This window comes from Drosophila busckii, chromosome 2R, assembly GCF_011750605.1.
Source record: "Drosophila busckii strain San Diego stock center, stock number 13000-0081.31 chromosome 2R, ASM1175060v1, whole genome shotgun sequence".
Classification (NCBI taxonomy): domain Eukaryota; kingdom Metazoa; phylum Arthropoda; class Insecta; order Diptera; family Drosophilidae; genus Drosophila; species Drosophila busckii.
Genome location: NC_046605.1, coordinates 21,978,752 through 22,049,775, shown reverse-complemented (window position 1 = coordinate 22,049,775; position 71,024 = coordinate 21,978,752). Strand labels below are relative to the sequence as shown.

Genomic DNA, 71,024 nt, shown 5'->3' with positions numbered 1-71,024 from the left:
GTCCGTCGTTAGGTCAAAAGGTTTATTGATTAGTCAGGGTAGAATAGTAAAACGTCTTCCTTTTTCAAAGGTATTTTATTGATTTGGTTTTTTTGATCGCGTAGCACTGACCTGGCAGCGTCGTTTATATGGCGCGTCAGCACGTGCACCCCGCTGTCTATATTGAAAATTGAAATGTGAATAATTAAGTTATTTATCCGATCGTTCTGAAACTTTCACAATCGGTCGAAAATAAGACTAGGCAATTTCAGATTTTTAAAGATTTTTGTACTGCCTTATATATCGTTTTTTTTCCATTTGCGGGGTGGAGGGGGGAGAACATGTAAAAAAAAAATAAAAGTGTAGTTCCTGGATATAGGAGCACCTACATACCAATTTGGTTGCTCTAGTCTTATAGTTGCTGAAGAAAACACGCACTCATTACAGACAGACATGGCTATATCGACTCACTCTGTAAAGCTGATCAAAAATATATATCCTTTATTGGTTCTGCCACGCCTCCTTCTCCCTCTTACCATACATTTGAGCAACTTCAATAATACCCTTTTCCATTTTTTACAAAAATGTCAAAGTGTATAAAAATTCATCTGCTGAGTTTGTGCGTTCTCGTTGTCAATATCGGTTACTTCCGCTTTCATATCATTGTTCATTTTGATATTCCTCCTGTGCAATATTATTTATTCTTTTTTGGCTTTGGGCCTGTAAACCTAGCTGAGCCACTATTTGCCCTTTTCTGGCTCTGGTCCTGAAGCGGTGAGTCGGCAGCAACCGCTAGGTTTGTTTGATGGTATGTGGGTTATATCCACATTCATTGGTTGGGGTATATCTTGTTTTGGTGTAGGGCCATTATTTTGTACTTTTGGCTTAGTATAATAAGGGCTTTTCACTTGTTGCGGGTTGTCAGCAGTCTGTTGTTTCTGCTCGCGTTGCTCACTTCCAAGCTTTTCGCATAATTGGTAGCGAATTGGAATCGTTCGTGATTTGACGAGTGTGTGCAGCTTTCCGCCAGAAGACATATGTTTCATGTTTCCCCTCGAAGTCGGGGATTGATTTTATTATTGGCATCGATCTCAGCATCCCTAAAAATTTCTATTTCTGATACGGCTATATGTGTGTCTCTGAATTTTTGGTCGACTTGTTCTAATTTTGCAGCGAAGATTGCCGATTGATGGTTGAGTGCAGCGTTCACTGCAATCTCAATCAGAAGTCTTAGGCTTCTTCATTTATACCCTTATCGGACCACCAATTATTCTGTCTATTAGCAGTGCTTTTGTCTGCTCTAAGGTTGTTTAATTCTTGCGAAATTTGTTCAATGTCAGACACTAATTCTTCTGACTCACTGTTACTCATATGGTTGCCTGAATTTCCTCAAAGAACGATATTCACACCACTTTTATTTACTAATAAGCACTCTACTTACATGTTGGTTTGTATTTTCAATACTAATTAAGAATATGCTGCTGCTGCTGCTGTAGGTGTTGATGCCGCTGATTTTGTATGTTGCGCCGCTACGTCGTTGATGTTTCAATGGTTAGTTATTATTTTTGGTTGTTTGTTTTTTTTAACTGTTGTATTTAAATTGTGCCGTAACTTTGTTCATCAATTTAAGTAACTCTTCCCAGGGCCTTACGGTTGGGTTTTTATACACTTTGACATTTTTGTAAAAAATGGAAAAAGGGTATTATGAAGTTGTCAAAGTATGTAACAGGGAGAAGAGGCGGGGCAGCACCCATTAAAGTATATATAATTCTTGATCTGCTCGCGAGCTGAGTCGATATAGCCATGTCCGTCTGTCCGTCCGTCTGTATGAGTGCGTGTTTCTCAGCAACTATAAGAGCTAGAGCAACCAAATTTGGTATGTAGATGCTCCTATATCCAGGACACTACGCTTTTATTTTATTTTTTTTTTATTTCCTCCCCCTCCCCCGCAAATCAAAAAAAAAAAAAACTATTAATGCCAAGTTCATGACTTAGATATAAAAACAGCATAAACAACAAAATTGCCTAGTCATGTTTTCGACCGATTGTGAAAATTTCAGAATAACTTAGGAATTATTTACATTTCAATTTTCAATATAGACAGCACGTGCTGACGCGCCATACAAACGTCGCTGCCGACGCAGCTTTAACATTTTTTTTTTAAGTTGTTTTATATATAGAATTGCTGTTGCTTGCGCAGCAAGAAATTAGGAGTGTCTTACGGTTGGTTTTTTTTTTATACAATTTGACATTTGTGTAAAAAATGGAATGTTTGAGCAACTGTTTTACAGCAACTATTAGAGCTAGAGCAACCAAATTTGGTATATAGGTGCACCTATATCCAAACCCGAACGGTTTTGTTTCATTTATTTTATTTCCTCCTCCCTCCCCCGCATATCGAAAAAAAAACGATATTGTTTAGTTAAAGCCAATAATCGTCTAATGGCAGCAACACCACAAAACAAAAAAAACAATAAGGAAGGAACAAAGTTATAGTTATGGCCAAAAATGTGTGTCCTTGAAGTGTGGCAGCGGCACGTGGCATATAATTTTGGTTTATTTAACTTTGTTTGTGGTTTATTTGATGATGAAACCCCAGCGGGTGCGCTTTTTTTTCACGCTGGGCGCCAGTTATTTATTTAAGTTTAATAGTGAATAACAATGCTTTAGCTTATTGTTTATGCTAATGTCTTAGAGAAGATGAACACAGAAGAGTTAGACTTCGTCACTCGACCGGTGGAGTAGAACTGGCCTTCCTTCTCCGCGTCTTCGCCTTTTATTTGAAAATTTCGAGCGTGCCTGCGACCGTGTAGCTGGAATACAATTTTGTATTTATTTATTTAGTGTCAACTATGACAGTTGACGATAAAAGAAAGTGATTACAAAAAATATTTAAAATTAAATTTAAAAGTATTTAAAAATTTAATTTTTTTTTTAATTTGATAAGCTTTTAGATTGGGACTGTTAAACAGACTCAATATTCATTGCAAGGATTGGGGAGAACCCAATCAGTTCTACCACTAAGCATACCACTAAGTATGCTTAGTGGTTCTACCCAGACCTAATTATTAATAGTTCAATATGTTAAAATAAATTAAATCTTGATAACAGAATAAAGTTTGTTGTAATTAATCGAGTACGAAGGGGCTCATGCAGTGAATAATTAGTTGTGCAATCGTTAAAGGAAAAAAAGTGTACCTAGCAGGAACTAATTTAATCATAAGCATGACACCTAACATAACCCAGTGATTAGTTAATAATGGGAGATTAATTAAAAGTAGTCTATGGTATACGATGGTAGATCAACTCCTGAACACCCGCAAAGCAAATAATACAAAAAAAATGTTTAACGCTTTTCTGGTGGTTTAAGTATTGTCAGAATAGAGCCATATTCCAGAATCGGTCTAACAAGAGATGTATAAAGTAACTTAATTGTGTAAGGGTCATCAAATTCTTCTACCCATCGTTTGATAAGCCCGAGAACTTGAATTGTCTTACTGACAGTTAGAGAGGCGAGAGTCTATGAAAGGACATAACTAGACATTTAAAACAGTTAAGTCTTAATAAATTATATCTGCACCAATTGAAAAGGCGGTTAAGATCTGTCTGCAATAAAGTACTACATGACATGTATCTAAACGATAGGCATAGCTTCACGTCTGTAGTATACAACCTACTAGTCTTGCGAGCTGTTCTGGGATGCGTAAGTCAAAGGCACACTCGCTGGCTCCGGCTCAAAAGTTGTCGGCAATATGGGGTGGGAACAAATTTAATGCCACTGAGACGCTTACTCTGACTTGTAATTAATATCTTATTAAAATTTCGCGTGCTTAACTTAATCGGACTTGGGCAACACTAACGGACATATGCAACTATGCACAACTCAGACTACCCTAATCCACGGACAACATGACTCCAACAATAATTAGACTATTAATTCATGGCTTTAGATTTCACACTTAAATTTAATAATCTCATTTTCAACAATAAAAAAGTATTCTAAAAATATTTTATAACTAAGTGTAAATTTTGTTTTTGGCATTTATAAAATTTAGTAAAATTTAACATAATAAATACGGACAACAATTTATGAATTAAAAAGAGAGGCATGTGTTCCGTTGTAAATATTATAAATGAATAGCTTTGCACACACGCATATAAAGATATTGTATTCAGGCAAAGGTATAGGCTTAAGGCCTTCGATTAAATTATTTTTTTTTTAATTAACTTGCAGCATTTCCTTTGAATTCCTCCTTGCGGTCGTTGAGCTCAGCGATGCGAGTATGGATGATATCTAGCTGTGGAAAAATTTATAATAATCCTATATCTATATATGGCTATCCATGCATGCCAAAAAAATGGAAATTTAATAGTTAGCTTAACCTAAAACAAATATTTGTTTTCTTAAATTATTAAGAACTATAATTAATTAGAACTAGGATATTAGATTTGTTATAATTTTATTTTTCTTAAAATTTTTTTTTCTTTTTTTTTTCTTCCTTGCTTATTGGCCGTTTGCCATATGGAGTTTGATTTTTCTATAGCTTATAGGTTACATTTTTTAAGTTTCTTTTGGCGAGGCGAGTTAACTTATTAAAGGTGTGAATAAATTATTTAATTGTTCAGCGGCGCTGGTTCAGGGTGAAGGTTGGGTTATGTGAGTCGGATAAGGTTGTAAATTAGAAATGCTGCACTTGAAGATCTGCGTGAGTTGCTGCTGGCGTTGTTGTTGTATATAGTTTTATTTCTTGGTAATATCGGCAATGGCTGCTACTGTGAGTTTAGCGGATATGGCTTGGATGTTGGTCGTAAGTGTAACTTTGTGCGGCGGGAACCAATTCTCAGCCTGGAGTCGGTTCCTACATTTTTTTTTCTGCTTTCGGTTAGCGAAACGAAAACGGCTAAGGTGGCCAAGGTCAATATCACTTTTGATGGCTTCACACGTGTTTACTTTAACGAACTGGATATTATTTAGCGCTATATGATTTCTGCGAAGTACTTGCGCGTTGGTGTAAATTATTTTATTTCAAAATTTTGGCTAAGTTTCTGGTTTATTTGCAATTACGCACTTGCGCAACGCGACTCACTTTTTCTAACTCCAATTAGATACTGATATGTCCACCTAATAACTTTCTTCTAGGCAAGAGCGTTTTCTTTCGCTGGCTCTGCCTAGCAACAGACAAAGGTAACGCCTGCTTGTCGCCAAAGTCAAGCGCATCTTCGAAAAATTTCGCGCGCTTTCTTTGTCGGGGTCACTGCACGCGAACCTTTCTCTTAAGTGCAGTTCGTTCGCGAGTGACGGATAGAACGAAGCTCATCGATCTGCAAGCTTAAAAGCTCATCTCTTTACAAGCTTGAAAACTTTTATATATTTACATTTACATGTATATATCTAATATAATTGGGAGCTGCACTCGATTCTTGCTTTGGTGTCTTAAGGAAATTTTTTTTTTTTTTTATTTGTTTGTTTGTGACAGCGCACTACACGTCATCAGCATAAATGAAAATGATTTAATGCACAGTGACTGAGGGCAGATCATTGATAAATAGGTTAAAAAACAACGGTCCGAAGTGACTACCCTGAGGAACACCAAACGTCACAAACACCAGCTTGAAAACCGCTGACTTGGAAACTAATCCAATCATAGTTTATTTATTTATCAGAAGACGATGATTAACGGAATTGAATGCTTTACTAAAGTCAGTATAAATAACGTAAGTCTGCAATTGCTTTGAAAAGAGTTAACCAGCCTTAAAGAAAACTCAAGTAGATTGGTGGTATTAGACTTATATTTCACAAAACCGTGTTGGTATTGTGATATAATTGAACTACAGAAATACATTAGTTGAGAATAATTTTTTCATAGAGGTATAGCAGACATTTTTAAAATACCCCTATAGTTGTTAGTTCAGTTGTTTAGTTCACGCAATATCGAGTCTTCGGGTACCACAGGCTCTGCAATAAAAGTAAATGTTTGTTAGCTATAAGGGTAGGGTATAGGGAGTCGCTATTAACAGAATAAGTTGTTTGAAAAAATAGATCGGCTGATGCTAATTAATGATAATTATTTGACGTCGAATTCATATGAAACTGAATTAGGTATTAAATAAGATTTACGTTTGGAAGTTACAAAATCATAAAACTGCTTAGGATCCTGAGCAAACTGAAGACGACAACGACATAAATAATCGTTGTAAAGTTGTAAGTTTAGTAAGATAAAACTAGACTTGGCAGTAGAATAGCGTGAATAATCAACACTGTTCCCTGTTAAACAAGCTAACTCTCGGGTAAACCGAAGTCTTTTGGGCCTACTACAACATAAAAAGGCAAGTATGCTTGCTCATAAGTTAAACCACAGTAAAATTATTATACTATATATTATTATATTATAAATACACATACTTCTTAGAAACATGCAGAATTACCGTTATTGGCAGCTACTCAAATTGAGTGAAAAATTCAATTCAAATTCGAATTTTCGGCCGGAATTTTCAAAAATTTGCGCATTTGACTTGAACAGGTCTACTAATTATGATCAGCCGGATACTGCAATACCCGACTGGTCAAGCTTTGGCTCAGCCATCACCACCAATTGTTGTGTAACAACGATATCTCTAATATATCATCTTCGTTCACTATTACTTCTACTTTGAGTGGCTGTATTTGCACCACAGCAGTCACTGCAAGTAATTGTAGTTCATCTGTAAGCGCTTATTCGAACCCCCCTGCTTCAGTGCGGCAGAAAGCAACCATTAAGCAGAAGAAAGAAGTGATAAAGAAGAGAGCAGACGCTATCCTTTCCTCAACAACGATCGCAAAGAAGGTAAGTTCTTCCCAGATTGACCGTAGCACTGCAAAACCGTTTCCAAGCCTTAAGCCGATCAGGAAGAAATGGACACGGACAACTATGTCGAACCCTTCACCTTGCAAGCTGCGAGAAAGTATGGAGCAACCGAGCACCGAGCAATTGCTAGCAAACCAGGTGACAATGCCGCCCCACAAAGTCGTCGTTCATATATGGTACCAAGGATAACTGTCCCTGACGTGGTAAACTATTCTGCTTTATTTGACGCGCTCGTTGGGGACTCATACACCGTAAAAGGTCTAAACTCAACTGTGCTATTTAATGCAATTTTTCGGATGCCTACAGATCGGTTGCCTGGCACCTCTGAGAGAAGGGAATCATTTTTCACCATCACCAGCTCCCAAAAGACCGACCCTTTTGCATAGTCATGAGCAACATCTATCATAAAGATGATATCGTCTCAACGGAAGATATGACTAGGTGTCTCTAGACACACAATGTGTCTTGCGCATTTTTACTCCACCCAACAAGACAACATACTCCCACTCAATATGAGCCTATAGAAGGCAGAAACTACAAGCTTATCTAACACATTGTTTGGTCATGCAAGACCAATAAATTAAGCGTCTCAGCTACATACAGCGGATCCACCTATTTGACCTTGCTTAGCGCTTGAGAAGCTCTCGCGCTCTTTTCTTTGCACTTGAATTCTGCACTGCGCTACAAAGCTCGGGCCCTCTTCGTTATGCGTGTTCAAAAAGTTCACGCTCTATGCACATGCCTCTTCACAGCTGCACTTGACAGTTTCGTTTGATCTTTGTAACTTACAAGTTCGATTTCGTTGGCTTACGGAAGTCGGTCGTACCGTCAATTCGCTCTCTCTATAACTTAACAAAGTATTAATTATTAACTAAATCAGCCGGCCGTGCCACATAGACATCTCGTTTCGATCTTCATCGCATATACACTCGCTCTTTTCACTCTCAAACGCAGGTCTTACGACCGCTTACTATTCGCATAGTTAATAAGTATCGCTAAGAATTATACGGCTGTGCCGTATTCATTCCTCACCAATAATGATTTTGAGTAATTTTAAGTAATCTTTACTTTTGATCAAAAAAAAAAAATCCTTAAAAATGATTATTTATGATTTTTACTTTTTTTGCTCAAAATAAAACTCACTTCAAGATTACAGCCTAATTATAAAAGCTTTTCCAATCTTTGTCGCATGTCCTTTTATAACACATCTCAAGGATCAAATTTGTTATAATTTTGCCACGCCCATCTTCCGCCCCTCTGAAAATTAGAAAAAATCACTTATTTGGCGTTAATCTTAGGCTAGCGACTCAAATGCCCACATACAGGATGTATGTCCTTGTTTGCTAATTTTATCCCTTTCGGATGCAAAACAAGGAAGATATTCAAAGAATAAATTGAACATATACATTTGCGTTATAAATTCGGGCGCTTAATTGCGATTTGCAATAATACAGTAAGCGACAAGTCGCCAACGCAACACACATCTTTACTGTCTGGAGACATAAAGTTAAATGGGAAAAGCCCCGCAAGCCAACCGAACCTGTACAGTGCCATAGGTGCATACGGCATTACGTGTGCAGAGAATGTGGAGAAAACCACCCCTTCCTAGAATGCAAACTTGAATAAGACGACCCTAGGTACTGTACTCACTGCGGCAAGTTTCATGCGGCTAACTTCAAGGAATCCAGTAAATACCTCATGGTTGCTTTCAAGCAGAAGCACCATTGCGCCTTTTAAATTTCTTCTGTATTTAACCTTGTTAAGCAAACTTTTGCGAGCGTAGCCAGAAACAGCCAACCCGCCAAGCAACGGAACCAGCCCCACATAGCAACAGATAACTATCCCGTTCTACAAGTCACTATCGCAAGTGGTATTCTTGAACACAAGCTGCGCTCCTCTCCCACTACTTCACAGTAGTGTCCTTAAGATATCAGCTTGGAATCCCAATGGGGTAACCTCGAAATCAAAGGAGATCATTGCCTTTATAAAACAACACAACATTGATATTCTTCTTTTGTCAGAATCCCATTTCTACTCTAGGTTCAACTTTAGGATCCCCAGCTTTACCCTACACACTGTCAATCATCCGGCTGACAGACGGCAAGGGGGGTAGCGATCCTTATGAGATCGTCCATCTAACATCATGCCCTTGTCCCTTCCGTTTCTTTGGATACGCGTATTCGCCTTTGCTCATGTCTTGTGAGTGAGTATGCCGCTCATAGCCTCGTGTTGTGTTCGCGCGTATGTACCCACACCCATGTCTTGCGGATGCCACCATGTTGATTAAAAAGTGCCATCCCTGCAGAGGAAGATTCAATATTGCCTCGGTACACTGTCCTCCAGCCCTTAGGTGGACGGACTTCTTACTCAACTCGGTGCCAAGTTCCTTGCAGCAGCTGTCTGCAATGCTAAAGATAAATGGTGGGGCAATTACAGAATGTGTGCCAGGGACCGGGTTCCTCTGTACTAGCTGATGAGAACATGTTGTAGCTTCTGAGGAGGATTCAGACAACAGTTACTCAAAGTAAAAGTCTTAACTGTATTAGGTTTGGTGAAGAAGCTGAACATTTCAAGGGAGTTCCTAACGTACCCATCAACACATGTAGCGAGCTGGAAGCATATGTCGACTGCTTCACATCTACGATTGTTGCAGCTGCGAAACAGGCTACACCAGCTCACCGCCAATCTCGTCTCTCGACTGTTAGGAGAGCCCCCTTACTTACTCCTGAGACTAGGTCCCAGCTGAATCACAAATAGATTGCACCGGACTCTTGCTGGACCCGAAAGAAAGATCTAGACACTCTACTAGAGGGAGCAAGGCCAGACAATACTAGCGACTTTTCAATATGGAAGCTTACAAGAGGGATTAAAAGACAGCCGCTCTTTCAATCCCCCATCTTAAGCCACAATGGCCTCTGGCTAAAGACGGATGATGACAAAACAAATGCATTTGCTACATTTTGCTATTTAACAGATGCTTACCACCGAGTAGAAGTCGCAAGATTTCTAGATGCTCCTTTACAACTTGTTCGCCCCATGAGATGTATAATGCCCCAAAGAGGTCACACTGCAGTTAAATGCATTGCAATTAAAAAAGACCACTGGACCTGACGGTATCGACATTCGAGCGGCAAAATCTCTTCCACGCAAAGGAATCTTAGCACTGGTAAAAATATTTAATGCCAGGCTTAAGTTAGTGCACTTTCCAAAGCAGTGGAAACGTGTGCGGATTGTCATGATCCCCAAAGCCCGCAAATCATCAACGCAGATTGATTCATTTTTTTTTTTTTTTTTTTTTAAACTTTGCTGTTTTTATTGAATCTCTTAAATTGAGACTAACAATAAGTATACAAATCTTATAACTAAACATTATCTAACAGTTTCTCTAAACTGGTTTAGGATTGCACGTTCCTAGATTCTATCGCTGGTTGGTAGATCGTTTACGACGCAGACGGGAGCGGCTGCACAGCCTTGTAGGTATTTAGGATTTGGCGAAGAAAGCTTGCTGTCAGCTATTACATCTTTTGCACTGGTGAATTAATTTAGATTTTCTTGTATGTTTTTTCGTTTTCGGAACGTACCACGGTGCCCCGGTTATAGTTTTTATTTTTTTTGACTGGACTCTTTGGACAATATCAATGTTGCTTTGCTACGTTCGTTCCTCCATAGTTGGAGCCATAGGTCCAGATGGGTTTTAGTACGGAGTTGTAAAGCAGGACCTTATATTCAGGGCTGAGAGAGGACCAGCGTTGATAAGCCAGTGGAGGCTATTGGCTTTTGGTTTTAGTTGTGTTCTCTTGGCTTCGATGTGCCTACGTCATTAGTCTTCTGTTCGAGGTGATACTTTACTCCAAGATAGCGTCACTTTCGTTTGCTTGCGGGAGTTGCGGAATTGTTTAGTGTGAGCAGGGTGGACAATTTTGCCTGTTTAGCGTAAACTTAACATGTTTGCTTTTTTGTTCGTTTACTTTTATTCCGCCAGTCAGAGAGACCATTTCTCACTTCGACCATATGAAGAGCCAGTTGCGCTGCTGCTTGCAAAGGGCACCTCGAACGGCTGAGAATAGCTGTATCGTTAGCAAAGGGTGGATTTTGTTAGTCGTCTACTTGTTGGAATATCTGCGGTGTAAAGGACATATAGTGTTGTCCAAGTACGCTGCCTTTCGGGGAATCCAGCTCTGATCACATAGTCGTCAGACATAGCAGAATTGCATCTCATTGCAAATTTCCTGTCATATAGATACGACTTTAATAATTTGTGTGTATTATTAGGAAGCGTTGGTCTGATCTTATTGCGTTTAGTCCTTCAGCCAGACTCTGGTCGAATGCTTGGGATACATTCTAAGAATATTGCAGTGCAATATTCTCGGTTTTCGAATGCGCTTCTTATTTCAGATGTTATGCGATTAAACTGCTCGATAGTGCCGTGTGTGTTTTCGCGAAACCTCAAATGATGTGATGGAATTTTGTTTTGGAATTCTTAGATATGGATTTATCCGAGTCAGCAAGCATTTTTAAAAGTTTTGACAGGCATGATAGTAGGCTTATGGGTCTGTATGACGATGGATGGATTTTTGTGATCTTTGCCTGGCTTTGGTATTATTATTGACTTTCTTCCATCTCTCTGGGAAGAAACCAAGCTTGGTGATGGCATTGAAGAGTTTCGCGGCGAGAGGGTGCAAACTGCACAATAATGGGAGCTCAATAATCATTTTTGGCGTTATTTAGTCGAAGCCTGGTGATTTTTATTTTTCAACTGATTTTTGATGATGTGGTTGACGTATTTTTCTTTTGGTGGACGGAAAATTTCCATGGCTTTGTTGAAGGCTGAGAGTCACTTTGTTAATGTTGGATATTGTGAATGAATTTGTCGGCAGGATTTGGCTGAAAACATTTCAAGGTGTTCTGGCAGAAATGTAGGCTCTGTCTTCATCACTGCGGGCCCAGCCGCCTATTGGTTTCTTATAGGCATCACAGTTTACTGTTGGTGGGCATAAAGTTGGATGAGTTTCCACAGTGAGTTTTTCGTAGAAGAGGATGATAGTTGCTGGCTGTAGCGATGTTGACTATTTGCTTCTTGTTGTTTTAAAGCGCTTTGGTAAGCTTGCGGGTGGCGTCTTTAGCCTTTGACGTGCATTTTTTATGGCGACCTGTGAGAACCTGCCATTTCATTCGTCTAAGGCGTCGGCTATTTTCTAGAACGAGATTGCTCGATTTGCTGATTTGTCTTCTTTTGAGTGTAAGGCACCTTGTGCGTTTTGAGGAGTTGCAATGCGGGCTTCGGTGACAAAATTGGACTCATAGTGTTTTGATAAGGCTGTCGATATCATCTTTAACGTTGAATACAGGATTTAGCGTAATTGTGAGAGCTAAATATAGCAGAATCCATTTGTTTTGTGTTGAAGTCAATCTAAAGCGGTTGATCATCAGTTACTGGATGACTGAGTAAATTAATTAGGACGGGTGAGTGGTCAGATGAGAGATCTGAGAGACTTTCGGCACTGATCAAATTTCGAGGTATTTTTTGGTAATTGCGAAGTCTATTAAGTCAGGCAGTTTATTTGGGTCTGTTGGCCTGTATGTTGCTCTACCGGGGGAAACGTGGTCGAGTTTGTTGCTGACTTTTATAATTGCATTATATAGCTGCTTTCCTTTTGGAGTCACAAGGCTAGATCCCCAGTGTGTGTGCTTTGCATTGTAGTCTCCTGCTGCTATGAAATGGTCTCCTAGTGAGTCGAAGAACTGGCAGAACTCTCCTTTCAGTTTATGGTGAAACGAGGAGGGCAATATACTGCAGCTAGAGTAAGTTGTTTACACTATCCAGTTTTATTCTCTATTGTTTGTGGCTTGTTAATAATTTTTTGCGAGCTCCTTGTAACGGTTATGCTGGATACGGTTCTGATCAGGATACCAGTCCCACCGTGTGCCTTTCCATCGGGATGGTTTGTTGCATAGAATGTGTTAGCCTCCTAAATTAAAGTTTATATTTTGTGGTTCAGATGTGGTTTACTGACAATAGGCATTGACGTTCAATGTGTTGATCGAGCAGAAATTGAGATAACTCAAGTTTATGCGTGAAACGCCATATAGCATTCCAACGTGGATATTACGTAGAGGGAGCCATTGATTATTTGGATTGGTGTGATTTACTAACATTTGTATTCAAGAGATTCTGAATACGCTATGAACACCATGAACTCCATATATGCTTTGTTGCAGGCTAGAGGAACAGTGCCTTCAAGGTTATTTTGTTGGTTCCACAGGCTGGTAATGGTTTGCCATATTTATCTCAGAGTTAGGTGATTGATTGATTGATTCATACCGCCCAATTAACTTGCTAAAAACTTTCACCAATTAACCAGCTAAATCGATTCATGGAGCTTCTACAGGTATCAGACCACTATACCAATTTGGGTTCAAGAAGTTTCACGGTTGCCTTGAACATCCACTGTTTCGAACACAACCTGTACATCGTTGGCGTTTTCCTCGACGTCAAACAAGCTTTTGAGAAGGTGTGGAACGAGGCTCTGTTGTACAAAATGAAGAATCTGCTTCCTGCTCCTCACTATGCCATCTTAAGCATTCATTAGTGATCGAACTTTCCAAGTAGCAGTCAGAGACTGTCGTTTCAGCTTGGTGCATATACGTGCAGGAGTCCAAAAGGGAAGTGTAATTGGACCCCGTATACCGTAGACATGGCCTTTCTACCACATGCTGAAGATGATACCCCTGCTACTGGTTACCTACACAAATTATACAACTATGCTCGCATCCCACTAATTGCTGGAAATCGCCTCGGCGACTGTTCAGGACTGGCTGTATAACTTTGCACTGCCAAGACCAAGTGTCTTGAAAAGCTAAAGAAGCTCGACTGACTCCTCATCACCTACGTCATCCAACTTTGGGGTACAGCGTCAAAGCACCAGTCAAACACAATAAATTATTGAATTAAAAAAAAAAAGTGAGTTTAAATTTATATTTCTTAAAACCAGCTAACTCTTGGTAAACCATAGAGGCTTTTTAGATCTACTACGCTGCCTTCGAGGAACGCATTGGTCAAAAAAGCTATAAAGTTATTAAAAAAAAAGCTAAGTTATTACTGTCAAAAAAGTGAGACCAGTCACGATTTTCTAAAATAGCGGCGCTTAGTCTATATAGGATACACAGTTTGCTCAAGAGACGGCAGCTCCATAAGCAGTTCCAAAGTTGGGTGAATCACAACTATTTTATTTATTTATTTATTTAATGTCAACTAAGAGCAGTCGACAGCAAAAGAAAAAATTACAATATAGTATTTATATACAAAAATATGTAAAATTAAATTTAAAGGTAATTTATTATTATATCTTTATTTTTAATTTTGAGTGTTAAAAGACCCAACATTTGTTGCAAGGATTGGGAAAAACCCAAAAAACCCAATCAGATCTGGATTAAAGTTAATTGTTAATATTTAAGTAAGTTAGATACACCGCATTGTAATAAACTCTGTGAGTCTCTGTGGTTGATTAACAGAAATAAAGTTATTTATAATCAGACAGAGAGTTACTCGAGATGCTCAGTGCAGTAAATATGTTTAGTGATTGCAAAAGTTTAAGAGTTAAAGGGACAAAATTTGGCAAGATTAACCTAACATGGTAACCGAGAAATTAAGTTGATACCCAACAAATATGAAGAATCAATTTCCCTTTAATTAATATTAATCATGAACATGACACCAAGGCCATTGTTTTCGTCGATTAGTTAAAAGGTTAGAAGATGATTAAAAGTAGTCTACAGTAGTTAAGTGGTAGATCAACACCTTGGAACCCAGTTTAAGCCAGCGTAAGCAATAATACAAATTTTGTTGAACTCAGATTTAATACTATCTTGGTGGTTCGAGTATTGTGGAGATCAAGATCCATATTCCAGAATCGGTCGAACAGAGGAATAATAAAGTTAGTTTGAGTTAGTTAAGGGGCATCGAAATTCTTTAGGCCATCGTTTTGATAAAGCCGAGAACTTGAATTGCCTTACTGACAGTTAAGAACATGTTTTTCAAACTTCAGCTTACTATCAAGGAGAATACCCAGGTCATTAACCTCCGATAATCTGTTGAGAGGCAATTGATCCATGTAGTAGTTGACGATGTGAGGCGAGTGTCTATGGAATGACATAACTTTACATTTAGAGCAATTAAGTTTTAATAAATTATTTTTGAACCAATTAAAAAGCAATCAAGATCGGTCTGCAATAAAGTACTGCATGACATGTCTCTAAATGATAGACACAGCTTCACATCATCAGCATACATCAAAATATTGGAATGCATAATGACTGAGGGAAGATCGTTAATAAATAGGTTAAAGAGCAAAGGACCAAGATGACTACCTTGAGGGACACCAGACGTTACGAATACTGGCTTGGAAACAGCCGACGACTTGAAAATCACCCTCTGAGTTCTGTTAGTTTAAGTAATGGAAATCCAATTTTCAGAAATTGTTTGAAGTCCAAAATCAAGCTTAATTTATTATTGTGAAAACCTTTGATTACCATTGACAAAAACTCAAGTAGATTGGTGGTAGTAGACTTATGTTTCACAAAACCATGTTGCGCTAGGTAAACAATTTGACGCATGTTGACAATGCATTAATTGGAAGTAAGAAAGTTTTCACAAAAGCTAGGCGTACGCAGACATCCTTCTTCCCCCTCCTTTACCTATAGTAATTTACATAACTTCTAGGGCCATTTTTATGTATAACGGAATAATAAAAGATTCCTTCCAGATTGGAGGCACTAGCAACACTCCCTTAACCAGGACAAGGCCCCCAACATAATCCCTCATGTAAAAGCCTACCAATAAGCTCGCAACCAGCGCAATATCTAAGTACGGAACCTGGTACACCATCTGGTCCTGGAGGATAATATAATATTTTATATTATGCGATGAAAATAGAACGCTCAATTCGAGTAATTCACATGCTTACGTAAATGTGTACATATTTAAAAAAAATATAATGCTTTTCGCCAACAAAAAACAATTTTTATACACTTTGACATTTTTGTAAAAAATGGAAAAAGGTTATTATGGAAGTTGCTCAAAAGTCGTAACAGGGAGAAGGAGGGCGTGGCAGACCCAAAAGTATATATATTCTTGATCAGCAAGACACACTGACTCGATATAGCCATGTCCGTCTGTCCGCCCGTCCGTATGTCCGTCTGTGTGAGTGCGTGTTTCTCAGCAATATTAAGAGCTAGAGCAAAACCCAAAATTTGGTAATACATAGGGCTCCTAATATCCAGGACATTACGGTTTTTTTTTATTTCCTCCCCTTCCCCCGCATATCGAAGAAAATTATAAAAAAAATTTACAAAAATTTTTAAAAATCTTTAATAAATTACAAAATGGCCTAGTCATGTTTTCGACAATTGTGAAATTTACAGAGAGCGATCGTATTAATAACTTTGGAATTATTATTATTTACATTTCAATTTTCAATATAGACAGCGGGTGTGCACGTGCTGACGCGCCATACAAACGTCGCTGTCGACGCAAGCGGCGGCGTCGCTGCTGAAGCTACAGCGAAAACGAGCTGTGACGCGTTAGCTGTTTTGTGTGTATGTGTTTGTGAGTGCATGCATGTGTTTGCTGCGATGCCCTAGTCAAAGTGTATTTAAAATATGGTGGCGCTCAACTTTAATTTGTCCACTTGTTTATATTCAATTTGAGTGTCCTACAATAGCGTAGTGCGACCAATACACACAGCTCAGCTCTCTCTCTTCGGGCTTTTGACTGATGTCTCACAATGTGCTCATGATCCTCCAGATGCTGCGCATTGAGAAAGAGAGAAAATGATGGAATATATAAAGCGATTCCTTTTCTGGCCTGGTATGGTTATGCATAACAGGAACTATGTTTCAAAGTGTTCGGTTTTTCTTTCTACGAAAATCCCGAATGACGTCCTAGGACCGTCGATGGGTAAACCTATGTCGTCTGAGAGACCATTCCAGAAGTTATAGATAGACATACTGGGGCCATATTCATTCATATACATTCATTGATGAGATAAGCGGGTCATTGAGAGCATCCGATCATCGTAGCACTGGGTATTCGCCGTACTTCTTGGATCGATCTGATGCATCTCTTACAATAAATCGGTACCGCATGAGACTTAAAGCAACAGTTCTTTGAAAGCTTGGTCAGGCATATTATGAACTTGTCAATGAGTCTTGAAAAACCTTGGGTGTGTATCACCTGAACGATATCCAGATTCAAGAATAGTTTCCCAGCATCTGCTCTGTTGTCTCTTTTACACATGAACAGCAAGCCGTCTGCACAAATAGCCGTTAGAACACAGGTGTGGTGATTTTCAAGAACAAGCCCACATATGCATATGTATACATACCAGAGAACAGCAATTGTGGTACTTTTCAAGCACAATGGTAGCACATACAAAAAACTAGTGCGAGACCATACGCGCACACAGACAAGACGGGATAATATACGCACACAGATACAACAAAAAAATTGTGTTTGCAAACCGAGGCTGGGTTAATTCTATAGTGGAGAGGTTTCGCCCTAAGTGTTTCTACAAGAGATTAGTGAATCAATATTGCGGTATTCAAGACCAAGTGCACTGTCGGGCCACTGCGGTTTAGCGTATATTTCATAAACATTATCATCAAAAGTGCTCGGTCGAGCGAGCTTGGTGACGGAAGAGAGTCGAAAGGCGACCTAATCTCTACGGGCGATGTTGAGCTAATAAGCTTTTTTATTAGCTATTTAGTTTATTTTTACGAAATTAAAAACACTTCAAGATTTTGAGTTTATAGTAAATTACAAGTTTATTTTATTAAGTATTTGTCGCGACGAGGCAAATACTTAAGCGATATTTGAATGTACGTATATGTATATGTATTGCAAGACTCAAGTAGTCTTGATACATATTCGATTATGGCTGACGAATATAATTAAACTAACATCCCCGAATTGGGCTGTGTTAAATTATTAACTATTGTCTCGAATTAGACAAAGTTGACGGCGGACAGACTCGATTAGCCCTTGCTCTACGAAGAATTAGCTACGACTGTTTGAAATGCCCTTAGCAACAGGCATAGAATCTAATATATTTGATAGTGCGAGAATGATAAAACAAGATAGAAAGAAAGTGAGAGTGCAGCTGTGCAGAAGGCAAGTGCTAAAACAAAAGAAGTTAGTGAGCACGCACCAAGAGAGCGCGAGCTTTTATAAGTGCAGTGCCGAATGCACGCACAAAGAACAGCTTATTAAAGTGCAAGCGAAAAGAAGAGAGTGCGCAAGCTTTCTTCACCGCTGTGAGAAGCTAAAAATACAATACTAAACCTATATCAGCTGTTCATAGCTAAGGAGCTCCAATTATTGGTCTTGCAAGACCAAACATACTCCCACCTCATCAGTTGGATAGGCGCATTTGCAAGGCCTCGGTATCGTTGTAGAAGATGCTTCTGATGATGATGCTGCTGCTGATGCCGTCGTCTTTGCAACCGGTGCTGCCGCCGTCCCGGCAACCGCTACTGCTGCCGTCGTCCCGGGAACCGCTACTGCTGGCGTCTCTGTAGCCGGTGCTGCCGCTGCTGACGTTGCTGTAACCGCTGCTGCCGTCGTCCAGGGAACCGCTGCTGCTGGCGTCGCTGCTGCCGCTGCTAACGTTGCTGACGTTGTAACCGCTGCATCCGCTGCTGTTGGATGTTGCTATGGCCAGTTGATGGCTCATTGCTCATGCACTCTACGGGATCCACAGCCTGCTGCGGCACACTCTGCTGCTGCTGCTGATGTTTCAGCAACTCGGGTGGTGACGTACCATGCGATGAATGCTGGAAATTGGCAGCTGGTTGGACTCGCACTGGCTGCACAATGTCAAAGCTAGCTGGAATGGCATGTCTGTGTCCACTCCTTTGCTGCTGTACCAAAGGCGATACATTGGACTGCACCAAAGCTTGAGTCATTGTAGAGCATTGTGGAGACGACAGCATGCGCTTGTTGATTTCGCGTCGAAAAATAACTTTCATCAAAAACGCACGCTCGTCAAATGCTACACGCAGGGAACTGCCGATTACATCACAATCAAGTTCCTCCAATGCGTCATCTACGCGGTAGAAGGCATTCTGAGCGCACTCAAGCGCCTCAAGCCGAACATCTTATTCCTCCACGCAAAGGGCAGAAATTTTCTCTGGCGCGATAACTATGGCCATTCGTCTGACTTGGTCATTGATAGCCTTGGCTTTGGCCCTATAAAACGTTGCGCCAAGCATCGGTGGTGGAGGTTTGTTTGCATTTTATTGTTTTTATTTTGTTGCAAGCACTTCACTGTATAAAGTTTCTGAACAGTTTTAAATGAACTCAGCGACATGCTGAGCCTAACGGGGTAGAGCATAACCTCTGGAACAATACCAAATATCTCAAAAGACCCACCAAAAGAGTCCCACCCCTTAAAAACTCAGCCGGTACTTGGTGTCGTTCCAACGAAGAAAAAGCTGAGACTTTTGCTCTACACCTGCGGGAAACATTCACGTCCCTTAACCTTTGTTCAGCAACGGATGTCTTCAACACGCAATCCTTCATAGAGTCACCCTGCCCAATGGATCCGCCGATACGTACAATTCATGAAGATGAAGTTAAAGCCGCAGTGGACAGCTTAAAAACAACCAAAAGTCCCGGCTACGATAGTATTGACGCAACAACTATAAAAAGTTTACCTCCACGTGCAATCGCCTTTCTTACTGTTATATACAATGGTATTATTAGGCTCCATCACTTTCCCTCACAGTGGAAGTGTGCGGAGATCATAATGATACCCAAGCCTGGGAAACCTGATCAGGACCCCGCCTGCTACCATCCCATCAGCTTGCTGGCTATACTGTCGAAGATATTTGAAAGAATATTTTTGGACAGGTTATTGCCAGAGGTAGAAGACGGCCAACTAATCCCAGAACATCAATTTGGTTTTAGAAGTCAACATGGAACACCAGAACAATGCCATAGATTATCACAGACGATATTGTGTTCATTTGAAGACAAGAAGTACTGTTCTGCAGCTTTTCTGGACATCAAACAGGCGTTCGATCGCGTCTGGCATCTAGGCTTGCTCAATAAGCTTAAGTCCATGCTGCCACCATTTTTCTTGCTGCTAAAATCCTATCTACACAGGCGTCTATTCTATGTAAGATGCGAATGGGCTGAGTCCGAGATCTATGAAGTCAACGCTGGAGTCCCACAGGGAAGTGTGTTAGGCCCCATATTATATACACTCTTTACTGCAGACATGCCTGTGCTAGAAAGAGATGATTTCGTTACTGCAACTTACGCCGACCACTTCAACTGATTACGCAGAAGCATCAGCAATTCTGCAGCTACAACTAACTAAATTGGAGCCATGGCTACAAAGATGGAACATCGTCATTAACGAAGGCAAGTCAACTCACATGACTTTCGCAACTCGGCCAAAGTTTTGCCCGGAGGTTCGACTGAATGGCACTACACTGCCTACTGTCGATAAAGTTAAATCAGGGACGGTAAATAATAATTATTTTATATTTTTAAATCAAAAAAATCACTCACTTCTAGTAACTTTGAGAAATCAAGAACTATACCAAAATTGTTCTCAAAGGTCGATCTATGCATTTTTACAATTATTATAAATTTTTAATTTTTATTAATAATCTCACAAAATAATATTAATTATTATTTCAAAACTCAACCAGTAATCATTATGGCTGAGATATTTTTTTGCTCAGCCATAATGATTACTGGTTGAGTTTTAAAATATAACTTAATATTAATCATTATTCTGTGAGATTATAAAAAAAAATTAAAAATAATCATTAAGTTGTAATTTTTTTAAAAAAAACTTATAATGATTACAGTCCCGGGTAAATATCTCGGCTTAACACTCGACAGAAGACTAACATGGGCAGAACACATTAAGACAAAAAGAAAACAGCTTAGTCTAAAATTTCGCCAGATGAGATGGCTGCTGAGCTATAGATCACAGCTGAGCCTCACAAATAAAGTCCTATTATACAAAGCCATACTCAAGCCCATATGGACGTATGGCATCCAGTTGTGGGGTACAGCCTCAACATCGAACATTGACATCCTGCAACGATTTCAAAACATAACCCTGCGCAAACTTGTCAAGGCACCCTACTATGTCAAAAACAAAGTGATCCACAATGACCTTGGAATTTGCACTGTAACCGAAGAGGTTAAAAGGCATAGCCTGAAATACCAGGAGAGACTGGATCGACAGACTAATTCACTGGCAGTCAACCTCCTTGACAACAGCCAGCATCGTAGGCGTCTGAAAAGACTTCACCCCTTAGACCTTCCCTTTAGACCACCCAAGGAGTGGTAGGCCCTATAAAACGTTGCGAAAAGCATCAGTGGTGGAGTATTGGTTTTCATTTTATTGTTTTGATTTTGTTGCGCGCACTTCACAATGTAAAGTTTCTGAACAGTTTTAAATGCACTGGCGGCACTCGATGCGAAAGCGAAGTGAGAATGTGCACTACAGCTTTAAATGAACTGCCGGCTTTACGCGACAAAGTAAAAAACAACAATCACTTATGTAGATGTGTAAGTTTGTGCAATAAAGTTGTAGATGCACTAGGGCACTCTACACGACAAAGCTAATCAAACAAATATGCAGATGCTGTATAGTTGTACATGCACTGGCGGCGTTCGATACGAAAGCGAAAAAGTCAACCAAACAAATATGCAGATGCACTACGGTTTAAAATGCACTGGTGGTTCTACGCGAAAAATAGAACAACTATGTATGTTTTTTGTGCACTGATTTACACGACAAGGTATAGCGATACAGCATAAGTTTGGCGCACTACAGTTGCAGATGCATTGGCGGTAGATGCATTGTTGGCAGGAATAGCATAAGCCTGCTCACTATAGTTTTTCATGCACTGGCGGCATTTAACGTACTTTACGCGACAAAGTAAATGCGACAACTACATACATATGGAAAGTTTCAAATGCACTGGCGACAATCAATGCACTTTGCGCGACAATGTAAAGCAATAATCACATATGTATGTAAATATGTAAATATGTAAGTTTGTATACTACAGTTGTACATGCACCCGCAGCTCTACGCGACGAAGTAAGAGCAACAACCACAAATGTTTTGTGCACTATTGTACATATGTAGTTCGCGAAATTACTATTCAACGTACGAAACACAATTATCAAATGTTATTTAATGTTAATGTATTTATTAAATTTCACAAAACAACAACCAACGGTAGGCTGTTGGTGCGCTTGCGTATTTATTAAACAATTGATTCACGCAAGAATCACGTCGGGGTCACCAATGTTGAATAAATCACGTCAGAGTTTGATCACACTTAATAGATCACGTCGGGGTCACCAATGTTGAGCTAATAAGCTTTTTTATTAGCTATTTAGCTTATTTTTACGAAATTAAAAACACTTCAAGATTTTGGGGGGGCTGCTACTCTCTGAGCTATCGTACAAACTAGACGTGCTCTGGAAACAAAAACCAAAATTTGTTTTTCTTTTTCAAAAATATATAAAATGTAAAATAATTCAGTACAGAAAAATTCATTTAACAGAAATTATATCTTACCGCTCCCTACACAAATATAGTTATTTTCCCTAGGTTGATTGCTATTCAAGTTATATCCAGCTGGCCTCAGCTATGCCGCTGGCTGGCCTCCGTATAAAATCATGCAAAATCCCAACGATGAAGGCAAAGAGAATAACTGAAACAGTGGCACCATATGCCAAAATTACGACACCTCCCGTAAGTGAAACCTTGAAAGCTGCCGTTTGCGAACGGTTCACGCCGCAAGTAGTGCCATTACTTACTCGGTGGCTTCAACAACTTCGCCATATAGATGCTCCACATCTTCCGTCACTTACGAAGTAAGCCAAAGCGCTCATAGTACTCATAGTACTACAACTACAAAGCTCAAACGCGACAACAAACTAGTAGCGTTGCCTGTAGGTTACTAGAAGAGCAAGTGCAACGAACAGCTAAAAGGAAAAAGAACGGAAAATCGCTTTCTCATACCTCCAGCTCCAAGCGCGTAACCATAGACCGAGCCCCAAGTCCGCCCAACCAGCCGAACACTGCAAATCGGTATGCTGTGCTGGATATGGACCTTGATGATGAACTCACTGAAGAATCAACAAATCAGGTAGATGCACCTGAACAAGCCAACGAAGAAGCAGCGACTGGCAGATCAACAAAGCCACCACAAATTGTGGTAAACATTAGCAATTTTAATGACCTTTTTGAGCTCATACAAGAGGTCACCACATTGCCGTCGTTGCACATTGCCGTCGTTGCCAGCAATATGGCCACATACTGCCGCCAACAGCCAAATTGTGCCAGGTGTGGTGAAGATCACGACACTGATCAATGTGCACGCTCTGTAGATGCACAGCCAACTTGTTTCCACTGTGGAGACAACCATATGGTCAGCTATAAAGGATGTGCACGATACCAAGATTTCATTCGCCGGTCGACGGGGACTGCAACGAGCGCTAAAACAACAAAAAGCATTACTCATCAACAATTAAATCTTAACACGTCTAAGAGGCAATGGTACTGGAAATGGCAAACAGTATTAAACAATTGACCAGGGATAGAGCTAACCATCTGTCCCCCAACAACGTTCCGGCCTCACAATGAACGCACTTAAGATCCTTATCTGGAACGCTAATGGCATTTCAGGTAAAGCCAGAGAAATTGAGCTGTTCGCGCACAAGAACAGAGTGGACATACTTCTATTAAATGAGATTAGGCTTAATCAAGGTGAAACAATTAAAATATATGGATATACCTTCTATCCAGCGTATAAACCAGCATATCACAATCACGGTCAAGGAGGAGCGGCGGTATTGGCGAGGAGTTCTCTATGCCATTTTCCACATAGAGTTATCGAGACACGAATCATTCAGATGTCTTCAATAAAAGTTGCTACAGGCTTGGGAGACATGGAAGCGCCATATACTGTCCTCCAAGAAATAATATAGAAGAAAGGCATTTTACTAGCATAGTCGCTTCTTGCGGTCAAAGATACCTGGTTGGAGGTGACTGGAATGCAAGACATTGGCTGTAGGGTGACACATACAATTCACCCAGAGGACGAGAATTAGCCTATTCCATTGCAGCCCGAGGCGCTAAAATCCTCGCCACCGGATCTCCAACCAGATACCCATATGTAGCAAGCCATACACCAACCTGCATTGATTTCGCATTATATCATGGGTTACCGGATGCTCAAGTAAATATCTGCCAAAGCTGGGACCTAGACTCAGACCATATAGCACTTATTGTCGATATCCAAACAAATGGTATCAATGTCAGACCAAGTCCTCGTTTAATCACAAGAAGAACAGACCTCATCGCTTTTAATCAACATCTCGAGAGCTCCTTTCAATTAAACTCGGCTCTGAACTCTAGAGAAGACATTGAGAACGCAGTAGATATTCTTACACATAACATACATAGAGCTGCTACTGCTTCAACTCCACCTGATCCTATACATTGTCCTATTAGCTATGGAGTTGTACTTACAAGAGAGGCCAGAGAGCTTATCAAAAGAAAAATGCGCCTTCGAAGAAGAGCAATTCGTACTCAAGTTCCTGAGGACCGAATTTTGTGGAACCGGGTAAGCAAGACAGCTTCGATCCCTTTTAAAAGACCTTAGAAGCGATTTCTTCGTACAAAAACTGTCTACCATGGACTACATCATCGATGCAAACTACTCCTTATGGAAGTGTACAAAATAGCTTATGAGACAACCCTTTAGACAGGTGCCTGTCGGATGTCCTAGTGGCGAACTCGCAAAAGATGAAATGGAGCAGGCCAATGCTTTTGGCCATCATCTAGAGGATCGCTTTGCCCCTTATGACTTTGCTTGGATAGAACAGACTTATCTGAACTTGCAGACACCACTGCCTATTAAGCCAATAAGGATTGAGGAAATAACTTTTTTTTTTTTTTTTTTTTTAAACTTTGCTGTTTTTTTTATTGAATCTTCTTCTCTTAAATTGAGACTAACAATAAGAATATAAAAATCTTATAACTAAACATTATCTAACATCAAACTGTTTTAGGATTGCACGTTCCTAGATTCTATCGCTGGGTGGTAGGTCGTTACGACGCAGATGGGAGCGGCTGCACAGCTTTGTTAGCCCTCGCGCGACGGGGTTAGGGTGCAAAGAAAGCTTGCTGTAGTATTTTACCTTGATTTTAGCTATTACATCTCTGACTGGTTGAATATTTAGGTCGTTCTGTATGTTTTCGTTTCGAACGTACCACGGTGCCCCGGTGATAGTTCTGAGGATTTTTGACTGGACTCTCTGGACAATATCAATGTTGCTATTGCTAGCGTTCCCCCATAGTTGGGAGCCATAGGTCCAGATGGGCTTAAGTACGGAATTGTAAAGCCAGGACCTTATATTCAAGGCTGAGAGAGGAACGAGCGTTGATAAGCCAGTGGAGGCTATTGGCTTTTAGTTTTAGTTGCGTTCTCTTGGCTTCGATGTGCCTACGCCATGTGAGTCTTCTGTCGAGGTGTACTCCAAGATACGTCACTTCGTTTGCTTTGCGGGAGTGCGGAATTGTTTAGTGTGAGCGGTGGACAATTTGCCTGTTTAGGGTAAACGTAACATGTTTGCTTTTTTGTTCGTTTACTTTTATTCGCCAGTCAGAGAACCATTTCTCCACTTCGACCATATGAAGAGCCAGTTGCGCTGCTGCTTGCATAGGGCACCTCGAACGGTGAGAATAGCTGTATCGTCAGCAAAGGTGGATGTTGTTAGTCGTCTACTTTGTTGGAATATCTGCTGTGTAAATGACATATAGTGTTAGTCCAAGTACGCTGCCTTGTGGGACTCTGGCTCTGATCACATAGTCGTCAGACATAGCAGAATTGCATCTCACTGCAAATTTCCTGTCATATAGATACGACTCTAATAATTTATGTGTATTATTAGGAAGCGTTGTTTTGATCTTATGCGTTAGTCCTTCTAGCCAGACTCTGTCGAATGCTTGGGATACATCTAAGAATATTGCAGTGCAATATTCTCGGTTTTCGAATGCGCTATTTTATTTCAGATGTTATGCGATTAACCTGCTCGATAGTGCCGTGTTTTTCACGGAAACCCAAATTGATGTGATGGAATTTTGTTATGGATTCTTAGATATGGATTTATCCGAGTCAGCAAGCATTTTTTAAAGAGTTTTGACAGGCATGATAGTAGGCTTATGGGTCTGTATGACGATGGATTTGTGTGATCTTTGCCTGGCTTTGGTATCATTATTTTTATTGACTTTTTCCATCTCTCTGGGAAGTAACCAAGCTTGGTGATGGCATTGAAGAGTTGCGCGAGGGTGCAAACTGCACAATATGGGAGCTCAATATTCATTGTTGGCGTTATTTGGTCGAAGCCTGGTGATTTTTCCGGGTTCAACTGATTTTTGATGATGTGTGCGATTTCGTTTGGGCGAAATTTCATTGGCTCTTGTTGAAGCTGAGAGTCACTTGTTAATGTTGGTATTGTGAATGAATTTGTGGCAGGATTTGGTCTGAAACACATTTTCAAGGTGTCCTGCAAATGTTTTGGCTCTGTCTTCGTCACTGCGGGCCCAGCCGCCTAGTTGGTTTCTTATAGGCATCAACAGTTTTCTGTTGGCGGGCCATAGAGTTGGATGAGCTTCCACAGTGAGTTTTTTTGTAGAAGAGAGTGATAGTTGCTGGATATTAAGCGGATGTTGACTATTTGCTTCTGTTGTTTTTAACGCTTTGGTTAAGCTTGCGGGTGGCGTCTTTAAGCCTTTGACGTGCATATGGCGACCTGTGAGACTGCCATTCTCGTCTAAGGCGTCGCTTTTCTAGAACGAGTTGCTCGATTTGCTGATTTGTCTTCTTTTGAGTGTAAGGCACTTTGGCGTTTTGAGGAGTTGCAATGCGGGCTGCGGTGACAGAATTGGACTCTAGTGTTTGATAAGGCTGTCGATATCATCTTCAACGTTGAGTAAAGGATTTAGCGTAATGTGTGAGCTTATATATTTCCTATAGCAGATCCATTTGGTTTTGTGTGAAGTCAATCTAAGCGGTTGAGTATCAGTTACTGGATGACTAAGTAAATTAATTAGGACGGGTGAGTGGTCAGATGAGAGATCTGAGAGACTTTCGGCACTGATCAAGTTTCGAGGTATATTTTTGGTAATTGCGAAGTCTATTAAGTCAGGCAGTTTATTTGGGTCTGTTGGCCAGTATGTTGGTCTACCGGGAGAAACGTGGTCGAGTTTGTTGCTGGCTTTTAAAATTGCATTATAGAGCTGCTTTCCTTTTGGAGTCACAAGGCGAGATCCCAGTGTGTGTGCTTTGCATTGTAGTCTCCTGCTGCTATGAAATGGTCTCCTAGTGAGTCGAAGAACTGCATGAACTCTCCTTCACTTATGGTGAAGCGAGGAGGGCAATATACTGCGGCTAGAGTAAGTTGTTTACTACTATCCAGTTTTATTCTTATTGTTGTGGCTTGTAAATAATTTTCTGCGAGCTCCTTGTAACGGTGATGCTTGATACGGTTTCTGATCAGAATACCAGTCCCACCATGTGCCTTGCCATCGGGATGGTTTGTTGCATAGAATGTGTAGCCTCTTAAATTAAAGTTATATTTGTTGGTCAGATGTGTTTCTGACAATAGCATGACGTCAATGTGTTTGTCGAGCAGGAATTGAGATAACTCAAGTTTATGATAACGCCATTAGCATTCCACGTGGATATACGAAGAGAAACCATTGATTATTTGGACTGATGTGATACTAACATTTTTATCAAGAGATTCTGATTACGCATTAAATCTTGCATAGTTGTCCGCATGAAGGACATGAACTCCATAATGCTTTGTTGCAGGCTAGAGAACAGTGCCTCAAGGTTATTTTGTTGGTGTTCCACAGGCTGATAATGGTTTGCCATATTTATCTCAGAGTTAGGTGCTTTTGGGTGCAATGTATTTGGCGTAGTGGGCTCCAATCCTGATTTCAAAGCGCCTGCAAATGTCACATTTTTTCTTATTGAGGATCCCGGAGTCAATCGACGAATCTGGGTGCCGATCGAGAGAAGGACGTCTGGGGTGTGATTTAGATGGTTTGTAAGCCAATACATTGCGGGAGCGCGGCGTAGTGACTCGCTGGTGGATTTTCGATTTTTTAACTCCTTATATATTGGCAACCTCTGTAGTTAGCTGTGTGATTACCACCGCATGTTGCCTGCACCTTTTGGTTACTAGAGTGTCTTTGCCTTGTAGCAGTTGTTGCGGAGTCGTTGAAGCTGTCCACAAAACTACGCACACCGGGCGGGAGTTTGCAGTATGACCGTGTGTGGCCATGTGGCCATTGACAATTCATACATTGTATCAGGGCCGTGGCGTTTATGTGTTTCTTCTACAGTGATTCTACGATGCAGTAGAAACTGAGTTTGTACATATGGGGTGCATTTCGTTTTTTTTTAAGAGTATTGTTGGTCTGGCTCCAGCTCCACCTTGAAGAGCGGTTGGGGCTTCTTATTCTTGTCTTATCCTTGTTGAAGACTGTTTTGGCGTAAAGCCTTTATCATGTAGAGCCTGAGTTATTTCTGCAGGTGTTACATCTGATTCTATGCCCTTTAAGACCACTTGTAAGCCCTTACTGCTTTTTAATTGATACGTGTAAAAATTCATTTTTTAGATGCTTGGATAATATTCTAAAGCTTTCTTTTGACTTCGTTTGAACTTTTGTTTCACGAATATTACCCCGTACAAGGGAAATTATGTGGAAGTTGTCTTGTCAATGAGCTCTATAATTTTGCTCACAAGGGCATTGGAACTTTTCTCCCGTATATATATCGGAGGTGGCTTTGGCTTCTTTTTAACGACTTTCTTCGGCTGCAGAATCATCTGAGTTGTCTGCTAGAATTTGAAATCTATTGGTGGTGTTAAGTTTTTCGCTTGAAGTTGCTTTCATATTGCTGCGGGTCATTTTCGCTCTTGGCATTAGGGGGCTTAGCTTCCGTTAAATTTGAATGTAGCGATCCCATTTCAGTCTGCACGAGCGGGGCATCGCTTGCGTTGTTGGTCAAGGAGTTGGTTTTGGTTGTTGTTTTGATTGTTGATTCATGGGGGGCTTTTCTTGCCGCCGATGACACAGGGAGCGAGTAGTGCCAACGAATGGGCTTGAGCGGGCGGCCGATACCGTTGAGGTCGTTGTTGGTAGTGATGTTGGCGGTAGTCAGAGAGACTGTTGTGCTAGTCACCGTAGGTGAGAGCATGTCGCTCGGCCCATTGCATGCCAGCTTTTGCTTGTTCGATGTTTGCTCAATGCACTCGGTGCTCTGAGACGGTAGAGCTGGAGAGCAAGAAACGAGCTCGATCAACTTGTTAAGTGCAAGTGGTCGAGTTTTTAGGTCAGGGGTAATTGACCGTTCGACTGCATCAGCAGTATTTTGACTTGGCTCGGCCACGAAAGAGAAGTACGCGTTGTTTCGCTGAAGCGAGAAGCCGGTGTTCGTCTTGCTCGCGCTGTCTTTGCTTACGAATGTCGTTGATGATCATCTGTTTTAGTTTTTTGATATTTTATTTATTTATAATTATTAATTAATTAATAAATTTATTAATTAATAATCAATAAATTAAAATATTTAGTGCGTTTTCATCGCACTTAGCGTCTTTTTGCGTTTTAACACTAGTTATACACTCACACTGCACTCTAAGCTTGTGGGATTTATATTTTTTTCCGGAGTTCTATAAAAACACGTCTGCATTCGACGACGATTGAAGCGCTGGAAATAACTGAAGCCATTCAATTATTGCCGAAAAATAAAGCTCCGGGTATTGACAGAATTTGCTACGCTACGCTGAAAGTCTTACCGAAAAGAACGCTCCTATATATAGCTTTAATTTTTAATGCTATTATTAGAGTTCAAATGTTCCCAAAGCAATGGAAATTAGCTGCGATTATGATGATACACAAGCCCGGCAAGCCAGTGGCTGATCCGGAGTCATATCGTCCAATAAGTCTCTTACCTTCTCTGTCCAAACTGTGGGAGAGACTCATTGCCAACCGAATTTCTGACATTATGCGACAAAACAGTATCTTGCCAGATTATCAATTTGACTTTCGAGAGGGACATGGCACTGTAGATTAAGTCCACAGATTGGTGAAGCACATACTGCAGGCCTTTGATGATATGGAATACTCCAACGCAGTCTTTATTGATATGCAGCAAGCCTTCGACAGGGTGTGGCATGATGGCTTACTGTCCAAAATTAAGAACTTACTACCAGCCCCATACTATGGTATATTAAGGACATATCTCGAAGGACTTAAATTTAAAGTCAAAGTAAGGGACAAATAATTATATAATGAGAGCAGGAGTACCACAGGGCAGTGTTCTTGGACCTCTGCTCTTTTCGCTGTATACTGCCGATTTACCTAGCCCCAACTGGCAACATATGATAGCTCCCTCCAAGGCACTTATTGCGACCTATGCAGATGACATCGCAGTTATATACAATTCCAACTGTCACATAGAAGCAGCCAATGGACTACAAAAATATCTAGATACTCTTACGGAGTGGTGCAAACGATGGATTTTAAAAGTCAATCCGCTGAAAACTACAAACCCATGTTTCACTCTCAGAAGACTAATCATGACTACCCCTGAAATACAATTAGAAGGAGTCACTCTAGACCATCCGTCGCAAGCGAAATACCTTGGAATTACTTTGGACAAGCGCCTCATATTTGGTCCACATCTGAAGGCTACGGTAAAAAGATGCAAGCACAGGATCCAACAACTTCGCTGGCTGATTAATCGAAAGAGCACTTTACCGCTCAGGTGCAAAAGGGCGGTATATGCACATTGTATCTTGCCAATATGGCTCTATGGAATTCAGATTTGGGGAATCGCCGCTAAGTCAAATTATAAGCGAGTCCAGGTATTACAGAACCGAGTGCTGCGACAGATAACAGACTGCCCCTAGTATGTGCAAGGATCGACCCTACACAGAGACTTGAACATACACACAAATTGAAGAGCAAATCGGCCGCCACACCAGCCGATACAGAGACAAATTGCAGCGACACAAGAGCCGTCCCGCAAGACGCCTATTACCTGCCCGTCCACTTAGACGGCTTAAACGGCAAAGTTTGGCCAAGACCTTGGGACCAAATTAAAAAGACTTTCCAACATTTCCTCCCCATAGAGCTATATGGGGTTTGACTTTAATTAAACTATCAGACATGTGTTAAGGTACATTTGTAGTACGGACTCTACACCTTACCAAAGAAATATAAAAAAAAAAAAAAAAAACTTCAAGATTTTGAGTTTATAGTAAATTACAAGTTTATTTTATTAAGTATTTGTCTCGTCGCGACAAATACTTAAGCGATATTTGAATGTACGTATGTAAGTATTGCAAGACTCAAGTAGTCTTGATACACATTCGATTATGCTGACCGAAATAATTAAACTACATCCCCGAGATTGGGCTGTGTTAAATTATTAACTATTGTCTCGAATTAGACAAAGTTTACGGCGGACAGACTCGAATAGTCTTTTGGATACGACGAACTTATTACGAACTAATAGCAATAAGACTCGATTAGCCTTTGCTCTACGAAGAATTAGTTACGACTGTTTGAAATGCCCTTAGCAACAGGCATAGAATCTAATATATTTGAAAGTGCGAGAATGATAAAATAAGATAGAAAGAAAGCGAGAGTGCAGCTGTGCAGAAGGCAAGTGCTAAAACAAAAAAAATTAGTGAGCACGCACCAAGAAAGCGCGAGCTTTTATAAGTGCAGTGCCGAATGCACGCACAAAGAACAGCTTATTAAAGTGCAAGCGAAAAGAAGAGAGCGCGCAAGCTTTCTTCACCGCTGTGCAAAGCTAAAAATACAATACTAAACCTAGATCAGCTGTTCATAGCTGAGGAGCTCCAATTATTGGTCTTGCAAGACCAAACAGGCGACATAACCTTTACGGTCACGGAATAAAACAGCTTTCCCGTTCATCGTGGGAAAATGGCCACGTAAACAAGCTAGCGCCTGCTGTATTGGGCAGCGCCGGCATAGCAAATGCTCGTTTGGCCTGTTTTAATTTTCCGATACACATCTGCTAATACTCCGAATAGTGCACTAATCATTGTGCGAGTGTGCAGTGTAACTGACCAAGAAAGAAGTCCGACACCATCCGACAAGCCTAAGCAAGACAAGAATATAATTGTCTGCAGGCACCTCAAGATTATAATATAATAACATTTAAGCTATGTACATTGCAAGACAAAATGAGTCGACATAGCCATGTTCGTCTGTCCGTCCGTCTGTCTAAATGTTTGAGCAGCTGTTTCTCAGCAACTAAAAGAGCTAGAGCAACCAAATTTTGTATATATTTTTTGTATATTTTCCTATACACAAACCTAATTTTACACCACACACACACACACACACCCACCCTCTCTCTCTAAATCGAAAAGAATTGGCTTACACCCATAATAATAATCGGCTAAAAAATATTTAAAATCTGAAATAAATCATAAATACTCTTTCTTTTTACTGGATGTAGCAAATTTCAAAACGATCGGTTATATAACTTGGCAATTACTTACATTTAAATTATTTATATAGACAGCGGGGTCCGCTTGCTGATGCGTTATACACGCGTCGCTGCCGAACTAGTTGCTGACACTACAGCTAAAACTCGCTGAGACATGTTAATTGTTTTGTAGGTATGTGCTTGTGAGTCCATGCGTGTGCTTGCTGCGATGCCCTAGTCAAAGTGTATATAAAAGTTGGTTACGCCCAACTTTAATCTGTCTGTGCTTGCCAATAAGTGTGAGAGACCATCCCAATAGATTCTTTGAATTCCAAATGAAGAACAATTGCCGTAAAATTTAATTATTTTAGTGGTTTCAAAAAAGACATTGAAAAAGTTTAAATGTTTTAGTCTAATTTAATGGCAGCTATATAAGAAAACATAAAATTTGATTAATATTATTTCACTGTAAAACGATTATATTAAAAATTGTTAAGTAACAGACATGCTGGTAAATGTACTTAATACTACATTCTTAATTATCTCATTTCCACTAAGTTGGAGCTACAGATCTTCGTCCATTTGCTCGGCAGACTTATTTATATTCACGTTACATGTGTTATTGTTCGCAAAGAAATGTAATTCATCATCGTAATCGTCAAGTTGACCAACATCTTCTCCCGCCGCTTGTTTACTATGATCCTGCTGAGGACAGTGCTCCTTGGAAATTTGGACCTGCAATGGGTTTGGCTGCCATGGAACTAATGCTGTACACGGTCGTGGGATGGACTTAAGCAGCCACACAGGTGGGGCCGTCGCAGGATTAACGTTTTGTTTAAGTTCATCACATATAACTATACGGTTTGCATTGCGAAGTTTTTGTTCCAATTCCATAGCGGCCATTTGGTAAGCCGGATTGGGATGGTGTGTTTTTCCTGTGCTAGTAGATGGTATGTCATCTGTGGCCAATCCGCCATTTACAGTTTGGATACTGTTGTTGTTCCCGGCACTTCTCACAGCGGCTACTCCATTAGCATCTCCTGAAATTTGCAAACCACTAAAGTGGGCGGTTATGCGCTCCTCGGTGATTAACTGTTTAGAAGGCCTATGAAAATGGTTCAAAAACAATTTACATATGTATATACATCATTTGCATGTACTTACAGAACGGAAGTCAGTTGGTCGAGAGACTTGCGTTTTTGTTGCCACTTGCCACATTGTGTCTCAGTCTCTACATTACAATTGGTGTTTGATCCAAATTGCATTACATGTGGGGCACTAATAGTAGCCAACATCCACGGCATACCATCCAATAGCCACGGGTGCTGGGTGCTAGGATTCTCAAATACGGCTCGCTCTCCCGATTTGTTGTTTTGACAATTGTTTCCCGGATCCCCATAAGACCTGCAATTGGGTATTTCTGCACTAAGCAACGTGGTTTGCTTTTAGAAATAAAATGTAATGATTAATTTACTGCATTCTTGTCTGCAAGCCTCAGTTTCCTTTATAAATTAAATGAAATACAAAATAACAATAACAACTGACTTAATTTATGTTGTATGTGCGAGTAGGATAGTGCAACAGGGCTCGAGCAAGAAGCAAATAGTGTATTCATACCTGTTACTTGTCACACATAATCCCAAATCATGAGAACGTATGAAATGTACGAGAACTCAAATTTTTTTTTTGGTATTATCAAAGGTGGTATCATTTTAGATCCGACACTTAAGGTAAATGGATAATAGGCCGACATTATTCTTTCATTAAAAAAATGCTGCATTAAAATTGAATACCGTTGCAGTCACAGTATTGTCATTATAACAATAACGTAAAGCTATCGATTATCTCTACTTCATACGTGGTGGACTTTGTTGGACTTTTCTTTTAACCAGTATGGAACAGTAATGTCATTTCCGCTTTTTCCCGTCAGATCTGGATTTTTTGAAAGTGTGAATGCGGGAAAAATTTTACAACAGCGGGCAGCGGGAATTCTGGCTTTTTTGAAAATGAAAGCAGTTTTTTCAATCTGCCCTTGATTGACACAAAAAAAAAAGGTTGCGGGCTATGTTTTTGTGTCATTTTTGTGAAATTTGCGTGTCATAATTAATATTTTTGAGACAATGACTAAAAAAAAAAGCCCTTGCCCTGGCTCCTAGCCAGAAACCGCTTTTTTCCTGATCAAAAAATGACAGCACTGGTATGGAACTGTTATAAAAGGCGCCATGCCCATGAAAAATTTAAATATTTTTAAACTTAAAGCTGAAGTAAGAAGATCTCCAGTATAAGTAGAAGTGATCTAACTATCAATAAAAAAGTTGTAATAAGTGAAATCTGGCGCAGCTTTCAAACATATAAACGTCTTTACAATGCGTTTTGCAAGGTAAGACATTTAAGAATAGAAATAAGATGTGTCTTCGGGCCGCTTTTTGCGTGTAAAGCCTCTTGAGCATAGTTTAAGCGTAAGCTTTGTTTTTTTTTTATATTGATGAGTGAATAGACAAACGATTTTCGAAATAACAAATACAAAGTAAAGCATTATTAATGTGTCTCATTTACATATGTATAAAAGCTTTTCAGCGCAACTGAAGAGCCTAGTTACTAATAATTTAACAAAATATTTAACAAAACAAGTAAAATCAAAAAATTTGTTTCATATTCTCGGGACATCAATCGTATTGTTCATAGTTGACATTAAATAAATAAAATAATATGGTACATACATATGTATACATGTCAACTGACATTGTTTTCAAAATATTTACTCACGCCTTCGTTTTGCTTATCAGGCAGGCAAAAAGAAAAACATGTTTTTCACGCCAATCTCAAGACGCTGCATTGAAAATGACGCTTGGGATGGCTTTTGTTTTTCAACGAGTTAGAAACCCATCGTCAGTTACTAAGCGTTTACCAAACCCTATATTTAGCCATGTATAGCAGGCCTTGTGCTTATCAGTTTAAGACATATTATCACCGCGGTTCTCGGGGATCCATTTACGTCACATCTCATACTCTCGTGTTCGATTTAATCATCCATTTGTGAAAAACAAGTGGCTGGAAAAGCACGGTTATCAAGATTTAAGGTGGTGCTGTCAGTCGGTTCTTAAAAGCTTTTTTTTATAACATTTACATTCTTTCTCACAAAATACCATAGTCTTGTTTATGCATGCGTACTGAATTTGAATAATTTGTTTGCCAAAAAATATTAAGAAAATGTGTATACCAAATTTATACATGTTACGACCGCTAAACAGTTACGATACTTACATTACGTATTTAAATGCAAACAGCTCTAACAATAAGAGAGTGTAAAAGCTCTTCGAAGCACAGCTTTGAAGTCGCGCTCCCTTTTCGTTTTTGCTTTGGATAAAAAGCTTTGGCCGCGCGATCAGCATGTGTGGGATATACATACATATGCACATAGAATTTTATTGAGTTGAGAGCTTGACAGCGCAGAAGTTTGCATTTTAGAAGAAGTTTATAAGAAAGGTTAACGTAATAACAAAGGTAAGGTATAATGTGAAAGAACATTTGCATGTTAAGTAAAATTAATTGTTATGAAATATATATGTACATATACATATACATGTATGTATGTATATACCAGCACAAATGAAGCACAGCTTCAAATCGTTGGATTATACCACTAAGCATACAACATGCTTACTTTAAATGTACATACATACATACATATGATGTGCCCATCGCTAAATCTTTATTAAAATAAACATATGATTACACATACATATGAACATATGTATGTAGATACGTGTAATATTGGAATATCTTACAATTTACCCTCACAATTTTGAACACCAGAATACTTATATATGTATGTACATAAATATTTATGTATGCATATAGAAATTAAATTGTGTATATGCGTATGTATCGTTTGTTTATACTTCAGTATTTTTTTTCTCAATTTTTTAAGTTTCGGGCGAAACAAAATAATTATTGTGCTGTTGTATCCAATTGTAAGCGTTTAAAGTTTCAACTCAGCTGTCTATGCACTCCTAACATTATAAATAGTGCTAATAAACGGTTTAATTATTAAATAATAAAAATGATGACTATGATTTGTGTTCAAAGAAAAAAATGCTGTCGCCTTCTTTGGCATGTTGTTTCTATGACAAAGAGAGAACGGAATTTGCATTGCAGGTTTGTTGTTAACGCGATTCACTTACATATGTACATATGTTTATAATGCACAACAAAATTACATTTTTTGATTGGTGTATACATAGTATAGTATATACATACATACATATGTACACGCATACACAATAAATTGCCAAGTGAAAATAATATAAACACGTGCGACTGCGATAAACAGCTGTTAGTATGGCTACCAGCGTTGCCAGAATTACATGATCTAAAATAGCAACGTACATATATCGATAAAAAGATTAATAAATTGCTAATATTTTAAAACCTATTTAAATTGACTATATAATACGGAAATGCAAAATAAGTCTAAAAAATGAAACATCTAAATTAAACTAATAAACTTTAAATAAATAACGCTGTTGAATTCAATTATTTGGACCAGCCCACTTGCTTATATCTACATACATATGTATGTATGTATGTACATACATACATCAATATATATACTTTTAGCTTGTACACAAACAGCTAAAACCTGTTATCAGTAATGAAAAAAACCTGCGTATATTTATTAAATTGTAGTTAGTTAAAAGAGACTTGTTTTCGTTTACTGCATTGCATACGTACGTATACATAAGTCGCGCGCGCATCTCAGGCATACTATGTATGCACATATGTTTTTTTAATTCATAGATTTGTGCTTTATTGTTTAAATGCTACGTACTAGAACATACATAGATCGTTTGGTAGAAGTGGGGTGTCCGCGGTACGGCCGTGAGGTAATGCGTCGCGAACGCCATCACTCCTCCAACTTTATTCTAAATCACCTATGTATGCACATATGTACATACGAACATATGTATAAAAATAATAATGTTTGTAAAGTTTGACTCGTTTATTGATAGTTTATTTCTAAATTTTCAATTGCTATGAACAACGCAAAATAATGTGTATAGATATGTATATATACATATGCATGTATATGCAGCTATAAAAAAATCACTACAAATAACCATGAGTCAGTGACGTGGCTGCGCACTGATTACACTACATGCATACGCATGGGAACTACACACAAATACGCGTCTGTATGTATGTTTGTATATGAACGATTTTCAACGCTCTAACATCGGGGAAGTACCTATAACGATTGAGGGTTCAATTACTGTGATCGCGTATTCAGTATTCCACGATTGGTCAGTGTCGTTTGGACTCGGCAGCTAAACAGTCGCTACTATTTAGTTGAGCTTCAACGCAAAACAAAATTTAGCAACGTAAATAAATAATTACCAAGGGACTTTACATATCGACTATTGTCACGTGTAGTTCGTGAGCTCATGGTTCGCGGAGCTGCAAAGATGATGAATCAATATTTTGACTTGGATCAGGGAAAAAATGTAGTCCATGTGAGTAATGATTGCTCCAGCACAAGCGGCTACAGCAGTGCGAATTCACCCACATCGATGACATTATCGCCGGCCCATTCACCAGAAACTTTAGTGCTGCAAAATGAGTTTGCTAATCTTAATTTACCCGCTACAACAAATTCACCTTCACCACTACAACAGCTGCAGAGCTCACCATACCATGCTGCCGGTTCACAAAATCAGCTGCTTGCATCAAATGGCAACCTCTGCATGGACTTTGAGAGCGGCAGCAATTTGCCTAATGCAAACAGTAACGCATCTTTTGGAAATTTAAACATGTACATGTCAATTGATCATCACTATTTTGTCACGCCCACATCAAATCACCTGTCACATGCAGATGCTGCTGCTGACGGAGGGCTATCGGTTAAAAATGAATATCCAGCTATACTGCAGATTGCCGAGCAGCCGGTAGAAAAGTTTCGATTTCGCTATAAAAGCGAAATGCACGGAACTCATGGGTCGCTTAATGGGATCAATTCGAAGCGAACCCCGAAAACTTTCCCCGAGGTGGAGCTGCGTAACTACAAGGGACCAGCTGTGATACGATGCAGTTTGTTCCAAACGAACCTGGATAGCCCGCACTCGCATCAGTTGGTGGTGCGCAAGGATGACCGAGATGTATGCGATCCCCACGATTTGCACGTGTCACAGGAACGTGGCTATGTGGCGCAGTTTATTAACATGGGCATCATACACACCGCCAAGAAGTACATCTTCAACGAGTTGCTGAAAAAGAAACAGGACCGATTGGTCTTCCAAATGGGTCGACGCGAGCTTTCTACTAAGCAGGTGCAGGAACTGCACCAAGAGACAGAGCGAGAGGCAAAGGACATGAATTTAAATCAAGTAAGTACGCTGCAGATCATTCTCTTTGGAGACTAATAGTGGCTGTCTGGTTTTAGGTGCGTCTTTGCTTTGAGGCCTTTAAGATCGAGAGCAACCAGACATGGACACAGATTGCGGCACCCGTGTACAGCAATGCCATTAATAACCGCAAGTCGGCACAGACAGGCGAGCTGCGCATTGTCCGCCTCAGCAAGCCGACTGGCGGTGTTATGGGCAACGATGAGCTAATACTGCTCGTAGAAAAGGTCAGCAAAAAGAATATTAAGGTGCGATTCTTTGAAGAGAACGATGATGGCGAAACAGTATGGGAAGCGTACGCTAAGTTCCGTGAATCCGATGTGCATCATCAGTATGCAATTGTCTGCCAAACGCCCGCCTACAAGGACAAGGACGTTGAGCGCGAAGTGCCCGTGTCCATTGAGTTGATACGACCCTCTGACGATGAGCGCTCTTTTCCGCCGCTACCGTTTCGTTACAAACCGCGGGATGCGATTGTGTCTCGTAAGCGGCGACGCACGTGCTCTACGCTAGCTAGCAGTAGCAGTAGCAGCGGTGGTAGCACACACAACTCAATGGAGCTTCCTAAAACGGTGCCGCAACAAGTGCAGGGGCATGATCAAACGATAAGTCAGGAATTTGGACGTGATTTTCACTTAGATCAGTTGGTGAACTCAGAGTCGTTTCGTGAAATGATTGCCCAAAACTCATCCGAGCTGGAAAAGCTATGCGTGCCTGATTTGGGTGCGCTGGAAACAGACGGGCATGAGCACGCCGATTCGGCTTCGACCCTCAACTTGGCAGTTATGACTGTCGGCTCCAATCGTAGCCTCACCAGCATTTGTCTGAGTAATATATTCAAATTGTTTGACACCACGCGACGCTCTGGCAATGAGTGCAAACTGATTGAGTCCATGGGCAGCAAAATAGCGAAACTTTTTACGGATCATGCGGTCAGAAATGAGAACAACGATACCTTACTGCATGAGGTCATTAGCCAAAAAAAGGACAATCTTAAGTTGGCCATCAAGACGTTTCAAGTTATGAATTATTTCAAGCTAAAGGATCTGGCAATGAATGCGCTGAATGCAGATGGTGACAGCGGATTACATGTTGCCTGCCAGTACAACCGCGCCCACTACATACGCCCGCTTTTAGCACTTGGCTGCAATCCCAACCAGCAGAATTATACGGGAAACACCGCGCTGCACTTGGCCGTGAAGGAAGAGAGTTTGGACTGCATTGACAGCTTCCTTAATGGGCCCACCATCAAGCTGGATCTGTCGCTTAAAAGCGATGACGGTCTGACGCCGTTGCACATGGCGATAAAGAGGAACAAATACGATGTAGCAAAGAAGCTGATTAATCATGATCGCAGTTCTATTAACGTGGCCAACACAACGGACGGCAACAACGCCCTTCACATGGCCGTACTGGAACAAAATGTTGAGCTCTTGGTCTTGATCCTTGATGCCCAGAACTTGACTAACATATTGTTGGCTAGGAATGCGGCGGGATACACGCCTTTGGAGTTGGCACGTGTCAAGGGAAATGACCGCTGTGTGCGTTTGCTGGAAGAGGTCTATCCTGATATGGGTGAATGCGCGATAGGATGGATACCGCTAAATGTCAAGGAAGAGGTGGACTCTTCCTCTGCAGAAGATGACGATGAAAGCAATGCTGATACGCAGTCCTTGACCCATAAGATCGAGGGTGTTAATATGATATTAAAAACGGAGCACATAGAAGAGCATTATGGGCATGGCGTTGCTGATCAAGAAGGGGATGGTGGTGTAGATAGCTCGGCGCAACTAGACCTGTTGCTCAGCAATAAAAAAAAGTTCATGGAATTGGTTAAGTTACTCAATCATCCAAGTGCTACTGATCCTCAGAAGCCCAAGTGGCAGGAGCTTGCACATGAATCTAACATGGATCAGCTTGTATTCCTCTGGTCCAACGCCGAGGGCATGCTCAACTATATACATCACAAGTCAAGTGTTTCCGAGTACAGATCATTTTCACAATCACTTCAAGCTCTCGGAATATTAAATGCGGAGGATTAGATTAATCTAATTTTAATTGCTATGCTAATAATATCTTCACTTTATATACGTATTTACATATATCATATATGTGTCTAATAATGAAATCATAATTTTAGTAAAAATTGAGAGAACTTTTTATAAAGAAATTACAATAAATCAATAAAACTCTAATGCTAGGGTACCACCGCCTTGTGTCTTTGGTCTATGCGGGGAATCACATACGCATGTCCACTATATACATACATATCTCATCCGTACTGATCGTCATAGAAATATGAAAGCATATGCTCAATGTTCTATATGTGTATATATATATAGAATACATTTCATATTTAGCCAAAATCATCCATTTACATCTGTACATCTGTGTATATTTCTCAGAAGTCAGCGGGACTTCCCAACTAAAATCGCTATTGCTCTGGTGTGTTTTCCCTTAGCGTTGTCGCACAATCGTAACGAATGAAGAAGGGAGGGAAGAAAATAAAATTTGTTAATTAATTATTATGATTAACCTTATCTCTTGCAGTAACATGGCTCAAATCATCGATGGCAACAGAATCGCCAATGAAGTGCGGTGTGAAGTGCGTCTGCAGTTGGAGAAATTTGTGGGCGCGGGAAATCGTGTACCTCATTTGACGGCTATTATCGTGGGCGAAGATCCGGCTAGCCAGACATATGTGGAGAAAAAAATTATTGCATGTAAAGAGGTTGGCATTAGCAGTGAGACAAAGGCATTGCCCATTACTACCACCCAGGAGGAGTTGCTCAAGCTTATAGATGAGCTGAACAATGATGACAAGGTTAACGGATTGCTGGTACAGCTACCGCTACCGGCAGGGATCGATGAGCGTATCATTTGCAATGCGGTATCCGCCGCCAAGGACGTGGATGGATTTAATGAGTTGAACATTGGCCGCTTGGCCCTCGATATGAAGGGCATTGTGCCTGCGACGCCGCTTGGTGTGAAGACATTGCTGGAACGATACAACATCAATACCTTTGGCCGCAATGCTGTTGTGATTGGACGTTCTAAGAACGTTAGTCTTCCCATTGCCATATTGCTGCATTCGGATGGCAGAAATGCGACAAAAGGGATGGACGCTACCGTAACCATCTGTCATCGCTACACTCCTCCTAAAGAGCTGACTAGAGTTTGCCGACAGGCAGACATTATTGTAGTTGCAGTGGGAAAGCCAGGGCTTATTACAAAAGATATGGTCAAACCAGGAGCTTGCATTATTGATGTTGGCATTTCCAGAATTCCAGACGAGGCCACCGGAAAATTTAAGCTAGTTGGCGACGTTGAGTTTGATGGTAAACTTATTTGAAATATCCCTCAATACTGACATTCTTTATAATATCTATTTTTCTCTTACAGAAGTACGTGAAGTAGCTGGACACATAACGCCAGTACCTGGTGGCGTTGGACCTATGACTGTTGCCATGTTGATGAAAAATACTTTAAATGCCGCTAAAAGTCAGGCCGGGTGTGCTGACAAGTAAATCATTATGAGCTCGTGATTTATTGACAAGAAACTTAAAAGAATATTTACTAGAACTTCTGCATCTCTTGATTTAAAAAAAACAGCCCATAGTATTTTCTTATTTAAAGCATATTTACTATAATTATGAATTTAATAGATATTAAAAGGGATTTTACACAGACGATATAATAATAGAGGTTGTCCTTTACTTTATAAGGTCCATGAACGGCTAATACTGTTTTTTCGGACAACAATATTCTGTTCAATTTGAATAAATTAGATTGGCTTTTCTTTTAGTCTCCTTTGCTAAGCCGATCAAGGAGGAGTTTATAATTTGCATTTGCCCATATGGGCGTAAGTTTCTTACGAAGAGCGAAACACGTGAAATCGTCGGATTTTGCAAAGCCATCGCTCCAATTTCTGCAATGGAAGGAGTGGAGTCAACTCCGACACTACAATGTATCAAATGGGCCGTCAACAACTACAAAATTCAATGGAGCGGCGTACTGGATCACTGCGTTCACAGTTTAGAGACGCTCAGGACCAGTTTGTGGAGTTTATCCTAAGTACTATTGCTCTCTAAGTATCTCCAATAGTTATGTAGATGTGTGCAACGATAAGCATAAATACATATGGTACATAGTATGTATCAGAGAACCGCGAGACCTTACGCGCACTCAAAAAACAAGGGGCAATACATGGACACCAGAGAACGGCAATTGTGGCACTTTTTAAGCACAATGGTAGCTCACACAAAAAACAAGTGAGAGACCATACACGCACACAGACAACAAAAAATTGTGTGTGCGGCGCAGAATCAACGCACAAAACACCCAGAGAGACCCGGGAAAAGATCCGTTGTGCTTTTAGCCACAACGAAGCAAATGTTCGAAAACCCAAAATGCGATCGACTGGCAAACAATATCGCTTGCTGTCTCGCTCTGACTGCATTGGCAGCAACGCCGACGCCACAGCAGGTAGCAAAACAGAAGCGCGCAGAAAACATACAAAAATTTGTTTGACCTTTTTCGTGTGATTTGCTTCGGGAAAGAATTGCGTACGCACAAAATGAGGCTCGGATCTTTTTTCTACGCACAAGTAATTGCATTGTGGTCTCAACCACAATTTCGCTTGTATGTGGCAGTACTATCATGGTAGTACGCTTGTGTTTTTAGGGGTGTGTGCACTCTTGCCGTTCTCTGGTATGTATGTGAAGAAATAGCTATTGTGCTGTTATCAGAGCTCGCAAGAAGTGGTCCCTTTTTGCAAAAAGTCCCAAAAAGAACTGTTGCTCGCAGAAAATATCCCGTTCAAACTGTTGTCGCAAGAGTGCTTCGTGTGTTCTCTCACCGATCAGCATATATGTATTTAGTATATTGTGTGTGTTTGCCAAAGCTGCTGGCGTAAGATTCATTGCTGATGAATAAGGGTCCGTGGTATGGTGTGTGGTAAGCTATTATAGCATCAATTGGTTTAGATGAAATAAAGCAACAACAAAGCACTAATGAAACAACAACAAAAAAGACACTTTGTGCTTGAACGCAAATCGTTTTGCTCAGTTGCCGAGGCTCAGTTAAGGAGCGCCGAGCAAAAATATCCCATTCAAACTGTTGTCGCAAGAGCGCATCGTGTGTTCTCTCACCGATCAGCATAAAACAGAAAACACGAGAGACACAAGTTAGAAGTGTTCTGTCACTAAGCAAGAAATAAATAGAGGCGTCAATTTAAATTTTTGCCATTTTTGTCCTTTGTGCTAACTTTTGGAATTTTTACCGATTTCGTAAATATTTTTCGATAGTTTTTGAATTTTTTCGATAATTATTCATCCGTTTACATATAGAAGATTGAAGTAGATATTTCTGAATTTACAACTTTTGCCACTAATGAAAAATGAAATGAAACAAGTGGACAAAATAAAATTGGACGCAACCAACTTGTATATACACTTTGACTAGAGCATGACCGCAAACACACGCATGCACGCACAAACACATACACACTATACAGCTAACGCGTCACAGCTCGTTATCGCTATAGCGTCAGCAGCGACGTTTTTATGTCCCGTCAGCAAAATCGCACCCCTCTGTTTTTATTGAAAATTATAATGTTTGTGATTTATTTTAAATGCGCTGAGCATTTTGATTTTTTGCTCTTCTGCTGAGTCGCAATAAGCGAGCGGTTGGTTGAATTGCTCTCTTTAAGTTGTTTTTGTATGAGCATAAGAAGAACAAAGCAAAAACCAAAACTAATAAAGCCAAACGGTTCTGCTCAGAGCGCGAGCAAAAGTACTTGTTTTTATACATTTTGTAAAAAATGAAAAAGGGTATTATGAAGTTGCTCAAATGTATGTAACAGGGAGAAGGAGGCGTAGCTGACCCCACAAAGTATATATATTCTTGATCAGCAAGACAAACTGATTCGATTATAGCCATGTCCGTCTGTCGCCCGTTTGTTTGGATGTATGAGGTGCGTGTTCCTCAGCACCTATTAGAGCTAGAGCAACAATTTGGTATGTATGTAGGTGCTCCTATATCCAGGACACTACGCTTTTTTTTATTTCCTCCCCCCTCCCTCGCAAATCGAAATAAAGGATAAAAATCTGAAAAAATCACAAAATTTCCTAGTCATGTTTCGACTGATTGTAAAAATTACAGAACGATCGGAATTATTATTATTTACTTTTCAATTTTCAATATAGTCAGCGGGGTGCACGTGCTGACGCGCCATACAAACGCTGACGCTAAAGCGAAAACGAGCTGTGACGCGTAGGCTGTTTTATATGTATGTGTTTGTGAGTGCATGCGTGTGTTTGCTGCGATGCCCTAGTCCAGGGGCGTCCAAACGCTTGCATAGGGAAGAGCAAATCACCAATACACTAATTTGAAAACACTAACACAGTAAAGATGCGTTAACTCAATTTTTTTCATACACTGAAAATAAATGAGTTATCACTTACTTGTCCAAAGTATGCGCAGACATGATAATTTCGTATGTCCAGTGCAAGCAGTTTTAATTTTTTTTAAGTCACGCATTTCGTCAAAGCAACAACAAAGTTCGCAAAAAAATTTTCGACACACAACAAACACTATGGAAGTGTTTGTTGAACGCATCGCGCAGTCGAGACAAGCACAACAACACATGAAAGTGTTTGTCGCTTTGCTCGACAGGCGAGACAAAAAAAAAATCGAAAATTGTGGTGTAATTTTGCATTGCCTTATGGAAGAGCGCGTATATATTACACGCATTTTGTCTTCCTATACTGGAGGCAATTACAAAACAAATGAGCACACTGAGCATAGGGCTTGGACGCCCCTGCCCTAGTCAAAGTTTATTTAAAAGTTGGTGGCGCCCAACTTTAATTTGTCCACTTGTTTCGGTTGAGCTGGCGCGCAGACCGCAAAAGAAAAACCGGTTGACCGTTATTTGCATGCTATGAGAATTTGAAATATTTTTTAATTGTCTTATATTGTGGGTAATCTCTTTTTTCTTCGATTTTGCGGGGGAGGAAATAAAAAAATTAAATAAAAACGATTTATCCTGGGTATAGGAGCACCTACACACCAAGTTTGGTTATTCTAGCTTTTATAGTTGCTGAGAAATACGCACTCATACCGACGGACATGGCTATATCGACTCAGTTTGTCTTGCTGATCAAGAATATATATATACTTTGTGGGGTCTAGCAAAGTTAGAAGAAACGAAGACATGCTTATAAAATCTGTTGTAAAAATGAATTCAATTGTACTTGTTCACAAAAATGTTATACATACATATGTAGTACAATGGCATTGGAAAAAATTGTGTAATAATAGTGAACATTAAGGTATGCGATACAAATAATATTGTACATAATTCAGATTTGTAAGTTTGTTAGAGGAGAAAAAGCGCTGTGAAGTGTAGGGGAACTAGGAACAGCAAAGAAATACACCTGGAAGACACTTACTTGATCCAACTATCAAACGACTCTGTATGGATCCGCAATAAACTATTCAGCAATCTGAAATCGTCCATCATGAAACCAGGAGCGCCACTGACGCAGTTTACGCCTGAAGAAACAGAACACAGGTCAATTGCAATTAACTTTGCCAAGTCTCTTTGACATTGCCCTGCTTAGCATCTTTGTGTTACTAAAGTTCAGCCAGATGCAGAAATGTCTAACATTGCAATTGGGGCCCACGCATGCTTTGAAGACAAAAGTTAACACAAGCGTCGGAGGTAAAAAAAGAGCTACCTCGGTTCAATGACATTCCTTACTTCTAAAGACCGCTTGAGTACAAACACACATTAGAGAAGAAATAACAACAATAATGTTGGCGTGTGCCAACAAATATGCAAGGTCAGCGTCTAACCGACTTCCTGCACGTGCCGATTCCCAGCTCATCAATTACAAAACACATCCGATCCCAGCGATGCAACCAATTCTAAGATGATCGCTAAAGTGCATTGAGCTCCAATCAAAGGCACCTGCAAATAAAAGGCTTCGCAGTTAAAGTGGCCTAACATATTGTAAACAGAAGCAGCGCTGCCGAAGACATTCAGCTTTAACTTACAGCTAGCTAGGGCCAGTTTAGATTTAAGAAATTCGGTTACAAAAACTAGCTAACTATAACCAAATGTTCTTCTTAAAATAAATATGTAAATAACACATATATAGCTTTTATGCGTATTGGATGGAAAAAATTTCATTTTAGACTCGAACTGAGAGTTGGCAGAGCTTACAGAGCGAATTCTGCAGGGGCGAAGAATTTTCCCTGTCAGAAGCTGAGCTACGGGTGAGTCCTTTTTACGCGTCGCAAGCAAAACAGATGCATAAGCCTTTTACTCATATACACAAGACAAGCCTGGGTACTGGCAAGTGCCGAAAGATAAGGGCAAAAGAAAATGTGCGCGCTCACAAAATACGATCGGCAGGAATATAAGAATAAGCGAGAAAAAATCTCGCTTGCTTGTCTCGCTCTGTCTGCTCTTGACAGCCGCGCCGACGCAACAGCAGGTAGCGAAAGAAACGCGCACATTAGGCAAGCAAATAATTGCATAACCTTTTTTTGTGTTTCTTCACATTCATTTTCGAGACCTTTTTGACTTTACCCACGCAAAAGGCTTGTAAAGGCTTCCGAAATATTGTCGGGCAGCAACAGCCGCAAATTCGGCTGCTTGTATGGATAACACCATGTAAGTAACATGGTGATTTTAGGGGTGCGTACACTCATGCCGTTCTCTGGTCCAGACCCTGACCGTTAAGATTTTCGAAACCCCTGCCCAGTCAGATACATATATGCAAATATACCAGTTATTATTTTACTTACTTTTCTTATTATTTTGTTTACTTTATCAATCAATAAGAAAGATCTTATGTAAATTCGTAGCTCTTCGAAGATAGAACAGCCAAAAAAGGGCAATCCATAAAGAGAGCTTTTTGCTCATTTTGTTTCACTGAATATATTTGAAGAAAGTTTTCTGAAAAAAAAAAATTGTTTATGTATATTGGTATATATTTTGTTTTTATTCACTTCGGTCTCCATCTATACATAAAACTTATAACGTGGATTTCTATTCTATTCTCTTACATACATACATACGTATGTATAAAAGCATTTATGAATATTGAAAAACAAAGTGATATCATTATAATTTTTGGGAGTATTTGAACTAGCGTGTATGTGATCATGAGTGAATGTTCTTTCCGTGTCAGTATATGTATGTGTAATTAATGTGTGAGTTCGTTTACATATGTATGCATGTACCTAAACTCAACAAATCTCGCAGAGTGTAAGATTTATTTAAATTCATGTTTATCTTTAGTCGCTTTTTATTTTCCGGTCTTAATTTTTTTGCTTAATTTTAATAAACTTGTTTGTAAGTTAGTACTGGATATTATAACATCGCACATCAATGAATTTTATACATTGTAATGATTATAATCAATTTGTTAATAATTTACCTGTTCATCCGAAAGTTGTGTATACAAATGTCTTCAATATATTTAATTAATTTATGTATATGAGTAAGTACTATTCAAGAAAGAGCAAGACGATACAGGAAGAGCAACCAAATCGCCTAAGCGAGAAATGTGCCATATTGAATGAAAATAAAACATTAATGAATGTGCATGGAAAAATTGACCGTATTTAATCAGTAAGATTTGATGAAGTAACTAAAAGTTATACAGGCTAACATATGTATATGTAATGAATATGTGTGTGAGAAACAGAAGCTGTTAAAATGTTAATTGAATGCTTGATTGGTGTTTAGTTCTGTATGTACTTTTTTTATTTTGTGTATAATAGGTATGCAACTTACAGGTCTAAAAATAAAATTAAAAATTTATTACTTGCATATGTAGTATTTAATTGCCTAAAGTAAATTGCTAAAAACAAGCAAACATTGTAATAGGTAATAAAAGTGTAAAAACTCAATCAATACATACATAGTTACAAAATTATATGTAAATTTATGTACAATATTTGCAAGTGTTTTTTTTGTCTTCCATAGATATTTGCTTTTGAAATTTTACTTATTGATCTTTTGCTCTATAAAGTTTCGTATCTTATGTGCGTAAAGTGTTTTTGTGTGGATGTGTATGAGTTTTTACATAGATAAATCGAATAAATATTATTCTGATGCATTTTGTAGATAATGTGTTTGTTTTGTATATGAAAGACTGACAATTTGAATATGGAATTGTGTGTTGTTGATCAACGTTTTCTTGGGATTCATTAAATTGTTAGTTTATAGCGCATGTTTAACATTATTCGCATTAGAATGTTATAGTTAAATTAAAAGTATTTAAATTGTTGCTGGGATGTGTCTCAACTTTATCAATAGGTCGACCACACGAACCCATTCTCATTTTTTGTCTTCTCTTCATATTTCTTTTCTTCTATTGTTTGATTATTGTTATTTTTACAGGAGGTACTCATTTGATAACACTTCTGCGCAGGCTCAGGCTGGGTAGAGCATTTGGTCGTTGTATCCATTTACAATGCCAGATTATTACGTCGTCCGTTCACCTTATTTACTAGATTGCAAATTTTTAAGGCTGGTCCCAATTTTAGGCCCATATACTTCATCATCATCTCTGAGTTGAGTAGAAGCAATGCTTTGCCATCAATTTCCTGAAAAAAGGCACATTATGTTATTGGTTTTTTGTTGGAATACAGAATACTTACATGCTTCCTGAAGAGATCGCCATGTACGGCCAAAGTGTTATCATTGGTTTCGATGTACTGGATAACCTCCTCAATGGTCCAATCGACTGGCTGCGCCCGCAAATGTGATAAGGCTGCAGATGCTGTTGGTGTATTCAATGGAGAGGTGATAGCCATGCTCGCATAACTGCTAGATACAGCTGCTGCAACTGGCGCTGTAGCTGCCTTGGCTGCACTCGCAGCAGGTGCTGCCGAACAAGCTGACTGGGAGGCTGTGAATGGCGTGGACACTGACGAAGGAAACGATGCGCTTGAGGATAAGGTCGTTGGCGATTTGTAGTAGTTGCTCTGCAACTTGGATGTCAATTGCTCCGGATGCACTTCAGCCACTAACGGAGCCAAATATTTACCAATAGAGCTTGCACTGGCCGTGCCGCCGGCTAGACTGCTACTGGAGTTACAGCTGTTAGTCGGTGGCGTTGTCGAACTGCTGCTGTTTGTCTCCTGGTTCGATTTGCCATTATTATTTTGTTTGTTGTTTATCGTGCTGTGATGCACGAATCTTACTTTGCGCAACGCTTGTGTTTGACTTTGAGACGATGAGGTCGGTCCCATCGATGTTGCGGTAAAGGTCATGCCATTAGGTTCCGTCTTAATGCTCAGTTTTGTAATGCTTCCATTGTTATTACAATTACTTTTCTTGCTATTGCTACTGCTGTGGCTGTTGTGGTTTAGTGACTCTTTACTGGCTAGCGATTTCGATGATGACTGTGGCTGTTGCGCCTTAACGTCTAGTTCCTCCTTGACAATTACAGGTTTGTCAATAGGTGAAGTGGTTGTAGCTATAGGCGTGGGTGTGGTCGATTTGGACTGGCGGCCACGCTTATCGGCTAGCACTGGGGAGGAGGGGGGTGTTGCTGTTTGTGCCAGCTGTCGCTTGCGACTGTTTGCGCACTTTTTGCATTCTTCGGTATCCGGTACAAGTGAGATGAGATTAGCACATGCCCTGCATGTGGTGCATAAAGTCTCAATGAACTGAGCCAAGCTGTCATCATCCTTCATGCGCAGCGGTGATGGAATTTTTACCTGAAATAATATTCAATATCATCGATACATTAATAAGTCGCTGGAGCTTTGTTGATCAAAAGAGTTACCGTAAAGTTTTTTCCGGCTGCTGTTACAATATGTACATCGCCTTCCAACGAGAATAGCAGCTTGGATAACTGTTGTGTGTCAGTGCTAGCAGCCAGCACTTCCTGCAGGCAAAGTTTAGCAAGCGTCTGGTGAGTGGGACCTGTTACCATTGAAGGCAACTTAGAGCTGCTGATAAAAGGGCCACCCTTGCAGTTTGGGTGAAAATGCGCCGTAACAGGCGATGCCGGTACCATGGCGTCAGACTCGGCAATGACTGTGTAGCGAGGACGTGGGCAACGCTGCTTTCCGGAGCTGGAATCCATACGCGATTTGTGACCTGGTGGCTGCATGGGATGGCAGCTACGGGCACACCAGCCAGCGGGAAAGATGTCTCGTGAGCGATAATTGCACCAATAGTCGAAGGCACCGCGCCAGCCGTCAAATGTGACATGGATTTGGTCGTCTTTAATGGCATCTACTGTGGCGCAACAAATCAGCTGCGGATTCTTCTTGTCTACAGCTTCCAGCTTTTGGCCTACTTTGAACAGATTGTCCATAGGTGTTGACGGCTCTGGCTGGAAAATGTCCTCTGGTGCAACCATTGCATTGTTAAGTATTTTACAGAGATATCCCGGCCAGCTGGACGCATTCATACGAAAGCCGAGAGGAGGTTGCAACATGCCCCCATTTTTCTCACAGTGCCCAATGGCATGGATCTCCGTTGAGTCGACCAGACGCCAAAAGTCGTTCTGAGAGTCACTGCCATCGAGTCGCAGGCGCAGCCTAGAGCCCAATACACCCACCACGGTGGCAATGCAGGTGGAAGTGACGTTACGTGGATCCAGAGCCTCAAGTTTCATGCCAATCTTAAAGTCATTAGTAGGCGGATTGAGCGCCTGCTTAAAACACTCGGCGGGAGCGGCCTCGCTGCCGGTTTCCTGTGAGATAAAAGAAATTAGGCACCTAGATCAAAGAGGGTCATTGCGGCTATTTACCTCAAGGTAAGCATCCCAATCAAAGACGTGGAAGCTCTCATATTGAAAGGGTCCTGTCGGTGCTGGCGCTCCGCTGCTTATTGATTTACGATCACTATCTAAAACACCAGCAGCGCCAGCGCCGCCGGCATGGTGTCTCGTCGAACCGTTCTTCTTTTGGTGCTTGTTCATGCACATCATAGAGCAAAACTCCTTGTTGGGTGCGCCCTCGCGTATAACGTTATCGCACTGTGTACACGCCCCCTTGCTGTATGCCTTGCGAAACTCAGCGATGCACGTCTCTGAGCAAAACTCCTTCTTACCGGTTTGTGTGGGCAGGACGTACTGCAGCGCCAACTTACCCTCTCCACACCATGTGCAGGTTGCCCGCTTGGCGGGACGCCCACGCGCTCGCTGTGTCGGAGTTTGTGGTGTTGTTGTCGTTGCTGTTGAACTGCTATTGGTGGCTGCGCTATTTCCGTTGGTACCACTGATAGCGCTGGCACTGCTGTCGCGTCCCCCAGACATTTTCTTGTCGTTGTCAGTTTATTTTAATTGTTAATACAAATCGGTCTGGGGGCAGTAACAACGGAACTACGATTCTATTGTTGTTATTGTACTATTTGCCTTTTGACTTAATCACTTTTACATCTTAAGTCACGCACATTAAATACTTAGACTGTTACATTGGCAGCACAGCAAAAGCTTTTTAATCGGAAAACTGATTTTGCCACGATTTTTGCTGATTGAATTTTAGCGGCGTTCTCTTGAGGTCACGTAATAACAATTTGTATTTGGATTTTGGATCTCATCTCGGATTCAATACAAACACACTCAAACGCATACTGTTATAGATTTTGTTTGACCCACGCACCGTTATTTAACATTTTTTTTTGCATATTTCAGATTCCTGCAATTTCAAATAATGTAAACTCTTTATTTTTCTTTGCATTCTATTTCCGCCATATTTGTTTTTAGCGATGTGCCATTTGTCGTAGAGTTTATCGAATCGTTCAAAATAAGTTCCACTACGTCCCTGATTACTGTTCAGTTCACTCGTCAATTGTTCAGTTTCATTATTGTTCGTACTGTTCCTTCATTTAAACACTGTCGTTAAGAAAACAGTGATATAAATAAAAAGCAGCTGATATGATATATTACGAACGATAATTGGACTGGACACTTGACGACTATAAACATGATAATAACGAACGATAATGGGACTGAACAACTGATGACCGACAGACTGGATAACTGACAAGCTGGTTGGCTCGTTCAACTGAAGTAGTAGCTTAATCCTTCAATTATGCACAATTATGAACAATTGTAATTTGTCGCATATGTGACTCGTTACAATTTTGAGCCCCTTTGAACGCAAAATGTTAAGCCGATGCTAGTGGAAGCAAAAATGTTAGTCTGACCTGCTAAATGATGAAAAAAAATAAGAATCTACCCGTTTTTTTATTTATTGCTTTATCTATAAATAGTATGTATATATTTGTAGTTTTTAGTTATTGCCACATACTTAAGATAATGAGCAAAAGTATTTGTGTAGCCGGTAAAGATATGGACCGATAATTGATCGGTTTAAAAACAATAAGAATATTAGAGTAAACCTTGTTTTCAAAAAAAGTTTAACTTTTAAAATTATATATATCCTTCAATATTCTGTAGGTAGGAGCTGTGTAGGTAATTAAGAAAATCTATTTTAGAATATGGACTCATTTCTACTTCACAGTTTTGCAGCAGTTGCTCTTGGGCTTGGGAGAAACTTAGCCATTAAAAATCATCTCGTTTCAGAGAGATGCCACCCAGTGTTCACATCATTTTATCCGAGAAATGGTGAGTTCATGAATTAAATTTGTTATGTACACCTATTTTTAACTTGGTGGCAACTTTTTATGTGTTTGCTTTAAGTTTAAACGCTTGTTTTAAACAGCCACAGTAAATCATACGCTCTTTAAGGTAAGCTTACTAATTAAATTTTTTGCTCGCTGCTTTCTTATCAAGAAACTCTGAGCTATCGATCTACCGGCTTGCCATTCACAAAGGTCCAAAGTTGAAACAGCTAATACCGTTAAAGGGCTGTGCATTAACTCGGTCTAAATACACCGAAAAATTAAATCCCTGTAATTTCTTTTTTACCTACTGTTTTATTTTTATGATTTCAAAATCAGATTCAGTCAAATTCTATCGAGATTTCTATTCGAAATATAAATGTAAAAAATGTTAAATATTAGTATGCTTTATATACTTCAGAGTAACATTAGCTCAAAAAAATAACACCTTTGTAAAAATAAATCGGCCTTAAGTTTTACTATTTTAGTTAATTAAAGAACGTTTTTTTTCTTAAATTTATAAATAAGCGTTATAATTATGCTCTATCCTCCATTTTTACATACATATCTGAATCTGTGCGTTCACGACCGGTACTTAATTCAATTAAAAAAAAGATTAATGGAGATATGTTCTTGAGAATAAAATAAAATAAAAAAGCTACATGAATTCTATTTAAACGTGGACTCATCGACTTAAAATATTCCGTCCCAATTCGTATATTTTAGCTTTTTATTAGATTAAGCCAAAGTCGACTACTATTTTGCGTACTTTCGCGACCGCTGTTTTTTTTTTTACACTCGATCAACCCCATTATTTACACCAAACAAAGAGCTAACAAAATGCTATCGAAGAGCAAAAAGTTAAGAAAATGTTTGTTTTCTATTTCTTATTTGCATTAAACACTTACGTACGAACGTACGTTTGCGACCCCTGGAAATGCCTCTATTTAAAATAGCATCAACAAATAAAAAAAAGTTAAGCTGAAATTTAGTGAAAAATATATGGGAGAATTGCTAGAAAATTGTCTTATATTTTTTATACACTTTGACATTGTTGTAAAAACTGGAAAAGTTTATGTAACAGGAGAAGAAGGCGTGGCAGACCACACAAAGTATATATACTCTTGATCAGCAAGTCGATATAGCCATGTTCGTCTGTCCTTTTTTTAGCCAATCCGCCACTTCCAGACGCTTTGCCAAGACAATGCACACATTGTTACCAAAAACATACAATGCTTACACATTGTGTGTACCACATTATAATAAATAAAATATGCATAATCAAATATATATATGTACATATGTATATATTTTACAGCTTAAACAAATTTATATAACATATTATAAATTTAGTCTAGATATTAGTAAAACATATATTAATATATAACTTAATAAAGTGAACAAACAACAGTTGTATGAAAGTTTAATATTGTATAATTATACATATTTACTTATAACTTGTTACAAGGCCCGAAATAATTTTTAAAATCGAAATGTTAAAGAAATGTTAAATTTGCACACACAGTGAAAGAAATGTTAAATTTGGACACATGCTCATTTTTGGTTATACGGGCAAAAAAGAGCTTTTGGACAAAGAAAAAAAAAAATGTCCAAAAGCTCTTTTTTTTTGCCCATATGTCCAAAAATGGACCATGTGTCCAAATTTAACATTACATGTGTCCAAATTTAACATTATTTTCCACTATTTTCTAGATAAAAAATATTTTAGGAAACAATGTAATCTGTAAACTGAAGATACGCCATCTAGCGGCAGAAAAAATATCATACCAACGACTGTTAAATATTGTTAACAGTTAAATATTCTGGTTATTTTTAAAAATTCTTAATATTTTCTTACGGGTGTTTCTTTGTGCTACTTGTCTAACTAAATTGATTTAATTATATGTAAATTTACAGTAGGTACATTTTTATATAATTACCTAGTACATGTTGTCGTAGCAACCAAAAGTAAATAAATACCGAATACAAAACAGAAAAAAACAAAGAAAAACGGCCTAAACATGCCAAAAGTAATATTTCAGAAGTACAAAAAGTTTTCACAGACCATTGATCCCAGTAAGCATGCAGAAAAATTAAAAGAAATTGAGGAGCGCCGCGCAATGGAAGCGGCGGAAGACTGCGGAGAATATGAATACGAGGGAATGGAAGAGGATGAAAAGGGTTCTATAGAGGCTGAAAGCGAATTTAGTTTATCCGAAGGAGACCCAGCCCTAATAATTGGACGAATCGATCTTTCATTTCCCGAGGCCATCGAAGAGTTCCAAAATAGTCCTCAATGCTTCCCGCCTACTTACTATACACTCTCTCCAAAAGAGCGACTTCTGTTGCTTTATGCTGAGAACTTTCGCAAACAGTTTGTCCTGAGTCATCCCCGTCGCCGTGCAGTGGTTTTAGCATTGCCTAATGAATGTGGTGTTCAGGTGAACTTTGAGTGAGCACTCTGGGATTAACTTTACATCGACATTTTTATTCACAGAAATTTGTTTCTACAACGATAAGACCCACCGCATTTATATATCCAGAGCTCATATCAAGCGTTGAAAGCATTGCAAAATTTGTGGCAGATTTTGTCCAGTACGAACCAATGGTGGATACAATTAATCTGGTAAGTCCACAAATATAAATAATTTTTAGTTACTGAAATGGAAGATAAAATCCAAGCTGAGCTAAAAACGATAAAAATATATATATGACGGATGAACGGATGTGTTTTTGTTATCTCTGATATATAATATTTAATTGATCTGTGCGTTTTAGTTTGCTTAAACTAGCATATTAATAGTGATATTCACGGTGAAAGAGTGCACATTAATATTGGTAAAGGTATTTTATTGTTAAGTTGTTTCAGTTGCATAAATAAACTAACAATTGTTTTCGCGGTTGTGTCTCTTGTATACGCTCTCATTCGCTCACTCTTTCTGTTTTTGGGCTTTTCTATTTTTATACACTTTGACATTTTTGTAAGAAATTGAAAAGGGTATTATGAAGTTGTGCAAACGTATGTAACAGGGAGGGCGTGGCGACCATAGTATATATATCTTTGATCAGCAGAACTGAGTCGATATAGCCATGTCCGCCTGAATGTTTGAGCGACTGTTTCTCAGCAATTATAAGACCTAGAGCAATAAAATTTTGTATATAGGTGCTCATATATCCAAACCCGAACGCTTTTATTTTATTTTATTTCCTCCCCCCTTTCATCGCAAATTGAAAAAAAAAACGATATGCCATAAAAAAATATTCTAAAATCTGAAATAAATCAGCGCTTAATCATGGTTTTAACCGATGCACTATGGCATAAAGTTTACTAATAAAGCTAGGAACTTGAAATTTGGCGTGAGCTTTTTTCGAAAAATGGGAAAAACGGGGTCAAACTATTACTGCGCGGTGAAAAACGATACTTATAAAAACCAACGTACGTTATTTGTTTTTCTCAGTAAGCCTCAGCTTGTTAATTACACTCTACGAAAAGTAGAGAACGAATTTAAATTTTTTACACAAATCCACATATACAATACACTCATACACAACTCTTGCATTAACTGTTAAAATTTTTGTTACCTGTTTACCTTTTCGCAAAACATATACTTTTTATCACCATGCTCGCTTGCTGTATTAAAAATTGCAAATGCCAAAGCAATGCAACTGCTGAGTGCATCGGATGTGTTGCGATAATTTAGTTCACGATTCAAGCTTAAGATTCGATTATTTAATAGACGGGTTGTAATGGGTCATGCGGAATCTTACGTGAAGCTTGAGGCTCACATGTCGTCGTTTATGCGAACTGACTAATCATATCTTATGGCTCTGCATTAGCTTTAATTAAATCAATGATGATGTTTAGATGTTAGACGCACGTTTTAAAGCCTTAGACGAATCTCAGTTGCGTGGACTGTTTGTAAACACTTAAAAACACTTACGATTCTAGATTTGTAAACTGTCAGAACACTGTTATTCAGTGTTCAAGAACTTATAAATTATGAGAGGTGGTCGTCATTTCTATAATTGTATAGAACGATGTTAGGTTGCCATGATAGTTCCGTACTCTGTCCAGGAAACAGGTTTGTAATCTCTAGGGCTTCATCGGGTTACTTTGATGGAAGTATAATTGCTACTTCAGCAAAGATTTCTAACCTTTATACTTCTAGAAATATTTAACTTAAATTATCTTAGAGAGATATTCTTTATTTAAAATTAAGATGTGGCCGACCAGATAATCGCACTAATTACTTCGTTTGCTTTGCATATCAAAGTTAGAGTATTAAGTGTAAAATTATTCACTATCATATGATAGTATATTCTTTTGTTTATCTTCTTGCTTACTGAACTGCGTTAAAGCCGAAATTTTAGTTCTAAATTTTCACAAATAAATTATACCACTTTAGAGGACGTTGTCATGGGGGGGATGGCGTGAAGTCCGTATCGGAATTATTTGTTGTTGTTTTTATGAGTTTATTGCAGTATAGAGTGACTGTTTTGTAAATGCCTTCTATACATGCATCTAATATTCCACTCTATCGGAACCATTTATTAATATCCTCTATGCTCTCTGATAGGGATTATTTATGTATATTGGGAGATTTTAATTTAGTTGTTCCTACTAGCTCTCATGAGTACAAACTCATTTACAAAAATAGCATACTTGATCTTTCACTTAATGAAATAAATAACGTTCGTAATTGCAACAATTGTTTTCTTGATCTAATATTTGTATCAGGACCTTCAGCTAGCACTGTTAGCAGAATTGATCCGATTGTGCTTCCCGAAGAGCCTGTACTAACTTTGGGATGCTTATAGGGTTTTTAGAAACGACTATAAATTACAATACATTATTAATTCATGACTGGTTTCTCATTTTTTGCCAGTATTAACTTAGAAATTTATTTTTTATGACTCCTTTAATAACTTTTTTGATCAATGCGTTCCTCGAAGGCAGCCTAGGAGGTCTAAAAACCCTCTATGGTTTACCCGAGAGTTAGCTGGTTAGCATATGAAATGGAGATACTTTTAAAAATATAAGTGTACAGGGAACAGATTTAATTTTTCACGCTATTCTACTGCCAAGTCTACTTTTGTTTACTAAACTTACAACTTTACAATGATTATTTGTGTTGATGTCGGCTTTAGTTTGCTTAGGATCCTAAACACTTTTGAGAAACATAATTCTACCACCACCAATTTATTTGAGTTTTTTTCAAGGGTGGTTAAAGCTTTTCAAAACAAAATGCAAACTTACGTTATTTATACTGACTTTAGTATTCGATTCTGTTAATCATCGTCTGCTAATAAATAAATTAACTATGATTGGATTTCCAAAGAATTTTTGAAGTGGGTAAATTATTACCTATCTAACAGAATTCACAAAGTGGCTTTTAAGTCAGGGGTTTCTAAGCCGCTAACGTCAGGGTAGTCACCTTGGACAGTTGGTTTTTAACCTATTTATCAATGATTCATTGTGAGCTCAAACGGTTTAATGTATGCTGATGTGGTAAAGCTATGCCTATCGTTTAGAAACATATCATGTAGTACTTAATTACAGACAGATTTTGACCGCTTTTTTAATTGGAGTCAATACAATTTATTAAAACTTAGCTGTTCTAAATGTAAAGTAATGTCCTTCCATAGACACTCGCCACACATAGTCAACTACCCCATTGATCAGTTACCTATCAATAAATTAGCAGAAGTAAATGACTTAGGTATTCTTCTGGATAGTAAGCTAAAGCTTGACAAGCATGTTTATCTAACTGTCATTAAGGCAATTCAATTGTAATTGTAATTGAAGGGCTGAATTCATGAAACTGAATTGGTAGTATGTAGCTAAATTCATATGTATTGTAGGTAACAATAAGACTCAATTAAAGTTGAGTACATTAAACTTACACATTCACCCTTGTGGCGGGCGAAGTCAAGCAAATGTAATTTCCACTTGTATTTTTTATTAAAACTATTTAGTTGAAATGTTTATTGAAAATTATTGAAAAACAATATTTATACAGTTCAAAATTTATTTTATTTAAATGTTTATTTGAGTTAATTTCAAATGGTAAAATTCTTACAATATTATTTTATGTTAATTCTTTTAAAATAAATAATAGAATCCTTAAAACGTTTATATCAAATCATCTGAAGAACCCCTAATGCTTACGAAATTTAACTAAAAAGTAATGTACAAGCAATAACATTTATCTAGTATGCATAAAAAAGATTTAAGTTGTACATTTGTTTTTATTAGGGATTAATTAAAAATCAACCTCAAATATTTACAAGTATATAAATCATGAATCTTAACCATTACTACGCAAATGAGATATATTGTTGTATAATTTACGCAAAATGAGATAACCTATTGCTAACCAACAAAATTCAGGAAAGTGAGCTTGTAATTCTCACTAATTAAGCTGCATTCATAATATGGTTTGGAAGAAATCAGTTAGATTTTAGTCTAGATTTGGATCGCGATCATTCTGAATATGGTTGTCGCTGCTCGGAGTCAGCTCCTCTGACTGTTGGTATTCACCCGTTATTTGGCAGTCGTCAGGGTCATCGTCAAGGTCGCAGTGTACAAATTCGTAGGGTGGAAAGATCAGCGAGCTGAGCAACGTAGCCGATGATTGATAAATCGCCGGTGCAAATCGCTGCTGGCAACCAATTGAGGGAGACTGATTCCTTTGCAGGACGTTGCAGAATTTACTCGACTGAATACCCCTAACTACTTCTGTATTTGCCAAAGTCTTGATGCCTGTATCCGTGCTTGGCTCCGAAGGCGCCAACTTCGGTTTATCCTATTTACGACGACGGCTCTTGCTTCTACCCGTGTCCTCGTGCGAATTGTCCTCGCTATCCCTATCTGTCGATCTATTGGCTAACGTCCTATTAGCGTGACTTTGAGACTGTGCCTCACTGTTTGACTTTATGGCGGCAAGCAGGAATCTGAGCTGCATAAGCTGCACAGCGGTAACGCGGGGATTGCTGCAGCTTTCAAGCCATTGCAGGAACTTTTCGCCGTGCCTGATGGCAACCACCTCCTCTATATCCAGGCACTTGACGCGCTCCTCCTCATCAGTTTTGTTCGAATTGTTATTGTTGTTGCTGGCGCTGACATCGTTGTTGTTATGTATTTGGCTATCACTGGTGAAGCTAGCATCTGACTCGCAGCTTCCCATTTCACCGCCCATGGGCGTGGCCGAGCTCAAGCCACCGATCTTATATATGATATTGTTGAGCACACTCTTGCAATCTTCCCCCACATTATTCGCCCCGTTGCTCTCTGACCGCTGCCCACTACTCGCTGGCTCTGGACTGTGATCGCGGCTATTATTAGCCGGACTGGCACTGATGCTGGGATTGGAGCTGCCAGCTGTTTTCACTGATCTGGCCGACAAGTCTTCAGGCTTACCATTGCCATCGCCACCATAGCCATCGATATTGTTGTCTGCCTCTGGATCCTGCAAGCCTGCTGCCTGGTGTCGATCGTTTGAAGATTGACTGCGTAGCGAGGGCGCAGGGGACGCGGCTTTGGTAAGCTGGGAGTATAAAATATTGTCGTAGGGTGTCTTTTCGCTGTCGCCTTCTCTGCTGGAACTCTCAGCGGCTGAGCTTTGTTGTAGCTGAGGGTTAGCTTGGAGAGCGGCTAAGGTGGCTGCGTTTGGATTGAGTGAGTGGAGACTGGCACCAAAAGCCTTACACCAGTTGTACCACGCCGCATTTTTGTCGTCCAGACTGCCGGACGGCGTGGACGATGGTGTAAGCGATGCTGATGTCATAGGGGGCGTGTTTGCAAATTGGCTAATCTGATGTTGTGGTGTGGACGAGCGTATGGGCGGACTTGGTACACCCAAGGCCACAGGTGGAGGATACAAGCTATTTAATCCAAGCATTGCTTGCTGTGACTTCAGCCAGTAGAGCAGAGGATCGTCAGGTAGGCTGGAGAGCGGTGCCATGCAACCCACTAGCGAGGGCGCCAGCGAAGGACTTGTACTCTTCATGCTTTTTAAGTCGCCAGCTCCACTGCTGAGATCTGTTGCTGTAGGTGTGGCTCCACCTGGTTTTTGTTTTGCCCAGTTTTTCACAGTGAGCCCTGAGTTATGTTCGCGCTCTCGTTCACCATTCTCACTGCGTGGACTCTGTAGTTGCATCGGTAATTCTGTGGATAGCTTATTATTGCGTAGCGAGTTTGCTGTGGCGGCAAAGCTATTCAGCCCAGACATAGCCGCCAAGCTGGGATTCAGCTGCGCAAGTAGGTTGAGATTGGAGGTCAGCTCATTAAAACTAACGGCTAAAGGAGACTGCGATATGCCCGTCAGGCCGGACAGGTGTGTTAGGCTAGAAAGCGGACTTATGGCATTCAGGGAGGGATCTGCTGGACCCGGTCGTGAGATGTCGGCGCCAAACACTTTGCCCTTCACTGCGCCGTTGAAGTTTACATAGTCGACGGGCAATCCATTGTAGGTCATGTCAGAGTGCGTCTTGTTTGTGCTGTAGTCTAACCCGTTTATCGGGGAGCGCTTGAAGGCAAGCTCATCAAAGTTAATTTTGCTGGAAAAGTTGAGAGGTAAGGAGTTATCCAGACGCTGGCGCTTTTCCGGTGGCCCCAGCAGCCCATTAGACACCTCCAGCTTATCTGCTAAGGCGTCGGCGCACATCTTATCCGCTGCTGATTGTCGCGACATAAAACGGAGCTTGTCTTCGTTTTTGCACCAGCCTCGTAGTGTGGACTCAGGCACGCCGATATCACGGGCCACCGATGCCTTAGATTCGCCATCATGAATTCGCTGAATGGCATGGATCTTGTCGCGAGGGGTCAAGCTGCGCAGAGGTCGCTTGCCCTTGGTACCCATGCGTATATTCATGTGGGGATAGCTGGAAATATCCAACTTGAGGCCGTTGTCGAACAGTTTGGCTGCTGAAAGAAAGAAGAACAAACAGAGAAGGAGTTATAAAGAAGCTATAAAAGGAAGAAAAGGAGCTTTAATTAATCTCTGTGCCTAAGATGCATAGGAATCCAGCAGACCAACCACTTCCTTCAGTTGCCTGAGTCACCCTAGTCTCTCTTTTATATGCATATAATAAATGCAGTATATAGCCAAAAATAATGCATTTCCATTCGCCGGAGTCAACTACATGGCCAGTACATAAGTTTGGCGAATACTCTATGCGCGCGTCATGTGCTTGCAACTGGGGTTGGTGGAGCAGGCAACGTTCGCACGAAGCTCCAATAAAATCGCGTCGCGCTTTAAAATTTTATGGACAGCTCGCGACGTAGGTACATGTAAATAAGCCGCATACATACGCATACAAATATTATCATGCCGCTCTTTATGTGTGTTTGTGTGTGTGTAACGCCTCCATGCCGCCAACAACTCGAAGGAATGCCCAAAATGAAAAGGCCTGAAAACACACAGCAGACACAGATAGACAGGCAGGCATTGGCAAGGGTAGGGGTGTGGTGGACACACGCATACATACATAGACAATGGAATATGCTAATTGGTGCGTTGAGTTCGCGCCTGCTCTAAAGTGCAATATAAACACACACACACCCAAGCGCAGAGCCGCTAGAATCTACGAATAAGCAACAAGAACGCGACGCAACCGCCACGAGTGGGAAGCCGAACGCCAACACACGACTACTAACTTGTTTACCTGGCATTCGTTCTTGCTGAGAACAAAACGGAATGGAACAGACTGAATGCGAACAAAAACATCCCCAACAAGCAGAGTTTACCGATGATAAAACTAAGCGCTAAAATATATACATATTCATAGCCTGTTGCGCTGCCTACTCTCCGCACTTCCATTTCTACACTCCTTTACACACTACCACATTCAGCAAAAAAGAGCACGCAGAGGAAATTGCAACTGATGGAGAAATAGTAGCATCAACAGCAGGTGAAAAGCAAGTAATATCAGCTAGTTGAGAATAAGACCTCACGCATCCAAGTCAGGTCTTGAAGCTTCCACACCCATTTTGGAATCTTGGGTATTCATATACATGCATATACAAACCATACACACTCACTCAAATGTATGCAAGTCTTTCAGCTGATGGCAATGGCAGTTAGTCGGAATCTTGGGAGCAAAGCGAATGACAATATGCTCCGCCTCCTGTTTGGTTTCGCTCGCAACATTTTACGTTTGAAGGAGCGGGACACGCGATTTTAAAATGAAAAACACGTTTTGCGCATGACTGACACATGATTTCTTTCTTTTGAGTTGGTCACATACACACAGATACACAGCACATACACTATGCACAGGAACAAGATGCCAACATGTAAAACAAAAGTTTGAGCAACAAGGCGTCACCTGGACATACATATATTAAGACTGACCGATTGTGTTAGTGTGCGTATGCAAAGAGAATGAATACCAAAAAGAGAATTTTGTATTAAGAGCGAGTCAAGGAGTTGAAGAGTAGCAATTAGTAGACTCCCTCTTTAGTTTATTTTAATTTGTGGACAGCCCACTTGACTAAGTGAGTTTCTCAGCAAACGCGCAAAATACAAATTTTAATTGTATGCGAAAGAAAATTTGCAAGGATTGTTGCAAGGATTGTTTATCATCTCTTAATTTACCAAACAACAGAATGTCTTTTAATTTATTATCTTTGAAGGAGTACTAAGCGAGGTCCTGGCATATACAGTGTATATGCCAACAAACTTAATCTAACTCAAGTTAAATCGCATTATTGTTTAATAGGATTAGCGAATTATTCAAATGCCTGGCCATGGCCTTAACCTTCCCAATTATGTACATGGATACATACATACATATGTAACGAGTTCTATATGGTGTGTATGGTGCATGTGTGTGTGTGTGTGTGTGCAGCGTACTCGTAGACAGACAGGTCATAACCAATAGACTGTGCCGTGCCCACATGCCACCAAACTCCTATCAAATAAAACTCTTACAAGTGTGTAAAAATTACAAGGTCTTTTGCAATTCAGCAGCCATAGCAAAAGCTAGGGCAAAAGAATTTTTACTTTCGCTTTCGAGCAGAGTCCGCCCGAGTCCAGCCCAAGCAAGCCAAGTGCAGTCTTAGTCACAGCCGGGACCTATCCCCGACTCAGACCCAGACCGGCGTGCCATTAAACTTTTTACGAACCAAACTGGGACAGTGTATGAAAAAAATCTAGTAACAACAGAAAAAGATGAAAGAAATATATGTGTGTATAAAAGAATTACAAGTTTGTACATATGTATGTATGTACGTGTGTACTAAAGTTCGTCTGTGACTGTGTCTGGTGTTGCGTACACACGCACACATATGAATGCTCACACCACACATATACATATGTACAAACAAGAACAGTCCTTATGTTGGTAATGGCCAGCCGGCTGCTCGTGTGTGTCCTAAAGCTTGTGATTTTCCTATATACAATTATAATTTTATTGTATTTACTATTTTTATCGCCTCTTTGGCCTCGCATCGAACTCACTAAGTGTGAGAGTCACAGACAGAGATTTAGGTAGGCGGTAGTATGGAGAGCGGGCGACATTGGGACCCAATACAGTCTGGCAAAATGCAGGTCAACGACAGAGTCTACTACAAATATGCACATGAATACATACATAGCTTTGTATGTGGGAATACATACAAATGTATATATGGGCATAAATATGTTCATGTGTGTGGTTAAATGAGGGAACAATTCTTTATGGCAATAAGTACTATGTATCAAAGACCTTTTATTTTTTTCGTGTGTGTTTTGTTTCAGGTGAAAAAGCAACGAAAGGACAAAAAATTTGTTTTGTCTGTTACCAGTTGTACCAATGTATGCCAATATATACTAAACACTATTTCCAACAACACACACCTGTTGAAGGTCACGAGAATCTTGTTACATACCATCACACATATGTACATACATACAAAGTCTATTAAATATTACGCATATTATAATAATAATTATAAAATTTAGAGGCTCCATTGCATTAAAATTCATTTTATATAAATTTGGTTTTAGCTGCAGTCAAGTCAGTCAATTTTTGGCGCCAAGGCGAGATTTGCCCACTTCATAAGCTGGTCAACTGGCTATTCGATGCATACCAGGATATAAATAAAAATTCCTGGTAACAAGCTTGACGCCAAATGTTTTGTCATCATATGCGCATAAAGTGCATCAATCTTTAAACTTATACTGTATTTGCGTTATTATTCTAGCTAGCTGCTGTCAGCAGCAATTACGAAATATTTAGGTTTAGACTTCCAAGCCATTTTTTCATATATATTACTATATTGGGCCTATATTGCCCATATAAGATCAAACCCATAGTAAATTAAGTCTAAAATATTGCATATTTCCGGATGAAGCTGTTGAAAAACTGCAAGTCTATTCGGAAAAATCGGTATTGGCCACTGCTTGTGACACAAATGATGGTGTATGTATGTATTTTGACACTCTTATATCCAAAGCATATATAATTTGAATTATCCACCCTACCCTGAAAATTTTGGAAAAAAGTAGCGCTTACAATTCTAAACAAATCTGTCTTATATTCAGCACAAAAAAGACTTAACACACTCTCGATCGATGCCAGTTCGATCGATCGGTAGCTGCGCGACAACATTTGTGTATCTTCTCAGTTAACTGACAAGCGTATGTCGTCGCATACAGCTTTACTGTTCCCTTCTTAAATATATTTAAAATTTATTTATATTTAAGACACTAACTAGATGTAATTTTGGTTTAAAGTTATGTATAGCTACGAAAGAAAACATGCAATTGACAATGTTTCGAATAGTTAGTATACAGATGTATATATATACATATGTACAGATGTGGACAGGTAGATGTATAATATGTGTACGTTTATAGTTATTTAGCTTGTTTGTGGGTAAATAGTTAAGTTCGAATGTTATTTCCGTTTGGTATCTATCTGCAAGTAAGCAATTTTCATAAAAATAGGCTTATTACAATAATAATTTAATTATTTGAATTTTTGTGCATGCAAATTGCATGTGGAATTGTAGGTACTTAAAAAGCATGCAAAAGAACTAAATTAAATTAACTTTGCTTCGTATGTCAATGAGTTTAGCTTATATTAAAATATTTAAAGTATTACCAGGATTCTCAAACGGCTTTGCATTTAATTATTACGCAAATTCACCTTCACTTAGTCTCAACAAAAATAAAAGATTTGTTTTATTTAAATGAAATTGATTTTTATTGGATTGAAATTACTTTTATTTAATCTCCTTAATGATAAATACTACATATATCGAGCCCTATTTGCGATAAATGCAAAATTTCCGAATCTGCATATCTGAGTTATTAACTTGTCAATAAAGGTAAATACACCTAGAAAAATCTAAAATAATTCAAAAAATCTTGCTGCTGTAATATTTTGTAATAACTTTTAGCGCATACGTTATTGTCGCACATAGGGCTCGATACTTCATTATCATAATTACTTCAGTAGCATTACTTAGTCTGATAATAATGAGATATAAGTTTTATTATTATTTTAAATTTTAGTAAAAAGTAAGCTATATTATCAATTGAAATGTTATAACTGTCATTGTTACTGTAGTTCTCTAAAGTAACTTTATGGGAACTGTATAAAAATTATAATTATAGCTAATCGCTTAGTATTAAGATTAAATACATAAATGCGACTCTAATTTATTTACATGTAAGACTTAACAGTGGTGTTAAGATATATTTAATTTTTATGACAGTTTTTGTTGTTTTATTCAATTTTCCTTGCGAATAACTTTTGCTACATACTTAATCAATTGTCAAGATGTTATTTAATTATATAAAAGTATTTAGTACGAATTTGGCATCAATGATTTATTGAAGTGTCCCCCTTCGAACCCTTCAAACCCCTACAATGCATACAAAAATCACTCACACTACACTGGCTATCGAAATATCGAAAGAAACTAAACGATTAATGTTCTATTAAATTGTAAAATAAAGGCTGTAATTAAGTATAACAATTCATAAATACAAACCTTTTATGGGGCTTGCTTGTAGGAAGGTACAATGGAATCGTCCGGCTTCAGTCGGCGATTCGATGATACTTCAAGTCGAGTCGTTCTTATGCTTTTCGACTTATGCAAAGCTCACTGATAAAGATATATCACTATAATGTTATGTTTGGTTAGCTATATATGTTCTAGGGCGTCCATTGCATAACTTATCACTTGTTTCTTTTTTATTAAAAATTTTATAATTCTTTTTGGGCACAGCAACTCGTTTCGCAGTTTCGATATAATTTTAAACAATTTCGCACACTTTTATAGTCAAAAATTGAAAATAATTAGTGAAGAGAATGACGAATGAGAAGCGCGCGAAAATCAGTCACGACCAGCAAACACCGTGTTTGGGCAACCGGCTGTCGAATGGATATGACCGCGCTGTCGTTCAACAATGTCCTGCGAACCTAAACAGTTAGCGTCCGGCGACAAACTACCGCGAGTCCAAAGCCAGAGTCAGCGTCAGAGTCAGCGAGCGCAAAAACCGTGAGCGAATTTCCGCACAACGGGGCTGTTGCTCCGTTTCTCCTGAGCGCGAGACCGCTTCGTATGTTTGTGTTCGTGTACGTGTATGCGAATGTGAGTGAGCGAGTGAGGACGTTACACGTGTGTGAGTTTGTTTACACTCGTTTGGTCAGTTGCTTGTTTTTGTTTTTCTTCTTGTGTATGTATGTATGTATGTACGAATGTGCATGTGTGCTTGTGTCGTTGCCTCTCAGCGCGCGCTCTCGTTTTGAGCCCGTTCCGTTGTTTGCGTATTCGCGGCCTTTTTCGGTGACAGCCAAATGTACAATGATTAATAGCGACCAAGACAGCACCGAAGACATGGTTCCACATCTTCTAGCTCAGCCTAGGGAGACACACTGGACAATAAAGATATATGCTTAAATTTATACACAGATACTCTCAGCCACAAATACATGCACGTGCTGGGTGATGTACCATATGTGCGTATTTGTAATTTTGTGTATGCATGTACATAGATGAGGGCTATCGACGAGGACGCAATGTTCGTGCGCGTCACACATCCTTGTTGGTTCTCAGCAGGAGCAACAGCAGAATCAGCAGCAGGCCTATTTTCTCCATAGATGCTCAGAAAATCTTGCTCACGCACACACACAAGAATAAGCATAGGGCATGTGTTGGTGTAAGGTTTTTTGTGGCGAATAGATGGATGGATGACGAGATGGATAGATACCAAATAGAAGCAAAACCGAATAGTGCGTGGAATGATGTATACATATGCATGATTTTATGTTGCCATACATAAGGATATGTACGCACAATTTACACATGTATGTATGTATATATTGGTATATATACATTGGCTTGACCCAGGGTTGGTGATGAACGCGTCTCAAAACAGGACACTCGCGAAATGATATTTCTTGGCCCTTGCATATACATTCGAGCGTAGGTGCAGAGGCGTTTCAAAGCGAAGTTGTGTATATTAAGCCAAAGACTATAGAAATACTACGACGTGTAACGCTCACGAGCGATAAATGTTGTCTTTAGAGCCGAAATATTAACTAACTAGTTAGCCAATTAGCTAACTAAATAAATTGCATTTAAACTCCATGTTCTAGCCAAGTCACCTAAGCTGGTGCAAAAGAATTTTTTTCAGTAATAACTGATGTTAACTTTTTTCGTTTATCATTTTGCTTATATTACACTGTTCGCAAACGACTACGCCGTAGCATAAACACATTATGAAACACCTCGTAAAAAATTTTGTTTGACGGGGGTTTGTTTGTGCATCATTCATCTTGCAATTAGTGCTTCTATAACTAGTCTTTAGTTGAACCATTCCTATGGCTAGCATTTATGCAGTTTTCAAAGTTGTTTCCCTTTGAACTGTTTTTGGTTTTGCGTATTAATTATTGCGTTTCCTGCTCTATTGATTTATTTATTTTTCAACTATTTATTGATATAAAATGTAAGCGTCATTGGTGCGTATTAGATATTTAAGATAATATCTTAAACTTTAGCTAGATAAGCGTATGCAATAGTCAAGCAAGTCTTTCATATCTTTTTTAAATTGTTGCCATTAGTATATGCTGTCCATTGCTCGCAGTAAAAAATAGTTGTTGCTTTTGAATGGACAAATAATTGATTGTAACTTTATGTATATTTTTTGGGTGTATGTTTGTATATTTTTTTAAATAAAAATGATCTAACTATTAAAGCTATCAGGGATAAACGCAAGGCTTTGCTCTTAGGAATATATCATTTTTGATAAACTTTCTCTTTGTGAGTAAAAATTATAGTATCACCTTGCAATGTTTAAGAATACCAAATAGTTTTCAAACTTGTGTTTCATTTGTGTAAACGTTTATATGTATATGTGTATATGTTTATGTATGAAGCACATCATAATTCTGTACAAATAACAGCTCTGTGGTTTTATCAAAAAGATTGATTTAGTTATTTTATGCTTATTTTATTGAATTCAAAAATAATTTATAGAAATTCTATTGTTATATATATGCATATGTACATAAGAATATATATATATATATGTTGTTAGTTATGCATATGTATATAGAATACCATACATGTATGAGTGTACATGTATGTCCAGCTGCAATTTGTAGTGTTCTACAGCAGCGTCAGCAATATCAAGAACAACTACAACAATGACTGCAGCGGCGACCATAATAACGGGGACAAAGCGTTGCCTTGTGAGAAATCGCTAAGAAACTAACAAATATGCATGCGCTTAGGTCTACACACACACACACGCACTCGCACATAGTCACAAATGAATCGAAGCATCAGCAATTGCTGACAACAGCAAGTATAACAATAACAACAACAGCAACAATAACAACAAGAGCGCACGAGTCGTATACCTACTACAGGACAACATCAGCGAGCAGCGTACATCCTTGCTGCTAAAAAGCCAGCCAGCCTACTTCTTGGGGAGGAGGGTGGGGGAAGGTCAGGGGTTGGTGGTCTGTAGACTCATCCGTTGTTGGTACACATACACTGACACACAGAAATAGAAACAGCACACACACACACACCCATTCACATATTCCCACACATTCACACACATTTATACGTTTGAACATCCTTAGTGCAAATTTCGTTGCAGCGAAAATTTAGAGTTGCTTGTGGTATATCGCAAGACACGTATGCATAGATATACCACATAGATCTGTACATACACATATATGAACAAGCATGCAAACGAACATACAAAAATACATACATACATACATGCGAATATACTTCAGATTTTCATTTGCGATACGGCTTGGCAGCGTAAGGAGCCCATGCCTCAATACCAACCTAGCGTCCAACTAACGCTTCAGCCAAACGACCAACCGACAATCTGACTAACATTGGAAGCGTCTGACCATTGTCCACCAAGGCAAAATTTTCCATTTTCATTCGTCCGGCCACCTCTCGGCCCGACAGCTCGTTTACCGTCGTACTTTCGCTCTAATATCTCGAGCTTCTTGCCAGCTGCCTCCAGTGCAAGTCTACAACATATATGGTCCATCCAGCGGCAGATTTGTTGTACAGCATGCCCAACTCAGCTACCAATGTGTCCCCCTGGCACTCGCCGTTCACTCCCACTCCTACTTTGCCAGCCTGCCCAT

The 71,024-nt window shown here is 39.4% G+C and overlaps 7 protein-coding genes across 10 annotated transcripts in view; 4 read left to right on the top strand and 3 right to left on the bottom strand.

The window, feature by feature from the left end:
• The first annotated feature begins 18,629 nt into the window (after positions 1 to 18,629).
• LOC117134688 lies at positions 18,630 to 20,342 on the top strand. Its single transcript, XM_033293188.1, has 2 exons — positions 18,630 to 19,102; positions 19,168 to 20,342. The coding sequence occupies exons 1-2, from the start codon at positions 18,651 to 18,653 to the stop codon at positions 19,175 to 19,177; spliced, it is 462 nt and encodes a 153-aa protein (XP_033149079.1). The 5' UTR covers positions 18,630 to 18,650; the 3' UTR covers positions 19,178 to 20,342.
• Positions 20,343 to 32,851: 12,509 nt separating this feature from the next.
• On the bottom strand, positions 32,852 to 34,103 carry LOC108602046. 2 transcript variants are annotated; one of them, XM_017990057.1, is made up of 3 exons: positions 33,880 to 33,983; positions 33,570 to 33,809; positions 32,852 to 33,510 (listed from the first exon to the last, which is right to left on the bottom strand). In XM_017990057.1, exons 1-3 carry the CDS (start codon positions 33,882 to 33,884, stop codon positions 32,970 to 32,972), a joined length of 786 nt encoding a protein of 261 aa, XP_017845546.1. In that variant the 5' UTR covers positions 33,885 to 33,983; the 3' UTR covers positions 32,852 to 32,969. The 2 variants fall into 2 exon arrangements, with proteins under 2 accessions (XP_017845546.1, XP_017845547.1); XM_017990058.1 differs by lacking the exon at positions 33,880 to 33,983 and adding an exon at positions 34,023 to 34,103 and having other exon boundaries at positions 32,853 to 33,510.
• Positions 34,104 to 34,695: 592 nt separating this feature from the next.
• Positions 34,696 to 42,441, top strand: LOC108603863 (bifunctional methylenetetrahydrofolate dehydrogenase/cyclohydrolase, mitochondrial). Of its 2 annotated transcripts, none has more exons than XM_017993029.2 (3): positions 34,696 to 34,785; positions 41,357 to 42,144; positions 42,209 to 42,441. In XM_017993029.2, the coding sequence occupies exons 1-3, from the start codon at positions 34,772 to 34,774 to the stop codon at positions 42,331 to 42,333; spliced, it is 927 nt and encodes a 308-aa protein (XP_017848518.1). In that variant the 5' UTR covers positions 34,696 to 34,771; the 3' UTR covers positions 42,334 to 42,441. The 2 variants fall into 2 exon arrangements, with proteins under 2 accessions (XP_017848518.1, XP_017848519.1); XM_017993030.2 differs by lacking the exon at positions 34,696 to 34,785 and adding an exon at positions 35,811 to 35,909.
• Positions 37,483 to 40,931, top strand: LOC108603862 (nuclear factor NF-kappa-B p110 subunit). Of its 2 annotated transcripts, XM_017993027.1 has the most exons (3): positions 37,483 to 37,918; positions 38,081 to 38,788; positions 38,845 to 40,931. In XM_017993027.1, the coding sequence occupies exons 1-3, from the start codon at positions 37,850 to 37,852 to the stop codon at positions 40,846 to 40,848; spliced, it is 2,781 nt and encodes a 926-aa protein (XP_017848516.1). In that variant the 5' UTR covers positions 37,483 to 37,849; the 3' UTR covers positions 40,849 to 40,931. The 2 variants fall into 2 exon arrangements, with proteins under 2 accessions (XP_017848516.1, XP_017848515.1); XM_017993026.1 differs by having other exon boundaries at positions 37,483 to 38,788.
• A 6,318-nt stretch (positions 42,442 to 48,759) lies between the features above and the next one.
• LOC108604442 (polycomb protein Scm) lies at positions 48,760 to 52,499 on the bottom strand. The gene is made up of 4 exons (XM_017993920.1): positions 51,592 to 52,499; positions 50,617 to 51,534; positions 49,484 to 50,548; positions 48,760 to 49,429 (listed from the first exon to the last, which is right to left on the bottom strand). The coding sequence occupies exons 1-4, from the start codon at positions 52,096 to 52,098 to the stop codon at positions 49,292 to 49,294; spliced, it is 2,628 nt and encodes an 875-aa protein (XP_017849409.1). The 5' UTR covers positions 52,099 to 52,499; the 3' UTR covers positions 48,760 to 49,291.
• A 2,852-nt stretch (positions 52,500 to 55,351) lies between these two features.
• Positions 55,352 to 71,024, top strand: part of LOC108601898 (coiled-coil domain-containing protein lobo) — a 37,773-nt gene continuing 22,100 nt past the window's right edge. Inside the window, exons 1-2 of the mRNA XM_017989875.2 lie at positions 55,352 to 55,849; positions 55,906 to 56,034. Coding sequence (XP_017845364.2) covers positions 55,430 to 55,849; positions 55,906 to 56,034 — 549 coding nt within the window. The 5' untranslated portion in view covers positions 55,352 to 55,429. The remainder of the gene's footprint in view (positions 55,850 to 55,905; positions 56,035 to 71,024) is intronic.
• On the bottom strand, positions 59,837 to 67,404 carry LOC108601848 (protein distal antenna). The gene is made up of 2 exons (XM_017989795.2): positions 67,393 to 67,404; positions 59,837 to 62,334 (listed from the first exon to the last, which is right to left on the bottom strand). Exon 2 carries the CDS (start codon positions 62,279 to 62,281, stop codon positions 60,215 to 60,217), a length of 2,067 nt encoding a protein of 688 aa, XP_017845284.1. The 5' UTR covers positions 62,282 to 62,334; positions 67,393 to 67,404; the 3' UTR covers positions 59,837 to 60,214.

What these genes read in the sequence shown, in the direction of transcription:
- LOC117134688 (XM_033293188.1), top strand. Translation starts at nt 18,651, where the DNA reads ATGCTGGAAATTGGCAGCTGGTTGGACTCGCACTGGCTGCACAATGTC.
- LOC108602046 (XM_017990057.1), bottom strand. An exon ending in GACCAACTGACTTCCGTTCT is followed by an intron (nt 33,511 to 33,569) that starts GTAAGTACATGC and finishes CCATTTTCATAG; the next exon opens with GCCTTCTAAACAGTTAATCA.
- LOC108603863 (XM_017993029.2), top strand. An exon ending in TGGCGACGTTGAGTTTGATG is followed by an intron (nt 42,145 to 42,208) that starts GTAAACTTATTT and finishes TTTCTCTTACAG; the next exon opens with AAGTACGTGAAGTAGCTGGA.
- LOC108603862 (XM_017993026.1), top strand. Translation starts at nt 37,850, where the DNA reads ATGGTTCGCGGAGCTGCAAAGATGATGAATCAATATTTTGACTTGGAT. An exon ending in AGGACATGAATTTAAATCAA is followed by an intron (nt 38,789 to 38,844) that starts GTAAGTACGCTG and finishes GTCTGGTTTTAG; the next exon opens with GTGCGTCTTTGCTTTGAGGC.
- LOC108604442 (XM_017993920.1), bottom strand. Translation starts at nt 52,098, where the DNA reads ATGTCTGGGGGACGCGACAGCAGTGCCAGCGCTATCAGTGGTACCAAC. An exon ending in ATTGGGATGCTTACCTTGAG is followed by an intron (nt 51,535 to 51,591) that starts GTAAATAGCCGC and finishes TTTATCTCACAG; the next exon opens with GAAACCGGCAGCGAGGCCGC. An exon ending in CAGCCGGAAAAAACTTTACG is followed by an intron (nt 50,549 to 50,616) that starts GTAACTCTTTTG and finishes ATATTATTTCAG; the next exon opens with GTAAAAATTCCATCACCGCT.
- LOC108601848 (XM_017989795.2), bottom strand. Translation starts at nt 62,281, where the DNA reads ATGAATATACGCATGGGTACCAAGGGCAAGCGACCTCTGCGCAGCTTG.